Raw genomic sequence first — 72,089 nt, 5'->3', positions numbered from 1 at the left:
TAGGCATAAATCAGAGATGCCCCCTATTTTTTGGGTCAAGGGGTAAAGGGGTCAAGGGTCCATTGACCCCTTAGGTAAAAACGGTTTCGACAATAACAAAAGAACCCTTGGGGCCTAGGAACTTCAAATTTGGGGTATGGTGATTGGTCATGACAGCAGATGACCCTATTGACTTGGGGTTGGGGGTAAAAGGGCAAGGTCCATTGACCTTGTGGTAAAAATGCTTTCCAATCAAAAACTTAAGAACCCTTGGGCCTAGGAACTTAAAAACTTGGTTGGGTGATTGGTCATGACCAGCAGATGACCTTTTGTTTTTTTGGGGTAAAGGGGGTCAAAGGTAAAGGTCACATTGCCCCTTTAGGTAAAAAGGTTTCCGATAAATAACAAAAAAACCCCTTGGGCCTGGGGACTTAAAACTTGATATGGTGTGTCATATCAGTAGATGCCCCCTATTGATTTTGGGGTGGGTCAAAGGTCAAGGGTCGCATTGACCTTTTAGGTAAAAAGGGTTTTCCGATCAATAACTAAAAACCCTTGGGCCTGGAATTCAAACTTGGTTGGTGTTTGGTCATGCCCAGCAGATCCCCCCAATTGTATTGGGGTTAGGGTAAAGGGGCAAGGTCACATTGACCTTGTAGGTAAAATCTTCCAAAAACAAAAAATTTAAAAAACCCTTTTGGGCCTAGGAACTTCAAATTTGGGTATGGTGTTTGGTCATGACCAGCAGATGACCTTTTGTTTTGGGGTAAAGGGGGGTAAAAGGTAAAGGGTCAATTGACCTTGTGGGAAAAAAACGATTTCCGATAAATTAATTAAAAAAGGCCTAGGCCTGGAACTTCAAACTTTGTATGGTGATTGTTGTGACCAGCGATGCCCCCTTTTGGGTTTTTTTGGGTCAAGGGGTAAAAGGGTAAGGTCACTTTGACCTTTAGGTAAAAAAAGGGTTTCCATCAATTAATAAAAACGTTTTAGCCAGGAATTTTAAAACTTGGCTTTGGTGATTTGTCATGACCAGAAATTTCCCCCTATTGTTTTTTGGTAAAGGGCAAAAGGTCAAGGTCAATTGACATTGTAAGTAAAAACGGTTTCTGATCAATTAAAGAACGCTTGGCAAGGGAACTTCAAACTTGGGTTTGGTTTGGTCTGAGCAGCAGATGACCCCTATTGATTTTGGGGAAAGGTCAAGGTCACATTGACCATGTAGTTAAAAGGTTTTCCATCAAAACAAAAAACCCCTTGGGCCTAGGAATTTCAAACTTGGTATAGTGTTTTGGTCATGCCAGCAGATGACCATTGTTTTTGGGGTAAGTGGTAAAAGGGTAAAGGTCACTTGAACCTTTGTGGGAAAAAAACGGTTTCTGATCAATTAACTAAAAAGCTTAGGCCAGGAACTTCAAATTTTGTATGATGTTGGTGGGCCAGCAGATCCCCCTTTGGTTTTGGGTCAAGGGGTAAAAGGGTTAAAGGTCATGACCATAGTTTACTTGAAAACCCCTTTTATTAATTTTTGATACGGGTCAAAAGTCATGCATAAAATTATCAATACAAATTTGGGCTGCTGATAGGGGATCTTTTTCAAACATACTTGTTATTATTTTTAATTTATTATTTTTAATTACTATCTTAATTATATATTTTTTTTTTGTAATAAAAAAATTTGTTGTACTCCAAAATTTGTATTTTACCATATGTTTAAGTACGCGAAAAATTATCGTTTGATAGTAAAAAACGGTAATTTTAGACAAATAATCGATAATCAAATTTTTTTTTTGAAAAATCATTTGCCTACAAAAAAATGGGGGAAATGAAAATTTTAAAATTGCAAAATTACTAAATAATGTTCGCCCCTAAAACCCAAATTTTCCAGATAATAAATTTTTAAATTTTCTAAGTTTTAAAAAAACGGGTTTTACATTTTGCACCCCCCTTAACGTTAATCTTTCAATCCGAAAATAACAAAATTAAAAATTTTACAACTTTTTAAAAAAATTTAAATTCCCCAGTTATTTTTGGGCTTTACTGAAAATTTCTTGGTGAAGATAAAACAAATGATAAAAATTAAAATTAAAAAGGAATTACACACAAAAAAAGGACCGAAAAAATTTTTAAAAAAGGGGGGGAAAATTGTAATATATATTGCTGCAAGGTGCCAATGGGCGCCCTTTTACGTATAGAAACGGAACGAATTAGAAATCTTTTTTGGTTTGGAAAATTTTTCCCCAAAAAATTCCCAAACCTTTTTTTTTAAAATTTTTTTATATCCCCCAACCAAATGTTTAAAACCAATTTTGGGGAATACGTTTTATAAAAAAACCCTAAGTATAATAGATATTTTAAAATATAAAATTTTCATATTTTTTGGGAAATAGTCAATAAAACTTTTATCCAATGAAAAAAAAAGAAAAAGTTTTTTGAAAATAAAAAAAGGGGTGATTTGTAACGAAATAGGGTTTGAAAAATTTATCACAACCCTCCCTAGGTTTTAAACAAAAAACCCAAAAATTTTAAATCATTTTTATCCCAAACAGAAGCAATATTTTTTAACTTTTTTTTCTGTCCCTTTCAAAAATAAAATTCCTTAGTTTTTCAAGATCAACAAAAGCATGTACCCGTTTTGAAAAATGAAATTAATTTCGATTTAAATAAGATTTTTTTTAAAAATTTCAAAAAATTGGTTTTCAGGTAGCCCTTGCTTTTTTCCATTTTGAATTAGTCGAGAAACAAATTTAAACCCAATGTCTCTTAGCTTATTTTACTCCTTTTTTAAAACAAAAATTAAAAAAAGCAGCCCCCAAATTTAAAAAGAAAAAGTTTTCAAAGTGAACCCCGGCCCCAAATTTGGCTTTACTGATGAGATAAAAATTTTAATAAAATTGAACCCCGTTACTATCTTAAAGTTGGGGAAACATGAACAATAAAAAATGCTAAAAAAATAAAATTTTCAAAATTTTTAAAAAAAGGTAAAAGAGATTTTTTTAAAAATCCCTATTAAAAAAAAACAAAGCCCCGGCTTTTTTAGGGAAAAATTTAAAGGACGTTTCAAACAAAAAAAAAAAGGTGTTTTACAATGCCGACGGGACTAGTGACGGGAAATTTAAAAAAATTTTACAAATGAAAAATATTTTAAATAAATTTAAAAGAATTTTGCCCCTTACCCAAATTTGTCATACAAAAAAAAAAAGTTTTTCAAATAAAAATTTTTTAAAACTTAAAGGGAAACTTTAGAAAAAAACTAAAATACAAATTTTTTTTAAAATTTAATTACACCTTTTAAAGAAAAAAATTTTATTATTGAAAGAATATTAAAAATCTACAGGTTTTAAGTTTGGAAAATTGGACCAAACATCATTAAATTTTGGGGAAATTTTAAATTTTACACCAAAATTCCTTTAAATTTATCAATAATAGTTTTAAAAATATAAATTTTCCCAAAATTGTTTTAAAAAAGGGAGTTTAGATTAAACCTTTTTTTTAAATGGGGGTAAGAATAAAACAAAAAACTTTTCGCCCGATATAAATTTTGTAACTTTTACCCAAAAATTTTTTGAGCGCCATTTGCCAAAAAAATACACTATTCTTTAAAAAAACAACAAAATTCAAATAAAAACCCGGGATTTCAAAAAAATTTCACTTTGTAATACTGAAACTCTTAGTTTAAAGAATTTGGGTTTTAAAAGATGTGACAGGGGGGAAAAAATATGGGGAAACTGTTTTTTCTTAGACTTAAAAAAACCCTTTTTCATTGGTTGCCCTTTAAATTTTACTTTTGTAAATTTAAAAATTTTATAATTTTTCTAAAATCCGTTAAGTTTTTTAAGTCTTTATTTTTTGGGGAAGAACAACGGGTTTAAAGATGGGTAATTTTAAAATCTCAGACAATGAAAAAAAAATTTCCTGGTTTCCAAAAGGCTCAATTTTAGGCCCCTTTATTTTTCAAATTATACATAAAGGGACTTTACCTTTCATTGGTATGATAAAAAAAATTATTTTTTAGAAACATTTTTCTCTTTAGGGAGTCCGGAGAAAAAAATATCAAAAGTAGAAAAAAAACTTCAAAAATCATTTAAAAACATTGAAAATGGTAAAAAATAAATATAGTTTTTAAACCCGAAAAATAAAAATGTAGGGTTTAAAGGAAAAAGACAAAAATTTAAATATTTTTGAGAAAATTTTGTATTTTTAAATAAATAAAATACCCTCTTAAATTTTTAAACTGATCAAAAAGTTTGGGTATTGCATAGATAAAAATTTTTAAAATGGCACTTGAAAATTACAATTTTTGAAAAAAATTTTAACCGGAAAAAATTCCCCTTATTAAAAAAATTTTCTTTTTTTTGCATTTTGAATAAAATTTAAATTTTTACAATGCATAAAATATTCCCCAATTTAGGGACTTGTTTTTTTATAGGGGAAAAAAGGGAAAACACAAATACATAAAAATGTTTGAAAATTTTACAAAAAAAAAAATTTGCAAAAATAAATTTTACAGCACCAAAAGATCCCCTTTTCAATAAATTTATCAAAAACCCCCTTTTAAAAGGGTTTTACCCCCTTGACGGGTTTAAAAATCCCACCCCCTGGTTTTTTTTTAAAACTTTAAATAAACATGGCACCGATTAATACAGAACTATGACTTTACCGCAAAAAAAATTAAAACCCTTAAATCTGGGTCCCGAAAAAAATTTTATTATGGACAAACCCAAAAACAAACTATTTTTAAAGCCCAATTTTTTTCTTATTTGCAGGGAAATTTGGAACAAAAATACTTAAAAATTCGTTTTAAAATTTAACCTTAAATTTTTTTAAAGGAAAAATCCCAAAGTTATTTTTATTTTTTCAAAATGAATGAATGGGGTGGGGTAAATTGAAAATGAATAAATTAATTTAAATTAATAAAATGAACAAACAATAAAGGGAACAAAACAAAATAAAAAATAAAAAGGGGTTTAAATTAGGGGAAAAAAAACCAAATTGTTGGTCTTTTTCCAAAAGTATATTAATTTAATATTTTTTAAAATTTCCCAATTTTAACACTTTTTCAATATGATTTTCCTGTTTTGTTTTTTGTTGTTTTTTTTTTCAAAAGGGCCACATTGGAAATAAGTTTATATAGATTTTTAATTGTTTTTTTAATTTTAAACCTTTTTTAAAATTTAAAAGAAAATTTTTTATTTTTTATTTTATTTATTTTTTATTAAATGGGAAATGCAGCTATAAGGGGCTTTAATCTAAAAAAATAAAACAGAAAGGGGGGGGGAGAAAACATTTTACTAATGAAGTTTATTTTCTATTTGAATTCAAAAAAAAAAAATTCTATGAAAAAAAATAAAAATTTTTAAAAATTTAAGGGGAAAGAGGGCCTTGTGTTAAAGGTATCTGCCACTGATTTAACAAGGTTAATAACCATGTTACCTCATGTGTTTCCCAGCACGGGTTTGGGTTGCTAAAATTTAATTTAAAATGGTTTAATTTTATTGTAAAGTTTTTAAAAAATTTTTTAAAACTTTTATAAAAAATAAATGTTAAAAACTTTAACCCAGCTTTGTAACAACTTAATTTCTTATCTACATGATTCAGGGCAGATCAGTTATTTAGCCAGCATTTGTTGTGTCAATCTGATCATTGGTCTGCACTGTTTGCCTGTTCACTAAGTACATATATATATATATATATAATTTTCCCGAAAAAAAATGATAAATGGTTATGTCCAGATTTTTGAAAGATGGGCAAGTTCCATTTAAGATGTTAAGGGTTAATAAGTAATCATTAAACTTGTCAGTTTTTCAATAAGCACTGGTATTGTTATTCGGAGTGTCTTTTCCATTTGAAAGAATTTTTTTTTTTTTTTTTTTTTTTTTTTTTTGGAAAAGGTGGGAAATGCATAAAAAAATGAAATTTTGTTCGGAAATTTTACTATTATGTATTATTAATACTAACAGTTCCTTATTTTTCATTGTGACTTTATGATTTATTGCAGTCTTGAAACCAAATCCGTATTTATAAAACATTCTCTTGCATTTTTTTGCAGCCACATATTTTATGACATATCATACACCAATGAAAACATCTAGTGACTATATCAAGGGTTTGAAAGAGGCTCGTATTATTTCCAAGAATATTTCAAAGGCGATAGGTGCGAAATCAGAAGATGAAGAAGTCTTTGCTTATAGGTTAATATCAGTTGTTTTCTTGAATGTCATGATCTTACATAGGTTTAGATAGATTTAATCAATGAAATTCACTAACAAATTTTTTTTCGCCTCCATTTTCCATGCAAAAACTCTAGTTGGTTACACAGGCACGAGTATCGGACCTGGGATGAAAACATATGACATGGTTGATAAAAAAACCTGTGTTCATCTTAAAAGTGTAAAAAATCCAAAAAGAATTGTAAATTATTATTATTATATATTTTTAATGGGGGTCATAATTTACATTTTTTTTTGGATTTTTTACACTTTTAAGATGAACACAGGTTTTTTTATCAGTCAGGTCATATGTTTTCATCCCAGGTCCGATACTTGTGCCTGTGGTTGGTTACTTAAAGGAAATAGTTTTTTTTTCTAAGATTGTGTTAACTCATTTAATAAACTTGTATTACTCACTTTAGGCTAAATGATGATAGTGTTCAGTGCAATATGACCATTAATGTGTCAATTAACATCTCTTGTCAAGCATTTTGTTTGTAAATATTGCTGCAAAAGAAAAAAACTTCTGTATATCACCAAATTGCTGACAAGAAATAAGTCAACTAACATTTTTAAATAAAATATTTCATTTTCAGTGTATTTTATGTATTCTACGAACAATATCTAACCATCGTGCATAACACTGTGAAGAACATTGGGATATGTATGGCGGCCATCTTTGTTGCGACATTTATCCTGCTTGGATTTGACCTGGTGACGGCAATTGTTGTGTTTATAACAATAATGATGATAATTGTTGATATAATGGGAATGATGTACCTGTGGGACATAACCTTAAACGCTCTTTCACTTGTAAACTTGGTCATGGTAAGTAAAATCTAGATCTATTTGTTTACTCTTTCTTTTAACGCCTTTTGTGTAAGATCAGTGCATCGACTTAATGTAAATTGTTGGGGCCCCTGTGTTTGGGTAATTAAGGATGCTGACTTGAACCACTTGTCCCTTACCATTAGTGGGTTCAATTCCTGCCAGTGTCATGGAATTCTATCATGTTAGGAAGTTATCCAGCTCTCAATTTGTTACATACACAAGAGTCCTCTTGGAATATGTCCTTCAATACTGATACAAGTTTTTCATGTTTGTAAATATATGATTCTTGATTATTCTGTATCATCCTTTGACATAAGTAGAAGTCATGTTGGATGGATAACAATTTAATAAATTTTATAGAATTTTTTTACTTTTTGACCAGTTTCTTACTGTTTTTAGCTCACCTGTCACAAAGTGACAGGGTGAGCTTTTGTGATCGCTTTTCGTCCGTGGTCCGTCCGTCCGTCCGTCCGTAAACTTTTGCTTTAAATGACATCTCCTCATAAACTCTGAGCTAATTTCATCAAAACTTCACAGGAATGTTCCTTTGGTGGTCACCTTTAAAAATTGTTCAAAGAATTTAATTCCATGCAGAACTCTGGTTGCCATGGCAACCAAAAGAAAAAACTTTAAATATCTTCTTTTAAAAAACCATAAGAGCTAGAGCTTAGACATTTTGGCATGAAACATCTTCTAGTGAGTGTCTACCAAGTTTGTTCAAATAAAAGCCCTGGGGTCAAAATTGGCCCCGACCCAGGGGGTCATTGATTTTCCTTATATGCATATAGTAAAAACTTAAAAAATCTTCTTTTGAAGAACCCAAAGAGCTAGAGCTAAGATATTAAGCATGAAACATCTTCTAGTGAGTGTCAACCAAGTTTGTTCAAATTAAAGCCCTGGGGTCAAAATTGGCCCCGCCCCGGGGGTCATTGATTTTCCCTATATGCATATAGTAAAAACTTAAAAAAATTTATTTTATAGAACCCAAAGAGCTAGAGCTAAGATATTAAGCATGAAACATCTTCTAGTGAGTGTCTACCAAGTTTGTTCAAATTAAAGCCCTGGGGTCAAAATTGGCCCCGCCCCGGGGGTCATTGATTTTCCCTATATGCATATGGTAAAAACTTAAAAAATCTTCTTTTAAAGAACCATAAGAGCTAGAGCTTAGATATTTGGCATGAAACATCTTCTAGTGAATGTCTACCAAGTTTGTTCAAATAAAAGCCCTGGGGTCAAAATTGACCCTGCCCCAGGGGGTCATAGATTTTCCCTATATGCATATAGTAAAAACTTAAAAAATCTTCTTTTAAAGAACCCAAAGAGCTAGAGCTAAGATATTTAGCATGAAACATCTTCTAATGAGTGTCTACCAAGTTTGTTCAAATAAAAGCTCTGGGGTCAAAATTGGCCCCGCCCCAGGGGGTCATTGATTTTCCCTATATGCATATAGTAAAAACTTAAAAAATCTTCTTTTAAAGAACTCAAAGAGCTAGAGCTAAGATATTTAGCATGAAACATGTTCTAATGGGTGTCTACCAAGTATGTTCAAATAAAAGCCCTGGGGTCAAAACTGGCCCCGCCGGGGGGGGGGGGGGTGGGGGGTCATTGATTTTCCTTATATGTGTATAGCAAAAACTTAAAAATCTTCTTTGGAAAAACCCAAATAGCTAGAGATTTAGATATTAAGCATGAAACATCTTTAAGTAAATATCTACAAAGTTTGTTAAAATAAACGCCCGGGGGTCAAAACTGGCCCTGCCCCAGGGGTGACATTGTTTTTAACTATATGTGTATAGTAAAAACTTTAAAAATCTTCTTTTAAAAATGCCAATGAGATAGAACTTAGATGTTTAGCATGAAACATCTTCTTATGGGTGTTTACCAAGTCTGTTCAAATAAACAAATAAAAGCCCTTGGGTAAAAATTGGCCCGGGGGTGGGGGGCCTATATACAGGTGAGCGACCTCAGGGCCATCATGGCCCTCTTGTTTCAAATTAATATCTGGACTTTTATGTGGAACACCCCTTGTATTTACAATAGATGGTTCCAAAGTGATAGCAGAACTAAGTCTATTACACAAATATAGGGTGACATAAAGGTGAATCATGATTGTTGTTATATATTACAGGCTATTGGTATATCAGTGGAGTTCTGCTCACATATAGCTCGTGCATTCGCTGTCAGTATACAGCCAGATAAAGTACAGAGAGCTAAAGATGCCCTCGCACATATGGGTAGCTCGGTAAGTTGTCTTGTCTCATCACATCATGATGTAAAACTGTATGAGAATTATTGCTTGTATATAAGTTTACATTTTAATACAGAAGTATGAGAATCATGATAAAGAAATATTCTCAGAACTACAGTCAAACGTGTATTAAGCGACCGGGCAAGGGAAACACCAAAAACGGTCGCTTAATGAAACGGTCTCTTAAGACAGTCAGCATGATATAAAAGTCAAAATTTATAAATGACATCTTTTTTATTCGATGGGATTGTTTTTCACCTTCATTTTTATATAAATGTTGAATAATAACTACGCTCCGATAATCTAAACGGATGCAAATGTAAAAATAACGTTCTGATATTTATTGACAAAACAGTTTTGATCCATTACGTACATGTTTGACATTTTTTCCAGAATTTTTTAACTTCTCCGTTGTTTTCCTTGTCTCCAACACGAAAACCCTATTAGTGAAGATGTTTTCTGTTGTGCATTTTTTCATTTGAAATAAACAAACTACATCTATTTGTTACGATTAATTTAATGGCTGATCAAGTTCAAGGTCAATTCAATGCAGTCTAAATGTCAACAAGCGAAGCGTATACACCATCTCAGTATGGGCGGAGCGTTGCATTGTTTATCCGATATTATTGGATAATACACGTCACGCGTATACTTAACTTCATTTGCATACGCTAAAACGGTTTGTGAAATAGAGTTTTTCACACGTTTATTGTTGTGTTTTGATTGCTGACACTTGTGACATAACGAGGTGGCGTTCTCTAAAAACACAATTACTTGACAGGTAAAAGTGGTCGTTTAATGAAAAGATTGATGTCAATTAGGTGACTAATTAGCGGTCGCTGGTCGCGTTGAGCAAAAGTCGCTTAATACATTAAAGATATAGAGAGAAAATGATCGGGGGGAATTTAAAGTGGTCGTTTAAGACAAAAGTCGCTTAATACACGTGGTCGCATGGGCAAGTTAGACTGTAAATTAAAAATAGATGTTTTGTGCTATTCTTAGATCAGATTAAGTTAAAAGGTTTTCATTTTTAGGTCAGTTTACAAAAATAAATTATCATTCTGGAAAAAAAACATATGTTTGTAAATAGTTCTTTAGTTTGTTATCTTTCTTCTTGAATATTTAAAGTTATAATTAGAAATATGCTGCAAAGATATTAAAAACTCAATACACATACACATATCTTGTAGGGTTATAGTTACAAAGAACGGTTTGTCATTGAAATATGGCATGTGTCTTACCATCTAAGTTGACATGTGAACGTTAATGAAATTTTATTTAAATTTACAGGTATTGAGTGGTATAACATTGACAAAATTAGGAGGTATAATTGTGCTAGGATTTGCCAAGTCGCAGTTGTTCCAGGTGTTTTATTTCCGCATGTATCTCGGAATGGTAGTGTTTGGTGCTTCCCATGGACTTATTTTCTTGCCAGTATTACTTAGCTATATAGGTAAGTTAGTTGCATTTATTGACAGGCCGATTATGTGTGATCATGTGATAGGGGGCATATTTATGCTTCTCTTAACCAAATATTGCGGGAGTATACTTTCTGCTATTGCTAGTTTCTGCTATCTGTTTCACTCCCTGTTCCTGTTACAACCTGCACTTATCGAAGGATACATTGTCTGACCCCTAAGCTGAAAAGGGAGAGCATCAGATAACTAACCCAGGGTTTAACGGCCCTTTCCATGGTCGCGTCGTTACTTCTCAGCGTTAAATTATCTCGGTCATTTTGTCTAAATGTCTTTTTGTCTCTAATCACTGATTCAGAAATGATATGAGATAAGTAGTTTGTGACTTGCAGAGAAATTAGTAATTGTCAGTTATCCGGGGGAGCAGATGATTTGGATCGACCACGGAGATATAACACAAAATCTTTTTATAAAATCTTACAAATTGAATGATATCTTGCGTATTGTATATGTAGACTTTCCTAAAGGTGAAGATTCAGGTCAATGGACATTACCAGTTTTTAGCAGTGAAAAGTTAAGCCACACCTTTCATATTCATTGCTAGGTCTACTCAGTACTGCTCACAAACAGTATCACAAACAAAAGCATGTGTTTTTTTGTGTTACCCAGGTCAACCAGTGACTTTTTTTCACTCTAGGGAAACAATGATCTCTTCATGACAATATTTGTGTTTTTGTTTCAGGTCCTAGTATAAATAAAGCAAAACTGTATCAACACCAACAAAAGGAGTTAAAAGAACAGTCGAGAAAGATCAATTATCATAATGACAGTGGTGACACAGGTGCCCACGAACATTATCATCGTACAGATCATGATCAACCCCCAGAGTATTCTCATTTATAGATGAATATTAAACACGTATATAGTGAAATCTGCTCGTAAAGATGTACACAGGTGTGGAACATGTTTATGCAACTATTTTCTACAAAATATTGAGCATTTTTGTTGGAAATAATAATGATAACAAGAAGAACAACTTGACCGACATTGTGTCCTGTGTTAAACACAAAGTGCTGAGATTAATTTGACCGAGGTCGGTCATGTATGAGGAGTAAATTCTATAACCTTAGAAATAATTCCTTCGCAATTTTTTTTTTCCAGTTTAAACATGTTGGCATTTTATTCCCAGGCTCTTTTTCTTGATAGGCATTTGGGGGGGGGGGGGTATTTTGATTGTATTATTTAGTGAAAATTTTAAGTTAACTAATTTTTAGCTCGACTATTCGATAAGAATAAGTAGAGCTATTGTAGTCACCCGAGCGTCCGTGTCGGCGTAACCACTTATGTTAAAGTTTTTGTAATAGTTCAAATATTTTCAAAGTCCATTGACATATGGCTTTGAAACTTTGCACACTTGTTCACCATCATAACCCCAACCTGTAGACAGGAGGAGGTAACTTTATCAGGCATTTTGACAGAATTATGCCCCTTTTTGGACTTAGAATTTATGTTAAAGTTTTTGTAAAAGTTCAAATATTTTCAAAGTCCATTGACATATGGCTTTGAAACTTTGCACACTTGTTCACCATCATGACCCCAACCTGTAGACAGGTAACTCTATCAAGCATTTTGACAGAATTATGCCCCTTTTTCGACTTAGAATTAATGTTAAAGTTTTTGTAATAGTTCAAATATTTTCAAAGTCCATTGACATATGGCTTTGAAACTTTGCACACTTGTTCACCATCATGACCCCAACCTGTAAACAGGAGGAGGTAACTGTATCAAGCATTTTTTTTACTATCAAGCACTAAGAATAGTCGAGCGTTGCTGTCCTACCGACAGCTCTTGTTGATATTATGCTGAAATTTTTGTATTTGCTGATATTTTTGCAGAATTAAAGTTATTTTAATTAAAAAAATAAAAAAAGAAACAAAATTTCTTCAGAGGCATCATAGTTATTAGGTCTGTGAAAAAAAGACGCATATACAGGAAATCTTTGGGCCCCATCAAATCTAATGGGACAGCTCAATGCTGTTCTGTAGAGATTTGTGTGGGAATGTTTTGATTCATCAAAGTTTTCTTCACTGCATTTACATGTTTGAAAGTCATGTAAAGATTGGCTTTTGCTTTATACACTAGGGAAAAATGTGTTTAGAAACTACCAGTATATTTCAGTGAACCGGTGGTAAATTTAAATCTGTTTCATATATATATCCAAATTTAGAAAGAGATTATTCTCCATTTTTTTGTTGTTGTTATGTGGACCTTATTGTAAGTGGTTGTAACCTCAAACATAATATAACAGGGCAATGAACAACCAACTAGATTAGCTGTCTTATGTATTTTGTCCATTAGACAATCGGTCTTACAAACCCTATAACAAGTAGAGAAACTGATAGCGAACTGCATGGATCCTGATCAGACTGCGTGGATGCGCAGGCTGGTCTGGATCCATGCTGGTCGCAAACCCATTATGTTGGTTTTGTCGTGACATGGCTCATATTGCTGCACTAATCTCCAGTTAATTGTCTTGTTATATTATGTGCCACACGAAACATAGAAATGTTCTCTGTGTTTTGTGTAATTTCATTGAAAATTGTGATATTTTATATATGTTATTGCCTTTGATTAGGTGAAAGAATTTATAGTGCTCAGTTGTTGTGCAACTGTGTTAAAGTGAAATGAAAATTGTTTGTTTCATAGTTTTGGATAATTATTAACACACTCAGTTTGTTTTTTGTTTCTTTTTCGAAGATCATGTTTTGTAGAAATAATTTGATGAAAGACTGTACTGGAAAGCTAAACATGTTTAGAATTAAAAGTTTGATGATAAACTAGTCAAAAAAAATGTTAAAAAAAAGAATATCTGAAAATAAGAATTCATTTATAATTATTCCATCTTATTATAAATAGTCTGCCTACTTAGTTAATGAGGGAGATCATTGGATTTATAATTCAGGGGTTGCTGGTTCAATCATATAGCATGGCGTAATTTCCCTATGAAAATCAATCTTCGACATTGAGTCTAATGGTCATTCGTCTCTCACCCAAGATTCAAAAAATAATTTGAGCTGCGTCACGACAAAACCAACATAGTGGGTTTGCGACCAGCATGGATCCGCGCAGTCTGATCAGGATACATGGTGTTCGCTATCTGTTTATCTACTTGTTATAGAGTTTGCAAGCCAACAGCATGGATCCTGATCAGACCGTGCGGATGCCCAGGCTGGTCTGGATCCATGCTGGTCGCAAACCCATTATGTTGGTTTTGTCGTGACGCGGCTCATTTGGAGTTAGTAGCCAGTTTGGAGAAATTGGTAATTACTGGTTAGTTATCCAGAAAAACCAGTTTGGTGGATCTGAACCATCCAGATTTGACCAAAGAATGGGATAAAACCAGATGTTCTCCCTCTTGAAAAAATGGATTTATTTTTTGTGTGTGTGTAAAATGTCTTTTTCTTGGATGACAGATAGGAAAGGTATTTTTGAGAAAGACCTACATTCACATTCATTTTGTACAAGATTATAGTTTGAGAAAGTAATTAAAGTAAAGATGCTCATCCATGTATTTATGCAAATGGGCCAATTTATGTGCACATTTTTATGGCCTTGATTTATTGTTTTTGTTGTGTATGTTTATATGTCTGTCTGTGTGGGCAAATTTATCCTTTGCTATAACATCTCCATCTTAAGATATTACAGCCTCCTTATTTGGTCAAATTAACATGCCCACACATTTAAATATAACATTGATTTCTCATTCCTATATGATTTTGACCTTTAAGGTTAAATTTTCAAAATTTTACCTTTATTTTCAAGGTTGAATTTCAAAGTTTGACCTTGACATTCAATGTTAAATTTGCAAAATATCTCTTTACTTTGTTCATTTGTTCACAGGTTATAATCTGGGAAGGTAGGGAGGAGTGTGATTTTGTGTTTTAATTAAAGCCACATTTGTAGTTGCTATAAAATGCATGTTATTATTTGTGAATATTATTGCTCATAGTATGTTTTTGTTTATTTTTGTTGCTTTAATTCAATGAACCATTTTGAATGATGAATTAATATTGTAAACTTATGTATATTATTATAATTTATATAAAGTATTTTACAGTTTTATGAAAAAGAATTGTGAATAAACACTTAAAATAAACATTAGATATTTTCATCATTTATTGTTTCAAAATATGGGTTATTTGATACTGTTGCACATCTTATCTCAACAATTTGAAGAATATGTAAGCACCCAGGAGTTGGTGTGGCATTTTGGTAAAATTTTGGCTGCAAGTTTGTGTCACCAAAACTACCAACAGGGATGGGTTGAAACTTCACAAACCTATTTGTACACTCATGGCATATACATGTACATAATTACTGTTTTTTTCTTGCATCATGTAAAAAATACAGTATTATACCTCGCTACATGTAATACATATTTTTTTCTTTATGCTCACCAGATTCTTGAAACTTCTTATTAATTATTGTAAAAAAAAACTTTGAAAAAGGTCAAAATAATAATTATTTATTTTATTGAAATATCCAGCTGTAGATCTACGTTTTCTGTGTATCTTTAAAGGCACTCAACTGAGGTAACATAAAATATAAAAATCTTACAAAGATCACCTGGAGCACAATAAAAATGTTAATAAATTATTATAAAGAAATATACTCTGTGTTTTTAGCTGGATTTCAGGTTAAGGTGTGTCAAAGTTTTTAATTCTCAGGTCATTTTGCACATTTAAGATTATTATTCTTGAAAAATAGATTAAGCTAATGAGTAATTTGTTTAGACGTACACCAAATAGTCTAAAAGTCTTCGGAAAGTTATTCCTAGTCACCTCATATGGAAAAAATAAACCTCAGAGGAGTCCCTTTAAAGGTTGATCACTTTCTTGTTGAAGATAACTTGTGAAATTTTTAAATAAACTCTAATAATTTAAAAAGATTTGGATCAGAATATAAGCATAGAATGAAGTGTTTTCGGTTTGTAAGTATTTAATGTGAGTGTGTCTTGTTTTGAAGATATAACGTGATTGATTCTACATTTTTATGATTTAGTCTAAGAACGTGATTGATTGTTTTATGATTTAGTCTAAAAACATGATTGATTGTTTTATGATTTTTTATTATTAAGTTAAAAAAAAACACCAATAGATTTCTATTTTTTTATGATTATTTCTTTGTATTTTCATTATGATGTTTTACTGATTAAATGTAGTAGTGTTAATATGAAATAAAAAATGTTTGTTTCTGAGAATTTTTAAGGCATATTCTTGCATAAACACTGCATGCATGTATACAGTACTGTAGAAAGAAACATGCGAACATTTATGTAATATAATTATGTTCCTCTGGGTAACCATGTTCAATTCATGATCAAACATACCACACTTGCACATCAACTTTAACACAATAAACCAAATTAAACATTTATTTTTATGCATGAATAGCTCTCATGCACCTTTATAAAATCTTAATCTTTTTTTGACATTGACTTTGAAACATAGATTAACATATTTATGAAAGTAAATTGGTCTTTAATGGAAGGTCTTTAATACAATGAATAATTACTTTGATAACATTTACTGTTTGAAATAACAAGTAACCACTGCATGTATTTTTAATTAAAAAGTTCTTGGCAAATGTGACCTAATGACCCCATATATCATAAAAATACAGCATATAATAAAATGTTCAAGAATAAAATATTATTTTCCATAACCACATGTTTTATCAAGAAACATTTTATAACAATATCCAAGTGATAGATTTTCTATAATTGTTTTATTGTTTTTACCAATATTTGAAATAGATATGGAAAATGTGACCATTTTAGACAAATCCACTTTAACAAAATTTACTATAGAAGATGATTGTTAATTGTGACATTTTAACAAAGATGTGACACATTGTTATAGATATAACTTGTTTTAGATATAACTTATAAAAATAAAACTAACCATACATATATGCACAGATTTATAATGTAATCTATAATATATGTAATATAAATCCGTGATATATGCAATTATTGTAACAGTTTTTGTAAGTTTTTGTGCTATTGTTTCTCATGCCAGAAAATAATGAAATAAAACATTCCAAACTCTACAAATTAATGAACTTTTTTCTTCCACTCCTTATAGTACATGTACTTTAGAATATAGTTTAAGACCATTTATGACCCACTGGTGAAATTTATTGCAATTTGAATGTTGTTTATTTGAAATGGACTCCATCGGGGTTTTCTTTTTTTTTTTTGGGGGGGGGGGGTTATTTGACATGACTATATTTTTTTAGCCTAAGTGGAGCCCCTTTAAAGACAGTAAGTACATATAATACAACACACTATAAATGTGCCTACTGCTTAAAGGGGGACAACTTTGTTGGACATCCTACAGAGTCTAGACAGAATGTATTTATGGTCTATATTGATTGCGTATCGTAACAGCTACCGTATCTGTCCGGCAACTTTTGAAAATGTCGAACGCTGAACCGATTACATCGACACGTAAATATTTTACTTTAACAGAATTAAATGTTCGGTATTGTTTTACCGCTTTCAACGCAAGTTACTACCATATGTAAAATCAAAACAATCACTTTTTGCAGCAGAAAGAAAACTTTATATGTGGGCTCGCAAAGCAAAGGGATTTAAAGTCCGAGGTGCATTAACTTCACAGTTCTCGACTGAATTAACGATTTTGCAGACGACAATATAGTATTTAGCTTTTTCTTCTTTTATTTAACCCAAATTTGCATGAGAAGTGATCTAAGTACAATAACTTAAAATACTGTAATACAGCCACTGGCAACATTAGCGGATTACCAAGACATTTATAAATAATGCTCAAAAAGAAATAAAAAAGTTTTGGTTCGTCGGTTTAGTTCCAATTTTATTATTACTTGTTCTGGGGACTCGGGCTTCAAACACACCATTTTGCTTCTGCAGATGTTAATGTACGAAAAAAATGCAGTAATTAATCCTATATATTTAGCTAAGTTAATCCGACTGTAGATCAAAGAAAAATAATCATTATTGGAGAAGTTTCTTTATCATGCTTGCTGTCAGTTAAGTAGAACAATGTTGTTCTATCCATGTTATCATTTAGTTTTTTGGTTATATATATTATTGTATAGTCTTAATTAAACAGGTTTGAGTAAGCGATGAAAGTTTTAAACTTGCAAACAGGCGTTTTATTGGACTTGTAAAATTAATTAATTAGCATATAGTGATTTATCATACATTGTATTAATAAAAATTCTAAACTTGTAAAATAAGTTCTCGCTAACATTTTATTTATTAATACAGAGCCTACCTTTTTACAACCAACCAGTACTGCTGTCATGTCTTGGCCGGAGTATGATTCAAACCAACGACCCCGAGTGTAGAGTTAAACTCTTTTACCACCAGGGTACTGATTCCCTAAAACTTGTAGAACTCCAGAGCAGTTCTATACCTATTTTTCCGCATTATTTAAGTTCCTAAGCATTTTTGTTTGAAGTAAACCGAACAAATATTTACGCTATAGAAGTCGCTAAAATCTGACCTTGACGCCCAATAGGTCACGCAAATATTTAGTTTGAACCTTCGATCAATACACTTGAAACTACTTTCCAGAACATCAAAGACTTGAATAGACTAAATGACAAAAAGCATCGAAATGTTATCGCGTACAAAAGCCTGCGAAATTTTAATAATAGAAAAAAATATTTCTTTTTGATCATTACTATCTAAGAGTTCTTTTATATCCTATATTTGGTGGTCCTGGTTTTATTTCTTTTAGAAGTTAGCTTGGAACCGGAAGTAGCTAACAAGGATACATGACGTGTTTTCTATTGTCAATAAGATTAAACTTATTCAAGATTTCCTTAAGTGTAATATCATGGATTTTTCCAAACATCAGTTCACATTTTCTTCATTTTTTCTCCTTTCCGGCATGACTTGACGAAACGCACGCTGATGAATCTTCAATTCAAACTCAAAGAAGCGATTGATTACCTGCACAGAGATAAAATTGTCGTGTATTGACACAAAAATAAAGTCTACAAATTCAAAAAACTGAATGAAAAGGATGGATTGATTTACCAGTGAAACCACTTAAGGCAATTATTTCAAAACCTGTAATGAACGTCTGCGGGCGATATGTTTGAAAGCAGTGCATGATTACACCATCCCCTACAACGATTATTTCATTGCATTGCTAATTAAAGGATTCAAATTACGTTTAGTACCTACGTATAAAAGAACAAGTAATTAATAATCAAAAAGGGATTCAACAAGCGGACAGGCTTTTAATTATAGTAAATTTATTGTACATGCATTTAGTACACACCTCTCATACAACCAAAGTCTTTAATATAATAAATATTGTCGTATGCAAAATCAGATTTCCAGTTGCTCTGTTTTATATTAATCTGAAATGTTCATGTTATTGCAAACTTATATATCCTCTTAAATTGAGTCGCAGAAAAGAGGAAACCCCATGAGCATATTGTGAAAAATGGCTATTTTCATTGAAAAACTGCTATGAACTATAAAAATGTTCAACTTGGCACAAATGTTGACCGGACAAAATAAGAAGAACAAAGATCAACAAGGCAAAGACAACGTTCACAGGACGCCGTCCCCGACACACTAAAAAAACCTAGAGCGGACATGAGGGTTAAAGGAGTGGGACATGTAATGTGAAATAATATCAACTAAAACGGGCCCATAAGGGAATTAAAGTGATAGGGGCAGTAAGGGTGAAAAGGTGGGGGGGGGTAAAAAATGGTTGAGGGGGGGCGGGTGTTGAGAAAATACTTAGCGTCAACGACAATCCAACAAGACAGACATCACAAAACATCCAAAACAAGTAACAAAACAGACATGAAAAACATGTGAAGGAACACAGAAGGGTACCGCCTTGGAACGGTCAGTGGTACTGGTTAAACCACTGGTGAGTTTAAACCGGTTTTAAGCGCGGCAAACCTCACTTTTAGTCCCAATATGTTCCTGAATGACACGAAAATGTATATAAAATTAATCCTCGCCAAGTAAAATTCTAACAATGGTCATGGTTACATTAGACGAAATAAATAAAACACATACAAAATTATGTAAATATGTAGAAAAGGTTACAGCGTAATGACCATTACCAAAGTACTTGATGCCTTAAAGGAAGGCAGAGCAACAAGAAAATCACCTACAAGAGCCTGACGAAGCAAAGCAGAAGACGAACATAAAAGACAATTCAGTCCCAAAGGGCTTAAAGAATTGTCCATCATATAGAGTCTCCACTCGGTCCGTCAGATGTAATCAAAAGAGGAAAGCGTAGCGTCCAACTGTAAAAGTGTTGAACACCAAGCATGCGGTATACCTTAAAATAATTGGGTCATAACCTCTTTTAATAAACCGTTTGATAATTTTAGTGAAGACGGCAGAAAAATTACTATGACCCATGATCCTACGAAGTTTGTAAACCACATCTCCATAGAAGTCAGGTTTGCTAATACCTTGTCGTAAAAGGATTTTTAAATTACAATTAAATTTTACAACTAAGTCTGAATTATGATGGTAAAACTTAGTAAACGTTACCGACAACTTACGAAGGATGTTTTATAGAAATTTTCGTGAGTTATTGTTTATTTGTAACACAAGAAAGAAGTGAAAATAATTTATGACTTTTTCACTGCACTGCACTCACCATTTCCACATACTGTCACATTATTACTACTAGTACATTAAAACTATGCAAGTTCATTTCCTAGAAAATGTGAAGGCGAAAACTGTACTCCGTATTTATTGTAAAATTGACGCATCAATTGGATTTATTATATAAAGGGAAAAAAACTGCAAACATTATTTGAATTACGAGTTCTTTAATGAAAACATGGATATTTTATTTCGTCTGCGTGGGCAGTTAGTTCTGCTATTTCCATTTGTAATAAATCTTTCACATTGTAAGTAATATTATTTATCGTTTTTGAAAATGTTGTTTTGAATTATTATTTGAATATAAATAAGTCAATTTAAAATGTTTTTAATCATTCAAACTTTTTGATTCAAATTGTATTAACAACTTGATAAGTATGTTAATTTTAAATTTATTTACTAATTTGTGTTGTTTTTACATATGAAATAAGGTACGATAAAAGGTTAAATGGAATGAAATGTAAGTATATTTTTGTATCTTATTTTGATTGATATTTTTCTAGTTTTTTTTCCCAGATTTAAAAGAGAGGCGATGAAAATGGACTATAACGTGTTTTTTTGACACTTAAGCAAGCTTTATCACCCAAGTTTGATTTAGCATCTCAAAGTTTTCATTTGACAAAGTTAAAAAAAAATAGCCATTTTAAGCGTGTTTCAGCTTCCCCCCCCCCCCCCCCCCTCGTAAAATTGTGATGCATATCATTCAATGTGTTAAAAGTAATGTGTAAAACGCGACGCATTAAGTTCCAATATATCAATTAAAGTTTGAACTGTATTATAGAATAATATGGTAAAATATTTCATTGAATAATATTTAATTTGAATTTGATTTAGACTGGGCAAAAGCTTGTCACGTTGGTTAGATATAGGCTTACATTGATATAAGATACTTGGTATTTTATTTATTCTACATCGTCCGCTAGATGCATGAATAAACATCTCATAATCTTATTGACCAATTTCTGTACTGAGGGCCAACCAATACAATAAAGAACAAATTGTTCGGCTACGTGGCCGTTGATATCTGTTCCAAAAAAATTGTGACGTGGGATTCTTTAAAGTATATATTCTTTACATACCACACGGGTTAGCTTTCCAGCAAATTTTATTACACAGATAAATTTGCCAACTATATTTGTAAAGCAAACTTTCCATGAAAAAAAATCGTTTTTCTGGCAAACCTCTCTGAAATGATTGGAACGCGAGAAAACTTTTTTCTGCATCTGTAAACCTTCCAGTAAAATTTGAGTTGCCTTTGTTAACTCTCCTGCTATTTTTCCAACTCAGCTAAACTTTTCAGCAAAATTTACTGCGAGAGTAAACTTTGTAGAAATTTATTTTATTGGTTATAAAATTTTTTGACAGGTTATATGGCTCTATATATACAGTTGTTACGAAATATTACCCGAGCCGTTAGGCGAGGGTTATATTGCAAACAACCGTTTATATACGGCATTATAATACTGCCCGTTTGTAACGTCGCTTTTCATGGGATAATTGTGACGTTTATATAGATTTATATACACGGCTGTTGTCGATATCTTTTTATATCATGTCATTACATTGATTTCTGTTGATAAAGTGCATGCCTGATAAACCTAGCTTTATCAGTCACCCCAAGTTTTATCAATCACCTCATCAAAAATATGCAAAATTTGCGAAATGAAATCAAAAAGAATGGAATATATTTTCCTGCTACTGGGTTGGAAATATTTAACTGATAAACTTTGAATCGAATAGAAATTTTGAATATGAACGCGTCACTTACAATTAACTAAAACATTCGGGACTATTTCTTTTTGATTTGACATTTCACATATTATCGGCGCCGTCTGAACACGAGAGGTTCTGGATAGGGTTTTGCTTCAATTAAAATAAAAAAAAATCAAACAACAATTGAAATTGAAAACATGATAAATAGAATACCAAACAAGTGTCTGATATTATAAAATTTATCAGGCTCGGCACGAAAAAAGTGAAGAGCTCGCCCTTCATTTTTTTTCTTAGCCTTGCCTGATAAATTTTATAATATTAGACACTAGCATGGTATTCTCTATTTTTCTCCACAAAATGATGCTTGCTGTATTATAAATTCGTTATAAAGATTGTTGACAGGTTATATGGCCGTATATAAACGGCTCTTTGCAATATAACCCTCGCCTAACGACTCGGTTATATTTACAAATAGCCGTTTGTATAGGGCCATAAAACCTGTCAACGATCTTTATAACTAATATCATAAAACTGCCCGTTTGTAACATCGCTTTTCATCGGATAATTGTCACGTGCATATTATTAGTTATAAAAATTCCGGACAGGTAATACGGTCCTATATAAACCGTTGTTTGTAAATATAACCCGAGCCGCTAGGTTTATATACGGCCATATAACCTGTCAGGAATATTTATTCAGCAGGCATCATTTTAGAGGAATAAAGCGAGAATTTTTTTATAAACAGCAGCCGTGTATATTTTTATAACTAATAATATTAACTTCACAATTATCCGATGAAAAGCGACGTTACAAACGGGCAGTATTATAAAAAACTTTATAATACTGCTTGCTTGTAACGTCGCTTTTCATTGGATAATAGTGACGTTTATATAGTTTTATATATACGTCTTGCTGTCGATTTATGAAGAACTTTCGCTTTATTCCTCTAAAAATGATGCTTGCTGTATTATAAATTCGTTATAAATATTTCTGACAGGATATATTGCCGTATGTAAACGGTTGTTTGCAATATTACCCTCGCCTAGTGGTTCGGGTTATATTTCCAAACAACCGTACGTAGCTGTACGTATTTCTAACGCGGATTAACTTTCTATCTTTAAATAAATTCATTAGTGCATTTAAATTTTAGCTATATTCACATGTAACTTTGCAGCATAACTTACTAAACATGTAAACTTTCCCATTAACATTAAGCTATGTAACACTGCACTTTGGGGTCAAACGCACTTTGGGGTCCGACCCCAAAGTGCGTTAAACTTCGCACCGCACTTTGGGGTCAAACGCACTTTGTGGTCAAAATCGAAAAATTGACCCCAAAGTGCGTTAATATGCTACATATCAACGCACTTTGGGTTCCAGAGATCTAAAGGTGTCATCTGAGTCCTGCTTAAATACTGAGTACTGACTTATTTTCGATCTGCGACATTGAAATATTTGAGGTGGAGTTCAAGATGGCGGTCAATATTTTGATGATGCTTAAGTGATAAAAGTTTCATTAATTTTACCACTTGAAATATCTAAAAATTGTGTTCACATAACAAAATTACGGTGACATTTGCATTATTTTTAGTTTTGCATACATATTATATTTTAGTTTTTCGTACATATTTTATTTTTGTTTTTCGTACATATTTTAGCCAATCAAAACAGCCTTCACATCTCATAACAGCCCATAGTTGAGTATAAACTAGCACAGTAGTTTTGTCAGATTTGGGCTCATTTTTGGAATCGGTCCAGTCGTTTTCGGCCGGGCAAGTCTGGTTTCGGCCGATCCTTTTCGGCCCATTTTTTAAATTATATGTATTTTATATAATTATTGGTTTTTTTATCATTGGTGATCAGTTATTATTATGAATATGCACCACTCAACCCCACCCCCTGAGAATAGCGGGGGGGGGGGGGGGGCATTGACTTTAAACCAAGCCGACCACTGGTAAAATCTTCGCCCTGCGGGGGATACTCAGATAACAACATTCCTGCCTTATGCCCCGGAACAGCGCAAACATCAAAACACGATTCTTTTTTAACCCGCACTCCCCCGGGGGCAAGGGAGGTGGTTACAAATGACTGGTGTATTACAATAATGCACAATAAAAGATCTAAAAAGGTCCTTATATTCCACTGATTTAGAAAAAATGCTTAAAGCTTTGAAGGATTTTTATGAAAATTGGGTCAATTCTTTAGCACATCCAGATAATGTGCAGAACTTATATGCCAGGTGTGCCGGCTCAAGGTCGGGGGACACACCTACAGGTCAAAGGATTAAGACTTGGGTTTCATGTCCGCTCCTTATCTCCAAAACCCCATAAAGGATTTTCAGGCACTTTGTGTAAAATGTTAACCACATCGAGACAATATGCAGAACCTTTCTTTGGGTTACCGCGGACTATATATATATACTAAAAGTGTTGTTATTTTTTTGATACCTCCAAAATGAAAATGTTGGTATTTGCAAATGGGGTACTGTAATTTACAGATGGCGAAGTGTTTAAAAATGGTGTTTTACAAATGGCGTTATTATCCAAACCTCTACTTTGCAAATTGCGTCATGTAAAAATATGTACGAAAAAAAATATGTACAAAAAACTAAAATAAAATATGTATGCAAAATTAAAAACGGATATGTATGCAAAACTAAAAAAAGTATGTATTCAAAACTTAAAAAAAAATATGTACGACAAACAAAAAAAAATATATACGAAAAAAACAAAAAAAGTATAAAAAAATGCAAATGTCACTTTTATGCCACCGTTCAAAATACTCTAGTACAGAAATTGTGTATTCCTAAAATTAAAAGATGCCGTTTTGTCAGTCATTTACTTGATAACTTTTGGTGCCATATTGAGTCCCATTTTAAATATGTTGGGAATGAAATAAAATGCAGTTAATATTTTTTTCCAAAGAACTATAAATATACTCTATTGCAATGTTCTGGTGAAACATCAAGTTTTTCGATCGGACTATAAATAGTGATTTTTACAAATACATTATTAAGCTTATCAACAAATTTAAGGGTTTTTGTAAGCTCCGTAACCACCGTTCGCCAGAGGCATTTTTTAATGGAAATCTTACATACTTCGTTAGAAAGAGCAAACATGAATTTTATAATGTTAAAATAATGGTATCAGAGAAATGTAAGATGCTTGTAACCTGAATAAAGTAGCGATAAATGTGAAATACTTTGTCATAAAAGTAGTCAAAATGATGTAGTATTTGACTTCAATATAAAACACTAATTCACTATAACTTAACTCATCATTGCCAAAATGCAACAGATGAAAAAGATGGTTCAGGTAATTGGCCAATGTGCATTTTATGGATATTAAAGAACATCAAAATAAAAAAGTTTTTAAGAAAAACAAATAAAAGCATAATGGGCCCTTAAAACGTTATTTTTAAACCTCGGGGGGGGGGGGGGGAGATTGATACCCCACAATCCCCTCCATACCCCCAGTGAGAATTTTACATTATTCTGAAGCTCTGCTCTTAATGTGCGACTACCTAAAGCCGCATCTTCACCTAGTCAAGTTTCTTATACTAGTATGTCACATTTAGCTAAATAAATGGCTCTTTCAACATATTATCAGGCATATTTTTTTACTGAAATGTTTTACTAAAATTGCCCAGAATTTATACCTTTGTCTATGCTAAGACTATCATATTTCTATAAAATGTGTAAATAAAAAACGGGAAAATAATCCATTTAGCTAAAAACAATGGAGTTAATGAAAGGTGTACATTCTTTTAAAATAAATGGAAATTTTGGAAAAATTTATTTTAAGCTTAATAATTGAAACAAATTCTTTATTAGGTGATTTATTTGGTGAAAATTTTTAACTTACTAATCAAGACCATTTAAATCCCTATTGATTCTACTATAATCCAGGGCACATGTTTTGCGTCTTTTTAATACCTTGATTTTTGTTTACCATTCGATTTGACTACAATATATTATTTAAAACATTATGAACATTAATTTTCTATGACCCCAAAGTGCGGTCGTTTGCCTGATGTTAAAAAATACATATGTACCTGTTTAACGCACTTTGGGGTCGAAATTGGACCCCAAAGTGCGTAACGCACTCTGGGGTCGGACCCCAAAGTACGTAACGCACTTTGGGGTTGGACCCCAAAGTGCGTTTGACCCCAAAGTGCGGTGTTACAAAGCTACAGTAATTGCTATGTTGGTAATTAGCTTTGCCATCTTGTACGCAGTACTCATTCCTAAAGTGTGTGACGATTTAAGAGAACAAATAAACAAAAATATAGAAGAAAAGTTACAAAACAAAATATGGTTTAATAGTAGTTTTCTTGAATTACATAAATTGTCACTATTAACAACACCGATTTTTTAAACTGAAAACTATAATTTAATATTTTAGACTGTGCTCCTTATTTTGTATTTAATTAAGTAATATATAGTTTTCCTCAGTAATTTGTGCTATTTTCTTTATTTATGTTTCTAGGTGATGTCTCGCATCAGTTGTGGATATACAAACCGGAACTGGAGAATATGACTACATCATCAGGATATAAGGTCAGAACACGATCATCTGTAGGGTGTGGCCGCGCGTGCTCTATAAATGACACGTGCATATCCTTCTTCATTATGCCAACAGAACAACTAAACTGTCAGTTACACGACACTGTGTTGGATGCCACAGATGGGTTATCGTACGTGCAGAAATCATATTACTATGTGCTTGGTGGAGGTAAGGTATCAGAATACAGTTAAACCTGTTTGAATGAGCATCACAATATTATAGCCTTAATAAAGGGGTATCCGGAACTGTTATATGACTTTACTAGTTTAGATCTTACAGGCTGAATTAATTTCTTTTGAGAGCTTAAACAGGAAAGTGGTCAAGATATTCATATTTCATCCCCCTCATGTTGGAAATTGACATGGATTGTAATTGCCGTGTGCAACGTGTAAATTCTTTGTTCTTTTTTTCAATATTTTACTTTTAAAAACCTTCTCAAAATTTTAATAAAATTATATGAATTTATATAATTTTAGGGAGCCCCTAATGTACGGAGCCCCTAAGGTGACATTTTCCACATTTTTTCCCGAAACTTAATTCGTTTTTACGAAATATTATTTCCTAAATACGAAATATTTATTCATTTTTACGAAATATTTATTCGTTTTTACGAAATATTGATTCGTTTTACGAAATATTAAATCGTTATTACGAAATATTAATTCGTTTAAATTACGAGATATTAATTCGTTTTTACGAAAGATTATTTCGTAATTACGAAATATTAGTACGTAAAAACGAAATGTTATTGAGTAATTACGAAATAATAATTCGTAAGGGTGTCAAAGAGTTTTGGTAATATTTATAAACTAACTTCCTGACTAAATATAAAGCATGTAAATGCAATATAAATAGTGATTTTTTTCTCCCCAAGTTTTATAACTTCATAATTATGTATATAAATTAAAATAATCGCCTATCAATACCATTTCAGCCACAGCCGTGATAGTACTAGTAAAGCGCTAGAAACATTTTGTTAAAATGGGGGTCCTGTGCTTCAAATCCATCGTTTTGTCGATGTTATCGAGTTTTGAAATAAAATATTATGTTTTTATGGTCGCACGGTGCCCATACATAAATTGTAATGTTTGAATGAAAATCTGGAGCCCCCCTTTAGTTTTACAAAGAAAGTAATAATATAGCATAATTATTTCTTTTTTAAAGAAACAAGTCAGAAAAGATTTATAGCTTCAAAAATTAAAACATTGCTGATGGAAACATGTATTTGACAATGGGTAAAAAAGTATATTTTGGATTGAGAATGACTTCTCACTCAAAAATCCTGTTCACTTAAATATGATAACTTGAGAACCATTCGGCTTATAATCGTAAGGTTGATCCAGGCTTGTAAATGACCTCTTTGTTAGATTAGTAGGTTTTTATGTCAAACTCACAATGACCTTAAATAAGGTTTTGTTTAAACGAATTAATAATTCGTAAAAACGAATTATCATTTCTAAAAACAAATTAATATTTCGTAAAAACGAATTTTTATTTCGTGATTACGAATTATTCTTTCGTAATTACGAAATAACATTTCGTGATTACGAATTAATATTTCGTACAAACGAATTGATATTTCTTAATAACTTATTAATATTTCGTAATTACGAATAATTTTATCGTAAAAACGAATTAATATTTCGTAGAAAGGAATTAATATTTCGTTAAAACAAATTAATACTTTGTGAAAACGAATTAATATTTTGTAATTACGAATTAATATTTCGTTAAAACGTATTAATATTTCGTAAAAACAAATTAATATTTCGTTATTACGAATTAATATTTCGGATTTACGAATTATTATTTTCTAAAAACGAATTAATAAATCTTAAAAACGAATTGCTGTTTCGTAAAAACAAATTATTATTTCGTAAAGACGAATTATTATTTCGTAAAAATGAATTAATATTTCGTAATTCCGATTAATATTTGGTAAAAACGAATTAAATGCCAGGAAAAAAGTGTTGAAAATGTCACCTTAGGGGCTCCGTATAATTAAGATCCAGACTCTGCAAGTTTGTCGGAGATAGAATAAACAAAAATAAACGGAAATGAATTTTCCATATTTTATTACTTGCGTGAAATTTGTTAGCTGATCGCTTGGCGTGAACAAGTGGCAAAAGTTTCACTATTGTTCTTTTAAGAGCAATAATAGTTATTTCATAGTCTGTTAACATAACTTTCATAATGTGTATAGTCAGGATAAAATAATGCATTAAAGAGGACATAATAAAAATAGGTCAGTTAGAAACAATGAGGTCTCCGTCCACCATTACTGCATTAGTGTTCAAACATCATTTGCCGACCAATTAAATCGCTCAATATTATTTTTTTTAAGTTAATAACTTGGAACGAAGTGCGCATGTGTAACCTGAATGTTGTAGTCCCGCCTTATAATTGGAAGAACTAGATCAACGTTTCTTCATACTACCGCTTTTTACGAAGGGGTCATTTTGTTTATAATTCTATGGAATAAATCACAAATATATTTTTTTCATTTTGAACTGACATGTATTAATCACAACTGGATGATGATTGTCATTTAAAATTTAACGATAAATACAAAAGGTCGGTAAAGTTTCACTTCTCTGTACGCGTTGTTTAGGGTTCATTTCAGTATATTTCAATTCATTTGGAAGTGTCCTCGACAAAATTATATAGAGAAGGGCTAAGGTTTATCCGAAAATTGCAACATTAAAAAAATTCAGCTGTTCACGATGTAAATAATGTGCACCCTGTCTTTGCCATTTATAATGAAATGCGCTAACTAAACACCACCCATTGCATGGTAAAACAACTTTCTATAAGCTAGAGGCGTTCCAGCGGTGTCAAATGAGGTTTATAAAACACTATTGTAAGACTATTGTAAGTTAGTTTTTTATCAAATGAACTTTTTACCAATTAAGAACCCACGGTCGTTCCCTTCTGATCGCTTCTTTTTGGGTTTTTAATTGTTAAAATTTCATTTAAACACTAACATTATGTAAAGCTGTCTTTCCTTTTGGACACAAAAACGCAGCAAGTCAAACCTTGCCATGTTCTCGCATTTTCGCTTTTTTCATTGTAACATTTTGCGCGTGTCGGTTGAACAAGAACATGGGCATTGTTGCATTTTGGCTTTGTTACATCATATTATTTCCGTTGTCTGGTTGTACAAAGTTATGCGCGCAATAGTAGTAAACGTGACGAGTCTGCATGTACAAAATGCGATAACCTGTAATTAACGTAACCATTACGCGGAGATGCGAACAAAGTAACAATGCACAAAAAAAGCAAAAGTGCAAAGATTAGAAAATGAGGCAATGCAACAGTGCGAAAAGGCGAAGATTTAACAATAGGAATAACAAATATGCGATAAAGAAATTTAGCGAAAATGCAAAGATACGACAAATTATATGAATCGTTATTGCCTTATTTTGTCCTCCTTTTGAATTTTCGCCACCTGAACGCGAAAATGCGAAAGCTTTTTACAAAGATACGGCAAAGTTGGACCTGGCCGATGTTCGTGGCAATAAAGCGAAATGAGACCATGGTGTAAATCAGCCACCATTTAATTGTAATTTATTACAAAAAATAATCATTGTAATTTCACAGGATCAAGGACAATATTTTCATTTGTAAAGACGTGCTTTTATCCTTTTTTACTACTTCAATGAAATTTGTTTCTTTTTGCAGCCGGAATAACATCAACTACAACACTCCCGACTGCACAACCTTTCTCGTGCCCTCCTGATGATACTATATTTAGAACAGTACAGTTGTCTGACGGAGAGCTCTTCACATACAAGTAAAATATTCTTTATAGTTAACAACCAAACCGAAAGCATAGTAATATGGTAGACTTAATTGTTGTGTACAATACTGAATATTATTATACCCCAACAAACGAAGTTTAGGGGGTGTATAGCAGTTTAGCTTGTCGGCTGTCGGTCTCCTTCATGATTTCCGGACGATAAATGTAGTTTGCAATTACGTATTGTGATCAATTTTGGTATATACAGTAAACTTAAGTTTGGAATTGCTTTTAGTAGGTCAAGGTCACCGTTACTAAAAATAGAAAAATGGTTTCTGGACAATACTAGTTACTAGAGTTTTAGGATGAAATATTTTAATCGAACTTAATATAAGTATATCGAGCTTACATGAAGAACCTGGGAGGGATTGCTTTTGGACACCCCCCTGGTGTCAAGGTCAAGGTCACCATTACTAAGAATAGAAAAATGGTTTCCGGACGACAACTACAGTTTTGAATGAGGTATTATACTCAAACTTTATATAAAGTAAGCTTATTCGAATACACCGATTGCTTTTTTACCCTCTGGTAAATGTTACAGTGACTTAAAATAGAAAAGTGGTTTACGGACAATAACTAGAGTTTGGAATAAATTATTGTAACCACATTTGGTATAAAGCAAGTTAAAGTAAAGGCCTTGGTTTGTAATAATTTGGAGACGTCAAGGTCACTGTTACTAAAAATAGAAAAATGGTTTCTGGACAATAACTAGAGTTGGAAATGAGATATTGCCATCAAACTTGATATTTAGCATCCTTATATGAAGACCCTTAGTGGGATTGCTTTTGGGCCCCCTTGGGTTAAGGTCAACGTTACTTAAATAAAAGAATGTTTTCCGGACAACAGCTACAGTTTGGAATGAGATATTGTTATCAACTTGGCATTTAACAAGTTTATTTGAAGACGTCGACTTTTTTTGCTTATAGACCCCCGGGGTCAAGGTCACTGCTACTAAAAAGAGAAAAATGGTTTTCAGAGAATAACATTTGTTATGAATAAGTTATTGTTATCAAACTTGGATTTAGCTATCTTATGTTGAAACCTCAATTGGGATACATTTGGTCCCCCTGGGGTCAAGGTTTACTGTTACTAAAAGTAGAAAAATGGTTTCTGGACAATAACTAGAGTTTGGAATGAGATATTATAATCAATTTGAGTATAAAGCAAATTTATATGAAGACCGTGGTTGGGATTGCAATAAATTGAATTTATTCTTTGTTTACAGTTGAAACATCATACATTACACGCTTGTTTTAAATTTTTATTCAGATCACTTATTTTTCAAGAAGTCAAGGTTGCTCGAAGGTTGTTTTTTGCATCACCTTAAGTGGATGATTGAATATATGTAAAATTAGGATGACGTCATTTTGCCGTTGTTATAAAAATTGTAAATTCATACGCTATTGTACGATGAAATTAATTTCCATGTACAAAATGTCTAAATGAGGTAAACCATTTTAAGTATGAAAGAATATGGCAGAATATGCAAGAAAAAATATCTGGCATAGGTTTGCGGTTCAGATCGAAATATCTGTCCCTCGGGTACCCATCCATGGGCGGTTACTCGGCAAGCCTTGTTACCGCCCAATTGGCGGGGAAACCTCGGGGCGGATATTCCGATCCGAACCGTAACATCTGACAAATATTATTATTCCAAAATAATCATTGTTATTGTGCAGAATGGCCCAAAAAAAGAAAAGCGTTGTAACGCTTTTCACTAGCATCAAGCTGAGTATCGCCCAAAATCAAGTTTTGATTTAATTCTGAGTAATTTTCTTTATTATTGTTTGCAGATTATTCCATTTTAAGTGCTCCGTTTGATTTTTGTTAGATTTCTAAAGTTTATGTTTTAGGCCTTTGGACAGCGATGGAGTCCCTTTAAACTAACCTAGACTAAATTAAACTATTCTATTCTAAACTTAACTAAATTAAATTAAATGAAACTATTTACCTTAATTCAACTAAACTCAGATCATCTCTCAACATGTAGATATGTCAATTATATTTTTCGCCTTTTTCAGGGTTATTAAGTCATATGAAACGCAGTCAAATGCTATTGCGGGATGCGCAATTCAAGGTGGATTCCTGTCTCGCGTGAAAACCGTTGCCAAGATGAACATGCTTCTAGATCTTGTCAGGAATTGTCCAGGTATAATAAACCATATTATGACGTATGCTTAAGTATATACAATTTCCATTTCCAGCCAATTTTTTCCGCTATATGTCATCAGTTTCGCGCTGTAGGATTCGTATGAAATGTTGGGCAGTGTAACACCACACTTTGGGGTCCAACGCACTTTGGGGTCCGACCCCAAATAGCGTTACACTTCGCACACACTTTGGGGTCCAACGCACTTTGGGGTCAAAATCGAGAAATTGACACCAAAGTGCGTAAATATGCTATGTAACACCGCACTTTGGGGTCAAACGCACTTTAGGGTCCGATCAATTTCGACCCCAAAGTGCATTAAACAGGTACATATGCATTTTTTAACATCAGACAAACGACCGCACTTTGGGGTCATAAAAAATTAATGTTCATTATGTTTTGAATAATATCTTGTAGTCAAAGCGAATAGTAAACAAAAATCAAGGTATTAAATAGACGCAAAGCGTGTGTCCTGGATTATAGTAGAATCAATAGGGATTTAAATGGTCTTGATAAGTAAGTGAAGAAATTTCACCAAATAAATCACCTAATAAAGAATTTGTATCAAATATAAAATATTAATATATTTTTTTTCTCAAATTTTCCATTTATTTAAAAAAAATGTACACCGTTCATTAACTCCATTGTTTTTAGCTAAATGGATTATTTTCCCGTTTTTTATTTACACATTTTATAGAAATATGATAGTCTTAGCATAGACAAAGGTATAAATTCTGGGCAATCTTAGTAAGACATTTCAGTAAAGAGAGCCAATTATCTACCTATATGTGACATATAAGAAACTTGACGAGGTGTATCTATGCGGCTTTAACTAGCCTTTAAGTAGTTATCCGTACTATTTAAGTAGTCGCACAATAAGAGCGGAGCTTCAGAGTAATGTAAAATTCTTACTGGGGTACAGAGGGGATTGTGGGGTATCGATCCCCTGAGGGTTAAAATAACGTTTTAAAGGTCTATTATGCTTTATTTGTTTTTCTTAAAAGCTTTCTATTTTGATGTTTTTCTATATAATCCAAAACTACACATTGGCCAAGAACAGTTATAGTGAATTAGTATTTTATATGGAAGTCAAATACTACATTGGTTTGACCACTTTTATGACAAATAATTTCACATTTATCGCTACTTTATTCAGGTAACAAGCATCTTACATTTCTCTGATACCATTATTTTAACATTATGGAATTCATGTTTGCTCTTTCTAAAGAAGTATGTAAGATTTCCCATTAAAAAAAAAAGCCTCTGGCGAACGGTTGTATACGGAGCTTACAAAAACCCTTAAGTTTGTTGATAAGCTGTAAAAATCACTATTTATAGTCCGATCGGAAATCTTGGTGTTTCACCAGAACAGTGCAATAGAGTATATTTATAGTTCTTTGGGAAAAAAATTACATGTAACTGCATTTTATTTCATTCCAAACATATTTAAAATGGGGCTCAATACGGCACCAAAAGATATCAAGTAAATGACTGACAGAACGGGATATTTTTCGCAGCATCTTTTAATTTTAGGAATACACAATGTCTGTACTAGAGTATTTTGAACGGTGGCATAAAAGTGACATTTGCATTTTTTTTATAATTTTTTTTGTTTGTCGTACATATTTTTATAAATATTGAATAATATTTTTTTTTAATTTTGCATACATATTCTTTTTTAGTTTGCATACATATTAAATTTTGTTTTTTGTACATATTTTATTTTTGTTTTTTCGTACAAATTTTTACATGACGCCATTTGCAAAGTAGAGGTTTGGATAAATACGCCATTTGTAAAACGCCATTTTTAAACACTTCGCCTTCTGTAATTTACAGTACCCCATTTGCAAATACCAATACCAACATTTTCATTTTGGAGGAATCAAAAAAATAACAACACTTTGAGTATATATATAGTCCGCGATAACCCAAAGAAAGGTATGGTCTCGATGTGGTTAACATTTAACACAAGGTGCCTTTAAATACTTCATGGGGTTTAGGAGATAAGGAGCGGACATGAAATCCTTTGACCTGTAGGTGTGACCCCCGGCCTAGAGCCGACCCACCTGGCACATAAGTTCTGCACATTATCTGGATGTGCTAAAGAATTGACCAAATTTTCATAAAAATCCTTCAAAGCTTTAAGCATTTTTCTAAATCAGTGGAATGTAATGACCTTTTTAGATTTTTTATTGTGCATTATTGTAAAAACCAGTCATTGGTTATCACCTCCCTTGCTGCCAGGGGAGTGGGTTAAAAAACAATCGTGTTTTGTTCCGGGACATAAGGCAGGAATGTTGTTATCTGAGTTATTCCCGGGCTGTGCTAGTTTTAAACTCAACTATGGGCTGTTATGTTGTGAAGACTGTTTTGATTGGCTAAAATATGGACGAAAGCAAACATTAAATATGTACGAAAAACTAAAATAAAAGAAAATATGAATGCAAAAGTAGAAAAAAATATGTATGCAAAACTAAAAAAAATGCAAATGTCACTTTTATGCCACCGTAATTTTGTTATATGAACACTATTTTTAGACAGGACTGATTTTGAGAATTTGACTCCCTATAAGATGCTTGAGGCATTTTGTAGTACAAGTGGTATCTTGGTTTATTTTACCTATTTAAGGTACGATGAATCCGATAAAGGTGGATACCAAATTGAAAAACTTGATCTTGACCATTGAAATGGCCATTTAAAATGACCACTAAAATGGCCACCAAATTTCTTTATTATAAATGAATGATATATCAAATTAGACACCAAAACAGAATTAAAAAAACAAAACAATCCAATATGGCAGAAAAATCCAAGATGGCAGACATTTTTCTATAGTAATATAGAAGATAGTACTGAAAATTTGAAGGCATTCAAAACACTACACTCTTTCCTGCCCTATCTGCTAGATTTTAACTGGCACTCAGATGCGTTAATATGTGTGAGGGGGTTAAAACGTGTGCAAAATATACATAAATTAAAGTACTTTTCGGTTTGGTGTTCGTTTTTCTGTTATCAGTCGTCGTCTTCGTTCTTCTGTTATCGGTTCTCGTCGCATTTATCTGCTGTCAGTTCTTCTGTTATTGGTCGTGATCTTTGTTCTTCTGTAATCGGTTCTGGTCTAAATTCTTTTGTTGTTAGATGTTTTTTGTTATAGGTTCTCGTCTATGTTTTTCTGCTATCGGTCGTCGTCTTCGTTTTGCGGTAATCGGTTCTCCTCTTCGTCTCTATTCTTCTGGTCTCTGTTTTCTTGATGTCAATTCTTCTGTCATCGGTCCCTATCTTTGTTTTCGTTCCCTGTCATCTATTCTTCTATCATCAGTCTATTATGCTGTTACCAGTCCTCGTCACTATTTTTCTGTTATAAATCCTTGTATGTTATTGTTCCCTGTCCTGTTCTGTTATTGGTTCTCGTCTTTTTTATTCTGTTATTAGTCCTGGTCTCTGTTTTCATGTTGTCTTCCGTCATCGGTTCCTGTCTCTGTTACCGATCCTTGTCTTCATTCTTTGTTATCAGTTCTCGTTTATATTATTCTGCTATGAATCCTCGTCTCCGTTGTTTTGTTGTCAGTTCTTCTGTTATCGGTCCCTGTCTCTCTCCTTCTGTTGTCAGTTCTTGACTCCGTTCTTTCTTCTGTTATCGGTCGTGATCCTTGGTTTAGTACTTCCGGTAATTGCTTCCTGTTCTGTTAGTCTTGTTGCAAGTTCTTCTGTTATCGGTCCCTGTCTCTGTTCTTCTGTTATCGGTCCTCGTCCCTGTTTCCTTGTTGTCAGTTCTTGTCTCCGTTCTTCCTTCTGTTATCTGTCGTCGTCTTCGGTCTTGTACTTTCGGTACTTTTTTCCTGTTCCGTTAAGGTCTTATCTTGTTTCTATCGTTGCCGTCATTCTGTGTCGATGTCCTAGTTTTGTCAGTCTTGTAGTCTTTATTCGTTCAGTGGAGTAGCGGGGGATCGAACTCACGACCCCTTGATTTGTAGGCAGACAGTATTACCACTGCACCATAGCGCCCGCTCTGATTAATAACCGTTTTTGAAAATCCTTTATACATAAAATACTATTTCAATGGCTAACAAACGGTGTATTACAATTATATTTTATCACCTCTACTATGTAGCCAACCCACGTGACTTTTATATATTAGTGCTGCAAATTCATAGGGTAAAATGACACCGAAGTGGTCTATGTCAGCCAACAGCAAGTTTTATATACCAAATTGTTCGTCTTGGTCTGTATTTTCCGGAATGAATATTCATTTGGTTCAAGTCCGATGCGTAGCTTAAAAATCCAAGATGGCGTCAAAGATGGCCGCCAAATCCCTAAATATTCTAGAATAATAATATTTGCTCATATTTGTTTCTGCTTTTGTATTTCAGGTGAAATTTTTGCACGTAAGATATCATTTAAAGAGTTTTATACGAATAGATTTAATTTTATTGGAGAAAACAGATTGCTTTTTGCTTTTTTATAGGTAATTAAGCAAAATAATGCTAAACATATGGGTTTTTGCTATGACACTCTTGTCTAAGCTTAAACAGAGAAATATTACTTATTTTGTTATTCCACTATTGTAATTTACTCATGAAAGTAATCTTTTAATGTATTCATGTCATATCTTTAGAAATCTTTCTTTGTAATTATGCAGTAAGACATATAAAATGAGAGGCGGTACATTAAAATAGTTTTTCAATGTAAGGTTATAACTGTTACTTATTTGTTCTATCAATTATTTCCCCAAATTTTGTGTTTCTGTCAAATTATAGCTTCTTTAGTGCAGTCCATGTAACTAATTAACATAATAAACCAGGAATATGATAATTTTCTTCTAGTTATTTAATGAATTATTGTTCAAATCGTACCCCACCCACTATGAATAAAAATCTAAAGAAACCCTCGATTATACTGATTATATAGAATGACAATATTTACGTAAGTTAATAAACATAAGGTGATATTCAAAGTGTGATACTATTACAGGTATCCTGTCAGATCTAAAAATCTGTTCAAAAATGTGTTACCAATTTAATAACATGATTTTGTTGTAAGTTCACCTAAGGATTTGAAAAGTACAATGTATGCAAACAACCTCTGCTCATTTATTTATATATTACACACCTTTTTATGTCAAATGAAATGTAATTTATTTTTTAAAAAATTTTAAATTGACAAAATAGTCATTTAAAAAGTTTGATACTTTATCTACATAGATCCTTCGGTTTCATGAAACATGCATAGTAGCCGGATAAAACATAATGATTAAATGAAAATCGTTCAGCTCGGCATTATAATTGTGTTTGTGTTATTTTAATTCCTTCTATTTGACCTCTTTCGAGTTGTGTGGTTCTAGTATTTCTTTTTAAATAGTGTATAATAACTCTTTGGATAAATAGTGTATTATAACCCTTTGGATATTTTATCTGCTTTTAAAGATTATATTTTGGCCTTTGATCTCGTTTTATAAATCCATTTTATTTAGTTTCGCCCATTGTTCTCTATTTCTTGTCAATGTGGACAATATGGTTGCACGAACATTTTACATTGAAGATACCATGATCACATCTATGGACGTGTCTTCACTTCTTTTAAAAGTGTACCATATGTAAAATTGAGAATTCTGCTTAAGCCGGTGCTAAAGGGTGTGGATGGTAGGTAACTTGCAATTACCACTACCGGTATGTTCCTTTATGACGACACAGTGTAAATAAAATAAATCCCCGCCAAGTAAAATTCTAACAATTGTTATGGTTACATTAGACGAAATAAATTAAATACATACTAGTACATACATGATCGTGTAAATATGTACAATTAAGGTACAGCCTAATTACCATAACTAAAGTACTCGATGCCTTAAAGGAAGACAAAGCAACAAGAACATCACTTACCAAGACAGAAGACAAATTTAAACAATTAAGGACGCACAAAATGTCAAAAACGAAAATGTTGCAGGCTCGGTTTGATTGAGCCTGTTCATGAACGGCATTGTCAAGTGCAAACTACAGTACACGCACCCTAGCACCGATTTAAGCAGAATTCAACATCATGGTTATGGTGAAGTTTTGGATTTAGAAACAACCGCAGACGCGCTTATAATGTGATTATCATGGAACCTTCAATGTGACACGTTAGTGTCAATCCATAACAAGCGGCGTATGGTCCCCCAAGTACAAGATAATGTGTGTGCCCTAAACAAGAAAACAATGAGCGGAACTAAATAAAATGGAAGTTTGAAAGAGGATCAGAGGTTATGAAGCCTGCATACCACAGATAAGCTGTCATCTCCACATAAATTAGGCCTGCGTATACCTAGACGTTAAAGAATAAAATAGAGAAAAACAGAATTCCTAAACAAAGTCCAACACAACAAAATTGAAATTGTTGCAGGCTCGGTTTGATTGAGCCTGTTCATGGATGGTACTGGAAGGCGCAAGTTACCGTCCACGCCCCGTAGCACCGGCTTAAGCAGAATTCAATATCTAAAATGTGTAAAAGGTGAAATTTTGAATTTAGAAACAACCGCAGACGTGTTCATACGGTGGTTATCATAGAACCTTCAATGTGACACAGTAGTGCCATTCCATGAAAAGCGGCGTATGGTCCCAAAGTAAAAGAATACTTTTGCCCTAAGGGCGGAACTAAATAAAATTAAATTTTGAAAGGGGATCAGAGGTTACGAAGCCCGCATATCACAGATATGACGTCAAAAGACAAATTTAAAAAGCAGGCAACATATCCCAAGGATGATTATACAGTACTAGAACCACCCAAGTTGAAAAAGGCCAAATAGAAAAAACTGAAAGTACCACATAACATATATACACAAATATAATGTCGTGCTGAACGACCTTCAAGGATTTAAAGTACAATTAAATTTTATATATTAATTATCTGAATTACGACGACAGGACTTTGTAAAATATATACGTAATTTATGATAGCCTTGTTAAAGAAGTTTACCAGTAATAAACAAATTATGTTCATTAGAATCATCCACACGACAGCAGGCCCAGGCAAATCTAATTAACTTAATACATTGTATATATACCCAATATGATGTTGCATGAAGTACATGTGAACTTAACAACGTTATTTAAAAAAAAACCCAATTATCATAGATTTTAGTTACAATGTAATTGTTTATGATAGAAATGTTTAAATTTGAAAATATTATGAGTTTGTTTTATTCATTTTACGTTCACTTAGATATATTTTATATTTCACTTGATTATTCATGTTAAGGATATCATCTAGGTAGCGGTAAGTGCTATTTAACCGGTTGTAAAATAGTAGAGAGACTAAACATAAAATACCACTAGTAAGAATATAAAAGTAAATAAAGTAAACTAACATGTCATTGGCATTATGATTGTAAAAATCAGGAAAAGATAAGATCCTTTGAGAGCAATTAAATATGGCAAAGTTGATAATTCAAACTCAGTTTGATGGGGTCTGTTCATGAGAGACCATATCTCACGTCTCTTAGTACCGACTAAGTAGTATCCAATCCTCAACGTTAAAAGTTTATGATCCTCAAGTCGTCCGGTTAGCTCAAAGGTAGAGCGTTGGACTGTGAATCGGGCCACCCGTGTTTGATTCCCAAACGGGGCAGGTCACTTTCGTTGTGATTGATCATGAAATACATGTAGTTTCTGCGGTTATTCGCACTGTACCACTGCTCTGCTATCTACAAAGTTTCAGTTTCTTGCGAAAGTGAGGGCAACTAGAACTGGTAAACTGTTTGACAGCCTGTCCATGAACGATTCGGTGGCTGAACTGTGCTCTGGTAAAATCAATATGGTAACTGCCGTGATCCGGATTGAAAACTACCGACACCAACACCACCATCCTCAAGGACCTATAAATATAACACTGTTAACCAGCTGTTGCAGACTCGGTTCATTAAACGCCGCCTTTCCTTGTTGATCTTGTTTATCATATTTGATTGAGCATGTTCATGGACAGTACTGGAAAGTGCATGTTACTCTATGCCCCCCTAGCACATAATATTATTATCAAGTACCCGCAAGGGAAAAGATAAGCTATTTTCGTTAAATTGAAAGCTCTTCTTAATTCCTCCCATGATGTTAACAAATTTAAAACCAAATGCTCAAAATCATACACAAGAGCAGTCAGCAGGACAACTTGCTATACTATTATCAGTGCTTGATAGTAAAAAAATGGGACATACTTTTGTAAAAAAAAGCTTGATACAGTGACCTCCTCTGTACACAGGTTGAGATTATTATGGTGAACAAGTGTGAAAGGTCTCAAAGCGGTATGTCGATGGAATTTTGAAATTATCTTAGGTGGTAATGTAAATTCAAAGTTGGGAAAAGGGGCATAATTCTGTCAAAATGCTTGATAGACCTCCTCCAGTGTTGAAAGTGGAGGGCCTGATGGTAAACAAGTGTGCCAGTTTCAAGTCATATGTCAATGGACTTTGAGATGGTACGCAAACTTTAACGCCGACCCTCGGGCGACTAGGATAGTTGTCCTTAATCGTCGAATAGTTGAGCTAAAAAGAAACTGACCTCATAATATATATTTTCAATTCACTCAATATATATATATTTATATTTATATAATATTTTATTTATAATTCAGATATAGTCTAGCAGAAAAGTCTCTTACTGTAAACTGAATAACCTACCCATTTTAAATGTTCTAGCAAATTACATTTTATATTTTAATGTTCATATTATATCCGTCATCAATAATGACAAAACTCCAAATATGGTTCACTTGTAGATTATCATATGTTATGCCAATGCCTTAAAACAGGAGCTGCATGTAAGACAGAACGCTCGAATATTTAAAATCAACAGCCTGCATAATAAAGATTTTCTCTTATTCATAAAGTAGTATAACTCTTTGAAATAAAAACATGTAAGAGGGAAGTAACCTACAATAATGATGGTTGTAGAGATAATTTTGTCCGAGAAAATCTGTAAGTTAATAAATAGATATTATTATTGCCTAATAAATGCTTAGCTTATGGTCTGGGTCATATGGGGGTTGCGTTCATTGAACGCCGCCTTTCCTTGTTGATCTTGTTTATCATATATTATATGAGGGTTGCGTTCATTGAACGCCGCCTTTCCTTGTTGATCTTGTTTATCATATATTATATGGGGGTTGAGTTCATTGAACGCCGCCTTTCCTTGTTGATCTTGTTTATCATATATTATATGGGGGTTGCGTTCATTGAACGCCGCCTTTTCCTTGTTGATCTTGTTTATCATATTGAACAGTGACCTAAAAGTATAATTAAAATCACATTTGAAGACTTACAATGAATGTTTATGGCTAAGGAGAAAAAACTTGCAAACAAATCCTTAACAAAAGGCAAGTAAATACCGAATTGCAGGTCAGTAAATAGTTCCTTATTGTGTGCATAAAACAAATAAAAGAGATATCTTAACATTTAGACACACATGCAGGGCATTTTCTATGAAGGATAAGATGTCTCATCACTAACCAATTAAATAAAATTTTAAACCTTTTTATATTACTATTATGATATAAAACAAATAAGTATTTGATTTAAAGTTGACTCCCCCGTTCGTAATACCCTACCCACTTTGTATATACATTTAGATCAATAAGACACATTTATGGCATAGTCCGCTTATTCTAACTTATTCTTAATTTTGTAGATATAGATTTAAAGCTGTATAAAACGAAATCATGAATGTTATTCAGTTTCAGCAAGAATAAAACTAATAAGTTACACATGTTCAGAAAAAGACACCCAGTTTGCAACATATTTTTTCTTCTTTCGTTTAAATTAGGCGATGAAAACTAGAAAAAAATCAATAAAGTCAAAATTTATAGCATGAGTAAGTTGAAAATAAGAAATTTTATGAAAAATTTCAATTGATTTACAAAACTGAAAAAGGAAATAAGCCAACGTAAATATACTAGAAAATTTAGGGATTTGGCGGCCATCTTTGACGCCATCTTGGACATCTTAGCTTCGCATCGGGGTTGGGCCAAATGAATATCCATTCCAGAAACTACAGATCCAGACGAACATTTTGGTATATGAAACTTGCTGTTGGCTGACATAGACCAGTTACCCCTCTAAAAAGGCTAGTAAAATGGGCTGATTTGCAGCACTATATGGTCAAAGAAAATATTACTCGATTTATAACAAATAATATTTTTTATAGAAAACTTTGCTGTTACTTTAAGATATCCTGATAATTTAGGTACCACATGGGGAAAATCTTAAGAAAGTAGTTTCGTCATTCAAAAGTGTGAAATTATATTTTGATAATTTTCAATGTGAAATTATCAAATATAATTTTCACGGATAAATCAGTAATCCACTGAAAAGCATAAAATCTAAAAAGCTATGAAACTAATGTGAGTAAAAGTCATAGCTGCTAAAAATGTAAACTACAGCGTTACTTCTGCAGTAGCACAGTCGGTTAAGTGATTGACTGATGTGTGAGAGGTCTATGGTTCGATTCCTGCTGTTTCCATTTTATAAGACCTGTTGTTTTTTTTGTGTGGGGGCGCAGTATATATTTTAAAACACTTTTTGTCTCGGTTTTTGTTGTGTTTATGGCATTGAAATGACACTTTTTGACATTTCAAAATAATTTGTAAATACTCATTTTAAACCATAAATGCCATAATAAGTGCAAAATATATGAAAACAAAATGAACAACTTTAAAAAAATCATAGCTACAAATAATGTTGAAAATTATGGAACACTTGAAGTGACATTTTCCACACTTTCTCCCGGAATTGAATTCGTTTTTACGAGATAATAATTCCCAATTAGAAATATTATTTCGTTTTAACGAAATATAAAATCTTAATTACGAAATATTGATTCGTTATTACGAAATATTATTTCGTTATTACGAAATATTAATTTGTTATTACGAAATATTTATTCTTTGGTAATATTTATAAACTAAGTTTATTGTTCAATATAAGTCAAGTACTAAACAAAACATTAAAAGTGATTTTTTTTTCAATCCTTAAAACCTTAACGCGCTAGTAAAACAGTACTGTATATACTGTTAATTGAGCCATTATGCTTATAATAGCTATATCTCATTAAAATCTGATCATATTGAATAATCATTTGATTTTGACAAGAATAATTAATTGCATCATATTGTAGCATAGTTTTGATGACCTATTTTAGTATTTTTAAGCGGCCATTTTGAATTGACCTTTTGAAGGTTAAGGTCAATTTTATTTTCTTGGTATCCACACTCATCTTCTTCAGCAAACCCATATTAGGTTAAAACACTCAAGATATTACTTGTACTATAAAATGCCTCTAACATTCATATTTTCTTAAAATCAGTCCAGTCTATTTTAGATATTTCAAGAGGTAAAATTAATGAAAGTTTTATCACTTAAGCATCATCAAAGTATTGACCGCCATCTTGAACTCCAACTCAAATATTTCAATGTCGCAGATCGAAAATAAGTCAGTGCTCAAGTATTTAAGCAGAACCCTGGAACCCAAAGTGCGTTGATATGTAGCATTTTAACGCACTTTGGGGTCAATTTCTCGATTTTGACACCAAAGTGCGTTGGACCACAAAATGTGGTGCGAAGTTAAACGCACTTTGGGTTCGGACCCCAAAGTGCGTTTGACCCCAAAGTGCGGTGTTACAATGCTTCATATTCACGCACTTTGGGTTCCAGAATTCTGAAGGTGTCAACTGAGTACTGACTTTTTTTAGCTTTTACTGAAACCGCTTCACAGATTGTCACCCTGTCATTTAAAATTCAATGTTCAAATACAAATATCTTAGTTTCTAATTCAAATTTTGGTAAACAAACTTTTCGATTGAACATATAACACGTTTTATTTTATTATCTATGTTTGTAGGAACCGGAAGTACAAATATTTACCTTCTGACATTATTTTGGATTTGGTTTTAATTGTACGTTAATTGGCATTCTTAAATTGCCTCTGATTGTCAGACAATTTTTATCGAAAATTGACTTAAAAGTTTGATTTTCAGTTAAATCCAATAGAGTTAGGGGAGATAATAATATTGAATCAGAGCTTGAAAGAGACACATCAATCATCTCCCTTGATACATAAATTATTCAAATTATTTATTATTTTTGTCTTTTGAGTTTATAACACACTTGATTCATGTAATTCACGTTTAGCTGTTTTTATTTAAGTAAATGATAAATGACACCTAAAAGTTATTGTGTGTAATTTGGGATCAGAATTTACTCGATGTGTGTTCAATATATGAACCGGTGTTTAATTTTTCTATATTCATGTTAAAAGGCAGTTGAGACTTGGTTTCCCCTTATGTTTGAAAATAGTTAAGATTTCATTAATATTCACGATTTAAAATATAGGAAAAATAATTCGTCTTTTTTTATTTATCTTTTAAATTTGTATGTCCATCATGTTTTATAACAATCATAATAATAAACCTGGGGAAAAAACGCACTCGACTATAAAGCAGTGATCAATTTTCATTTCACAGGTTACAGTGGAGAAGAGTATTATGTTGATGGTAGCAACGCTAGTGCTGATGATTTCTATGCCCCGGGAGCCTGGACGTTTGTTGATGGAGACCCTGTACCCATGACGAGTGACTTTTGGGGACCATCCTATCCAAATAATCAACACTTTCAACATTGCTTACGCATGCAAAAGAGCGCTGCAAATTACAAGTTTGATGACATAAGCTGTAGTGAACAACGCTACTATATTTGTGAAATATAGACACGTGTCGGTCCAGAACGTTACTTTATTTTATGCGTTTTAGTGGATTAATTATTCATTCGTGAAAATTATAATTGGTAATTCCACAGTGAAAATTATGAAAATATAATTTCACACTTTTCTATTACGAGACTACTTTTTTCAAGATTTTCCCCATGTGGTACCTCAATTATACTCTTGCTGACAATTCTGGCATTATGAGGGCTGTTTAGAAAAGCAAAGGTGGAATTGATAAAAAACTTAAATTTCAAAAGTAATAAAAAGGAAAAACTTACTTCAATTCATTCAAATAACCAATCACCAAATATCGTCTCTAAATTTTTTGTTTCATTTTTACAGTCTGAAAAAAATACACTTCCTTCCAAATGCAAAACTGCCCTTGATTACATTTGGGCATATTTAATTATCCTACGAGTAATAATTGCCTGATGCAAAATGAAAAATTGAAAAGCAATGACAGTCATAAGAAGAAAAAAAAGAAAAAAAAAAAAAAAAAAAAAAAAAAAAAGAGAAGAGAATTTGTTTAGAAAAACATTGGTCAAATCTCACTGAACTATTTCAAGTTACCTTACCACAGCCTCCTATTTTAGCGATTTAGAGTCAGACTTGATTAATTTATTCGGTACTTTAAGGTCCTAAATAAGATTTATTAAAGTGTGTACTCAAACTAGAATAAAACATCAGGGCAACTTTCATTCTGCCTTTAAAATCTTTTATACATTAACAAAATTGTAGCGGCAATGATATTTTAATAAACCAATGTTTAAACATAACTAGTTGCAAAAAGACGGATATACAACAAATGATTTGAAAATTTTATTCAAGATTTATAATGGATCGATATAAGATATATAATGATGCCAAAGTTTATATTTCAATTAAAAGTTCAGTGAGACTTTCTGTGGGCCCAATTTTGGCGCGATATTAAATCGCACCTGTTTCAAACACCGAAAAACCAGTAGGTTGTTGCTGTCAAAAAAGTAAACAAACCCAACACATGGCCAAATGATTTGATTATTACAATACTTTCAACTTTTTACCAACAAATTATAATAAATATTAACTTCCAAAATACATTTTCAACAATACAAAAAGTCATTTAAGATTTTAAGCCACCCACGACTCAAGGAAAACCCACAACTTAAGGAGAAGCAGCCATAATTTTATTTCATATCGTGAACTTTAAAAACAGTATTCTCTCTCGTGGCTACGCCACTCGTGAAAAACTAGAAGCGTATTGTTTATTTAACATTCATCCAATCGGGAGAAATATATAGATACCGTAACGGTTGCAAAATATCGCATAGCATTAACTAAGCTCGGAGTCTAGCTATAGAAACTGGGAGATATGATGGTACTCTGAGAGAAATAGATTATGCAAATGCTGTTCAATGGGAGTTTTAGAATCTGAATATCACTTTTTTTCTCGTATGTCCGTTATACAGAGATCTAAGAATGAAACACTTTAAAAGATATCTTTGCAGATGGCCAACACTGAAGAATTTGAAATTTTAATGTCACCAAAAATTAATGTTGAAATCAATGTTACCAACTTAGCAAAATATATTTACTTTGCAGCAAAGTTACGAAATTTATGATGTGTTAATTGTTCTTAAATATTAAATTATAAATAAATCACGTACTTTATTTATACATCTTTCTTATCTGTGAGTATTTAGAATGTGAGCCAATTACGTTATTATGTATTTTTTTCTTTTTGAACAATTGAAAATATAGTCTCGTACATTATTGTAATTGTTAATTTCCAACAGTATTCATATACCCTGTGTAAACGATTTCTCATGTATTTATGTTGTTTTTATTGCTATAAACTTTGTAGGTTTAAAGCGGAATAAAGTGTATTGTATTGTATTGTATAGCAATGCGCTATTCTGATGGTTTGTATAACAATGTGGGCTATTCTGATGGTTTGTATTGCAACGTGGGCTATTCTGATGGTTTGCATCACAATCTGGGCTATTCTGATGGTTTGTATCGCAATGCGCTATTTTGATGGTTTGTATCGCAATGCGCTATTCTGATTATATGTATCACAATGTTGGCTATTCTGATGGTTTGTATCGCAATGCGCTATTTTGATGGTATGTATCGCAATGCGCTATTCTGATGGTATGTATCACAATGTTGGCTATTCTGATGGTTTGTATCGCAATGCGCTATTTTGAGTGTTTGTATCGCAATGCGCTATTCTGATGGTTTGTATCACAATGTTGGCTATTCTGATGGTTTGTATCGCAATGCGCTATTTAGATGGTTTGTATCGCAATGCGCTATTCTGATGGTTTGTATCGCAATGTTGGCTATTCTGATGGTTTGTATCGCAATGCACTATTTTGATGGTTTGTATCACAATGCGCTATTTTGATGGTATGTATCACAATGTTGGCTATTCTGATGGTTTGTATCGCAATGCGATATTTTGATGGTTTGTATCGCAATGCGCCATTCTGATAGTTTGTATCACAATGTTGGCTATTCTGATGGTTTGTATCGCACTGCGCTATTTACATGGTTTGTATCGCAATGTGGGCTATTCTGATGGTTTGTATCACAGTGTTGGCTATTCTGATGTTTTGTGTTGAAATGTTGGCTATTCTGATTGTTTATATAGCAATGTGGCTTATTCTGATGTTTTGTATCACAATGTTGGCTATTCTGATGTTTTGTATCATAATGTGGCCTATTCTGATGTTTTGTATGACAATGTTGGCTCTCCTGATGTTTTGTATCATAATGTGGCCTTTTCTGATGTTTTGTATAACAATGTTGGCTATTCTGATGTTTTGTATCACAATGTTGGCCAATTCTGATTTTTTTATCACAATTTTGACCTATTCTGATGGTTTGTATCGCAATGTGGGCTATTCTGATGGTTTGTATCGCAAGGTGGGCTATTCTGATGCTTTGTATCGCAATGTGCGCTATTCTGATGCCTTGTATCGCAATGTTGGCTATTCTGATGCTTTGTGTCGCAATGTGGGTTATTCTGATGCTTTGTATCGCAATGTGGGCTATTCTTTTGGTTTGTATCGCAATGTGGGCTATTCTGTTTGTTTGTATCGCAATGTGGGCTATTTTGATTGTTTGTGTCGCAATATTGGCTATTCTGTTGGTTTGTATCGAATTGTGCTATTCTGATGGTTTGTATCGCAATGTGGGCTATTCTGATGGTTTGTATCGTAATGTGGGCTATTATGATGGTCTGTGTGGGCTTTGTGTGTTTTATTGTATTGCGCTATTGTGATGGCTTGTATCGCAATCTGAGGTTTTTCTGTTTGTTTGTGTCGCAATGTGGGTTATTATGATGGTTAGTATCGCAGAGTGGGCTATTCTGCTTTGTTTGTACCACAAAGTGGACTATTCTGTTGGTTTGTATGGCAATGTGGGCTATTCTGTTTGGTAAATATGGAATTGCTCTATTCTGATGGTTTGTATGAAATTGTCATTCTGTGATGGTTTGTATCGCAATGCGAGCTATTTTGATGGATTGCATCGCAATGTTAGCTATTGAATGGTGTGCATCGCAATATTGGTTATTCTGTTGGTTTGTATCGCAATGTGGGCTATTCTGTTGGTTTGTATCGCAATGTGGGCTATTCTGTTGGTTTGTATCGCAATGTGGGCTATTCTGTTTGTTTGTATCGCAATGTGGGCTATTTTGTTGGTTTGTATCGCAGAGTGGGCTATTCTGCTTTGTTTGTACCACTATGTGGACTATTCTGTTGGTTTGTATGGCAATATGGGCTATTTTGTTTGGTTAATATCGAATTGGTCTATTCTGATGGTTTGTATGGAATTGTCGTTTTGTGTTGGTTTGTATCGCAATGTGGGCTATTTTGATGGTTTGTATCGCAATTTGGGCTATTCTGTTGGTTTGTATCGCAATGTGGGTTATTCTGTTTGTTTGTGTCGCAATGTGGGCTATTCTGTTTGTTTGTATTGCAGACCAAGCTAGACCGGTACCCGATTGCTTGATCGTGCTTTATCGTGCTTGATTGAGTTGATCTGATCGGCGGTGAGAACACAGCATTACGGCCATCAGTTATGAATAATCGTCGAAAAGGTAAGGCAGTTATGCAAATGAAATAATGAATCGCGAAAACAAGCAACACAGTAAGTAACGGACAAATGTATTTTATCTTAATTCAAATTGAAAGAAATGACTCGTCATACATTATTTATATATGTTCTTGAAGTTGGCAGTCTAGCAGCCTGATATTGCTAAGATACAAAGAACAGCACAAAATATATATTTAATTTCACTTCTGAGAATATTTCTTTCTTCAACACATATTTCTGTTTTAAGTACCCAAATGTTCTATGTGAAAAATTCAAATGTTATGATTTAATTTTAGGACCTATGTTGTGTTCTTTTAAGCTTAAATTGATAGAAATAAATCAAAAAGAGTTTCCTTTAATTTACATTATGGATAATCGATAAATGTGGTTCATTTAAGTTATTGATAAACTTTGTTGCTGGTGAAATGAGCACATAAAGAAATCGTGAGAAAAATCTTTGAGTTATCCACTGAATATTGTAAAGTACAAATTACGACAGAAACGGAGCAGATCTAAATAAAATCTTCAATATTGGATAATTGATTTAAGCAGCAAAATACTCATATAAGCCGCAAAATTTTATAAAGTAAAAATAAGTGTATATTCACTCTAGATAAATAAATTTGAGCCTCGTCACGACAAAATAAACATAATGGAATTGCGACCAGCATGGATCCAGACCAGCCTGCGCATCCGCGCAGTCTGATCAGGATCCATGATGTTCGCTCTCAGTTTCTCTACTTGTTATAAAGTTTGTAAGCAATAGCATGGATCCTGACCATTTGTTCTCGTTTATATTTTTCGAGTCCAAAAACAAAATCCATATCAAATCGATCATTTCAAGTGTACAAAATTTCATATCAAATACTTACTGCACTCAGTTTTGTCAAAATGTCAAAAATTAGTGATTTGAAATAAAGATTAGATTATACATTGTTAGTACAATACTGGACTCTATTAGACGAATGCACATTGATTTTCAAACCTTTATTGGACGGGTCGCCAGTCTCAACAATGTACATATAAAAACTCAACTTACACTACGGTCCTATTGATTTATCTTAGATTTACGTAATAAAACAATATGTATATGAATAACTATTTGAAAAAAGTTTATATTTTTGCAACACAAACATAATAATTTTGTGTTTTACAATGGTAACACATTACAAATTACGAAGATAAATATGTGTACTGTATAAATGGGATGCACCAAACGTATAATGAATACATGTTGAAGGAGCGTCCGTGGCCGAGTGGTTAAGGTCGTTCACTTCAAACCACTTGCCCCTCACCGCTGTGGATTCGAAACCCGACAGGGACTTTGGATTCTTTCATGTGAGGAAGCTATCAAGCTAGCTAACGGAACATCGGTGGTTCTACTCAGTACCCGTTCGAGCCTGAAATAATGCATGGACACACACCTGAGGTTTTCCTCCACCGGTAAAGCTGGAACGTCGCCATATGACCTATACTGTTTCGGTGTGACGTAAAACCCAATCAAACAAACAAAACAAAAATACATATTAAAGTTGACTTAATAATACATTGTAACAGTAAATTTTGATGTCCTGAGAAGTTAGCTCTGAGATCTAAAATTGTAGATCTAAAATTAGCATGTCGAAATTTCCCTCATAAATGGAATATTAATGATTTACTATGCAAAGATGACATAAAACAAATTTCTTTCTATTTTCCTCTTACACATACGATATTTTTCGTTCAACTAAAAACACCTGATAAAAGTGCACTTTCAATATATCCAACCAAAATAAACACGAAATAAAAGTTCACTGTTCACAAATGAAATAGTGCGTTGCGCTACAACTGCAGTCGTCCCACATGTAATTTTCTTCTGATGTCATGCGTAGGCAATGCTGACTGCCAGGATAGTTGGGATATCCGGGTCCCCAAAAGTCCGAGGTCATTGGAACAAGCTCTCCGTTATCCATGACCCAAGCACCTGCAGCAAAGAAATCCGAAGCACCGGCATTACTTCCGTCAACGTAGTAATCGTGAACACCACTATAATCTGAAACAAAACGAAAGTACATGTATATGTAATTTTAGAAGTTACATGTATTAGATATATATTCTACAGTGTATAAACTATCACTTTCCTGTTTTCGCAAGAAAGGAACAAAATTTATATAAATGCTACTTGTACCAAGATTGGTACAGGGACCAGAGGTAACACGTTGTGTTCTCGCAAAGGTTCACACTGAATTGTATAGACTCGCAAGACAGTATGCAGTGAATTTGTGTACAAATCTAGTGTGAATTCTATATGTTTCAGCTAAATAAAATCTTTTTAATTTTGTTCTACGACAAAATATTCCTATATATATCTAAACGAATCTGACAATACTGGCTGTGGCTGAGATTATAAGTTCCTTTGCTTATTGTTTCATATTTTGTCAAGTACATAATTATGAACCGCGTCATGACAAAACCAACATAATGGGTTGCGACCAGCATGGATCCAGACCAGCCTGCGCATCCGCGCAGTCTGTTCAGGATCCATGCTGTTCGCTTATCAACTCTATTACAAGTGGAGAAACTGACAGCGAACAACATGGATCCTGATCAGACTGCGCAGATGCGCAGGCTGGTCTGGATCCATGCTGGTCGCAAACCCATTATGTTGGTTTTGTCATGACGCGGCTAATATATTGCATAAACTGTTATCACATGTAATAAAGAGTACCTGAACAAGTCCTAATAAGATCAAGTAGATAATTCATCTTAACTACAGTTGTCACACGAGCAAGGAATGATCCATGGTTCATACAGATTCCTCGCGCCTCTGACTGCGATACCAATACCTTCGCAACCCTGGATAAAGATAAAATACAAATTTTGATCACAGTCTAGACAAGCTGACATTGGAAGAATTGACAATAAGTACAACGAATTGATATTGGAAACGGAATAATAGATGTACAAGCATGCTACGGATTGACTTGAGAATGAGTTAAAATAAGGGAAGCATTGACGGATGATAGGATTTGTGAGGAGTTGATTGGAACATGGGGTTGTTTGTTCATTTTTCAATTCACTTAACCAATTTAGACTGTTTTGTTACATGTATATTGGTGTTTTCTGCCGTTAGGCTTCATATATCAATTATTGCATTAAACTTGGCTGAACGAATAGAGAACAAGTTTACTTCGATAAAAAGCTTGACACATTTAAGGGGATGCGACACACAGACTGTTAATCTTCATCATACCAAACACTATGTTACAAAAATCTTGGTGTGCAAAATATATGTTAACTTTTGAAAATTTGTCACGAATTATAATGTGTGTATGCAATATCGATTTCGCTAAAATACAACTTTTTGGAAATCAATGTCCAAAATCAACGTATGAAAGGCTCTAAAAACACTAGTTTTAACGAAACACTAGTCAATTATCTAACATTTGAAATAAAAATTGAGAAAGTGTGCTATTTGTTGACATCATTTTCAAATAATATTCAACAAATGTCAGTCAAAACATCGACGTTACCTTTCGCAGTATAAATTAAAGCGTAAATTGTGCATGCGTTTTTGTACTGAACTCTAATAATAGAATATCAGGAAATGAAGATTTAACCTAAGTAAGTTACCTAAATCTTATTGTTTAAAAAAATGAGTTATTACGTGAAGGATAAGTGAATTTACTTGAAGGTGAATATATCTCCGTCGGTTAGCACAACTGTTGTAAAAGTTGTTCCAGCAGGCGGACAAGTGAAAGATGAGGTGGTGGTTGCTGCAGGTGAAATTGTTGTTGTGGTCGGTAGAGGCGTAGCTGTTGTAGTAGTGGTCGTTTCAGGCGTAGTTGATGAAGAAGTGGTCGGTGCCGGCGTTGTTGATGTAGTGGTTGTCGGTACAGGCGTTGTTGATGTAGTGGTTGTCGATACCGGCGTTGTTGATGTAGTGGTTGTCGGTACAGGCGTTGTTGATGTAGATGTTGTGGGTACAGGCGTTGTTGATGTAGTGGTTGTCGGTGCCGGCGTTGTTGATGTAGTGGTTATCGGTACCGGCGTTGTTGATGTAGTGGTTGTCGGTACCGGCGTTGTTGGTGAAGTGGTTGTCGGTACAGGCGTTGTTGATGTAGTGGTTGTCGGTACCGGCGTTGTTGATGTAGTGGTTGTCGGTACAGGCGTTGTTGATGTAGTGGTTGTCGGTACAGGCGTTGTTGATGTAGTGGTTGTCGGTACCGGCGTTTTTGATGTAGTAGTTGTCGGTACAGGCGTTGTTGATGTAATGGTTGTCGGTACCGGTGTTGTTGATGTAGTGGTGGTCGGTGCAGGTGTCGACGGAGTTGCTTATTAAGAAAGCGCAAAAATATTGAAAAAGTCATTATTAGCTATATATACAGGATATTTACCTTTTAAAACAGTTGAACCCGAGAAAATTATATTATTATATCTGATTATAGGTACTTTATGCCTAAGGACTGAATACATTGTAGTTGTTTCTTCTTTAAAGGGGACAACACGTTTCAATAATACATTTTATAGAGATGATTTAACGCCGTTACTTAGTAGAGGTGAATGTGAAATAAATTCTCATAACTTAGCCAAGTGTAAATAAAGTGGTATTTTGACTTCGACACAATATACACGATATCTAAAATTATTGCCAAAACGCAAAAAGTAAAAAGAAAACAGTATAGCCGCTATTTTTTCAAAATTGTAAAGGACACCAAGAATAAATGAAAATAATAACATTCTTTGGGGCTTTATGGGCCTTTGATATCATACGAGTGTTTTACGTGATTAAACAGAAATGTATGGTGTTTTTTTAACATTTTCTAATTTAACATACACATAAAATAAGCGAACCTACCTCCATACAAAATATAATATGTTACTGCATTTTTATCACTGAGTCCATCAGTGGAGATTAGTATATGGTCCTGCAATTCACAGTTGAAATTGTCAACGCTTTCGAAGAAGAATGCCACACAGGAGTTGGTGTGAAGACACTTCTTGCCACAATGAATTAGACTTCGGGAAGTTAATGTCAATCCGGATATTGGAACTTTTCCATCGAATGTCGGCTCTCTTGTCCATTTATTTTCAGATACGAATGCTAAGTTTGTTTAAAAATGAAGGGGAAGAAAAAGAAATCGTTCGTTTTCAAATACGATCTACGTACATATTTTTCAAAAGGCATATCATGCCTGAGAAATTCATAATTGTTTTTTTTTCTTTTTAAGTGGTTAATAATATATTTAATTGAAACTATGCGTTAACACCGTTAGTTTGTAGCCCTGAATGTGAAATAATTTGTCACTAAGTCAAATATAACGTAATTAATATTTCGTAAAAACGAGTTAATATTTCGTAAAAGCGAATTAATATTTCGTCCTTACGAATTAATATTTCGTAATTACGAAATAATATTTCGTAATAACGAATTAATATTTCGTAAAAACGAGTTAATATTTCGTAAAAAACGAATTAATATCTCGTATTTACATATTTTATTCTATTGATATTTCGTAATTACGAAATATTATTTCGTAAAAACGAATTAAGTTCCGTGAAAAAACGTGTGGAAATCTCATCTTAAATTAGGAGCTCCGTACATTTAAATATACTGGTTTTTTCTCTTAACAAAAAGCATAATAAATAAACATGGTCAAACAATTTATGGTCTTTGTGAGTTGCTACTTAAAAGGAGTCCTAATTTTGCTGATGGCAGTAATACGGTTTCAATTATATTTTTTCTTAAACCTTATACTTTGGACAGACAAGTAAAAAGTGGTATTCTTTTTCTATTTCATTCATTGAACAAGAAATACATTTCCACTCTTTTATGTTCATATTAGCGTATCTTCCGGTTTCTACAGCTTGTCTATGGTAAGTTATCCAGAAAAGTCGTTTAGATGATAAAAATGTGTTAAAATCGACGCAAAACAGAGTAGTTTTGAAACAAAACAGTGCAACTTTTACTCTCGACAAAATATACTTAGACTCCAGACTGTAGAGTAAGTAAAATAAAATGGACATGTCCAAAAACTTTCATTTTTGAAACGGCTTAAAATAGCAAACAGTATTTAGACAAAACGATGTAAAGGTAGGAAACTTATTTGAAGCGATCAAGGAAAATAAAACATGTAAAATCGATAACACTTTTGATTATAAATAAAAACAGTTTAAGTGCACAAAAAGAAAAAGAAACCTCTGAAATGAAGCATAGAAAAAAAGATAGTTAAATTGAGTCAATCTAAAACATAAACAAAATAAAAACGTCTAGTTATAACGAATTATATCATAAATGTTATTTTCTAAAGGTAAGTTTTATTCTTGTTTGATTATTTTAAGCGGCATGCCTCTAGGTTAATGCTTATATTCTTGAAAATTTTGAAAATGCATTGAAAAGTAAAACGTTTTCGGGTGAACAATAGAAGTGATTTACACGTTATAAAAGGCCCTTTCCACCCACGTGCATTTTCAAATTAATGAAAAATATGCAAAATACTCCCCCCCCCACCAAAAGGGAAAAACATGTAGAAATATGTTTTTCGTAATCTTTGACTCGCCTTGAGTCATGTAGCTTTTATGTACATATAATACGTTTTACTTATATGAACCACACACATAAATTGCCAATTTCTTGTAAGTGAAAAGATCAAAAACAAGTACATGGAATATCCACTCACCTAAATGTATACACCACGAGAAAAACACGAGTTTGTACAAAAGATGCGTTACCAGTATGTCCATGTTACCTTGCCAAGAAGGAAATTTGTTATAATGGCAATTTCATGGCATGAAGATGTGACTTGAGACGTCTTTCTTCTAAAGGCTATTGATTAGGAGATCGATATAAAAAATCGAATTACTTATCATGCTGAAACTATTATAATACTGGTAATACCGTTCAATCAACCTTTTGAATAGACAATGCAAAATAACAGCTTAAAGGTACAAAAACTAATTTCTAAATTAACTGACCAACATTTTAACTATCTTTTTCACTAACTGACTAACTTACTCAATTTTTTCTGTCCAACAAATCTACTTTCACACTATTAATATATTTAGGTCGTTTGGATAAAAGGGTAGCGGCTATTTACGACTGAATGTATTAATAAAATTATTATTATTCTATATATTGCATTTAATTACACCTTAATTTACAGTAGGGATGATTCCAATGTCTTCATTTTACGTTTAAGTAACTCGAGTGTTTATTTTCTAGTTATATTTATTGTCCATGTTTTGTAAGTGTATAAGAGATGGGAGTTATAAACAAGTAATAGAAAGAGCATCGAAACACGAGGCTATGTAACACCGGATTGGGATTTGAACACCAGACTTCTCGTACCTTGGACGAGCACGTTACCCCTGCACCACGGGGAAGGTACTGTTCCGCTAGGAAAGGCAATTACTCTTCTAAGAAAATTAAAATCGTTGAAATCGTATACAGTGTTTTGGGGACTTTTTTTTACATTAACCCTTAACCTGGAGTGATAAGTTTCATCTTGAACACAAGAAATATTTTCTTAAGAAATTGATTAATTTGTACATGTTATTTTGTTTTCCCTAATGTACTATAATGCCATAGAACTATCTTTTTACGGGTCTAGATTGTGTTGTTGTTTCGAACAAACAGTCCTCCTAGCCCTTTTAAACGAATGTATCACTCCGCGTTCTTACCCTGAAAAAAATACAATGATTTTGTAGCAGCGCGTATAGATAATATAAAGGAGAAAATGCTCAATGAAACTCACCGAACATAGTAAAAATATTAGTATTTATTAATTAAAGTTCGTGATCTGTACTTAAGATGTTGGATATAATTACATTATTAACTTTGAAACTAACAACGCAAGTTCATATATCCGGTTAAAATTAAAAAGAATCAATAACTCATTTGTTGTTGTTGTTTTTGTATCCACTTAGGGTTTACATTGTTTTCCCAAATACGTCCACACAGCTTCACTTTAGATGTTTTTTTTCTACATTGATTATAAGCTTATAAGTTCATTGACACGATCTTACCCTCAAACTAAAGTAAAATGTACAATCGCCCTTGAACGTAATTTTGAACTTTGAAGTACCTTTCCTAATGCTTTCCTTTTTACACTATGCGACGAAGCGTATGTGCTTCTTCATCAATTATGTTAACGATATAAATATATATTAAAGTCAGTACTAAAGTTGCACAAAGGGAACAAAGAAAATCTTTTAATTACTATGTGCGAACGCACGTACAAACATGATAGTAATACGAGGTCACGCGATAGTTATTACGTGCGCTCGTGATAGGTAAAATGTTGATACACGGCAACGCGTGACCACATAATACCTATCGCGTGTGCACGTAATTGCAAATCGAATCAATTAGATCGAGTTCTAGTAAATTTCACTTCTAAATCTGTATTGCATGGTATCATAAAAGGGATATATGAAATATTTACTACTTGTACTTGCGCGCGCGATAGCTATTACACGCCAACGCAATAGATTTTAAGTGTGCAGTCGATAGCTATAGCACATACGCATGCGAGAGTGTTAGGTGGCCACGCAAACGACAATTAATACATGCTCACGCGGTAGTTTTACGTGGGTATGTAATTTATATTACGTGCTCACGCAATAGCTAAAGCATGCACACAAAATGTATTACGTGTCAATGCAATAGATATAACGTGCTCACGCAATGCGCGTCCGTGGCATGTCCGTGAGTATTAGGCCGCTATTCCATTTATACGTGATCAGTGGTCCGCGTCAGTGATCCGTGTCCGGGCATGTCCGTGGGTATTATTCCATAGGTACGTTATTTTCTATATACTTTTAATTGAAGTATAGCAAACAGAGGATAATTATTTGTAGAATATGATATAATTTCATTCTAATACCAAAAACAGTTGTAACATCAAAGAATTAGGTAACAAACATTGAATATCAGATAGGTTTTCAAATAACATCTCTTTAGCAACCGATGACCAGATGTTGTTTTTTTTTAATCTGTCATTGCTGCATCATAAACTTATATGTTCTACACTATTTTGGTGACTTCTTTAGTATTTTCTTTCGAAATCGATAAAGTATTTAATTTCGTTCGAGGCATTTTGTAGGGATGAGACATGTCAGTGACTGTCCGCGTCCGTAAAAAATCGCTCATCCTGCGAAACGTCGCGGATGCCGTCGCGGAAGCGGATGGTAAACGGACAAAAGGAATAGATTCAACGTATTCTTTGATTAGCGAATCGGTAACGGATGCGGATGACGGACGCGGACCACTGATCACGTATAAATGGAATAGCGGCCTTATCCCATAGGTACGTTAATGGTTCCATTTAATGTTTCATGAATACCTGCAGAAAACAAAACATGGGAGTCCGTATGTGCTTAACAACGTCTGGCTATCAGTTGGAGGAAACAATGTGATCATGTTGATTGTGATTCATCGCAATATTATGCTAGTTCCAATGTTTTCTTTCTGAAAAAAATCGTAACTCAGTAACCAAGTATTCATGTCCCAATTCTGGAGGCAGTGATAATTACTAGTAGTTTCTAATCGCGGTACTAAGACAGTTCTTAAAACCAGTACACTTAGATTTAATCGTATTATTTATGTTCCTAAGCAACACCGTTTATGTTCTTACATTCGAGAATAATTATACTAGTAGTTTACAATACTACCATTAAAGGTGTACGTGCATCTGAACCAAACTACATGTACTATAAATAATTATAATTTATAGTTAGTAAGTTGATGTCACCTGTTGGATTCGAATCGCTTTCATAGGACGCAAAGCCTTTGAATAAACAAAATACCAAAAAACGACTATCACAAAAAGTAAATGATTATTTATTTGCAACGTACAAATCATCAGCAAAAGTCAGTTATGTTAACGAAAATGTGCGTTCGTTAGTCAATAATCATAACACATAGTAATTTCTTCAGTACATCCATTTTCATAAAATGTTCAGTTATGGGTTTTCCCGAGCTTCTCAGTATTTTCTTTTGAAATCAATTCGCATTTTATTTCGTTCAAGCAGCTTGTCGTGACGATACATATCCCCGATGACTGTCCGTCCCTAAAATAACGCTCATCCGACGCCGTCATGGACGCGGATGATAAACGGACAAAAGGAAAAGACTCATGTTGAGCGAATTGTTCGCGCACTCAGATCACGATCACATACCAATGGAATAGCGGTCTAAGACAGAGTTGTGTGTCTGCAATTTTTGTTGCTTATATTGTTGTGTTCAACATGCGTTATTTCATCATGACGTTTGCTTAAGTCTACACAAATTCAAAGATCTAGGGAAGTAGTTTAAGCGTTGAGTTGCTTATGGTAATATAAACACACAAAATGTACCGGAAAATAAAGGAAATTGCAGAATTTTATTCTCGTACATGTATAAAAATCTGCGTACGTAACTACACATTAACTGAGACGAAAATTTGCATAAACGGACAAAAGCACGTGAGCACGCGTAGTTGCTTTTGCGCATATGCGTGACTCGACTCAACGTGCCATAAACAGTGACATCTCCCGAGCCCTCGGAGGTTATTGGAGCCCAAACCTTTAAGGTTCTTGTGCTTCTACAGATGTTAATGCACAACAATGTCTCCCTTTCAATACTGTTACGGAAAAAAAAGTTACCAAGTGTGTACATGTATACACAATAAGTATGTCATCTGTTATGCACCAAAATGATATATAGGCAGGAAGTTGACAGTTTCTGGAAGTTGACAGTTAGTTTAGAGAAGTTATTAGCTTCCTTGGGAAAGCGACAGCTAGCTTCTGGGAATCGACAGCTAGTTTCTAGAAGCTGACAATTACTTCCGAGAAATAAACAGTTCCTTAAGGAACATTAATTTTCTGCTTTCGGAGGAAGACGGTCTAGTACTCGATCAGATTTTTTTCACCAGCATTCTACTGTAACACAAACAATACGAAACACGTACTTACGGTGTTTGTGTACGTAGGCAGGGCAGACAACTGCTTAAGCTTGTACGACCGCACAAAAACATGAATTCAGATCATTTACCCGCATTCACTTTTATATTAAGCTAGTGAACTGTAAAGAACTGTTTTGCTAACGATGAGAACAAGCACTTACCATGCACGTAAGCATCATCAACTCATTAGCAACTTACTGATAGATCGAATGTATTTCTTTACAGAGTGGGATGGATTTATTAGACGTCAATACGTTTTATAAAATATCGCTTTTTGTTGTCTTCTTTAATTGTGTAAAATTTGGTAAGTTGAAACTGTTAATTAAATAAATGTTGTTGTTAAGATTAAGGTTTGAATTTTTAACTTAATACTTATATGAAAGACTTATATATGAAAGTTTTAGAAATATATTCTTTTCTTGATATATATGATGGCAATAATTATGATGATAATGATAATAATAATAATTATGATGATTCTAATAAAATAATAATTATAACAATAAATCTTGTATGAATGATAAATATGGCATTCAATAATTAAATTGTATTTTTAGTAACTTGCGCCGATAAAAAATGGAACAGAAACTTCGAATTTGATGGAAAAGTTTCGCCGGACGGATCAATGATAACAGTTAGGAGTCGAATCCACTGTGGCAAGACCTGTTTGGATGACGGCGTCTGTGTTTCATTCTTTTATCTTCCTGGTTTTCTGTGTCAGTTACATGATCACGTGATTATTTCTGTTGATGGACTACGGGACCTTGAAAAATCAACATATTACGTTTTGTATGAAGGTAAGTGGAAAATTTTCATCTACATGACAAATCTGTAACAATCATCCTTAAAGCAACCAAAAAGAATTGTCTATATAATTATGTTTGCATATGACATCATAATAACTTTACTTACTTTCTTATGAGACAGAAAGTGAAAATAATTATAATCAAAATAATCAACATTAACAACAACAACACTTAATAATATTACATAATCACCGCTTCACATTATTTAAGGTGGAGAACATAACCAACTGCAATGGATTTTGATAATAAACAATAGCATCAACAGCATCAGCAACAATAGCAACAACAACAACAACAACAACAACAACGAAAATATAGTAGTTATGTGATTGCTCATGTTTGATTAGCAATTAATTGTTCTTTAGAAATAACATCATTGAAAATGATGATGATGAAAATTAAAATGATGACAATGATGTTTTGTTGTTGATGATGATGTTGAGGACGAGGATGAGGATGGTAACTACCTTCCATTGGTTTAAATATTAAAGCTAATATATAACTTTGTTCTGATATCATATTCATGCATTTAAACTTTTGTGTATGAAGATTAGTAGCACTATGTTAGTAGCACTAATAGGTTAAAACGCCTTTGAGGACTGTGTATGTTTAATAGAACTTTTAAATTTAGTCACTCTCACTGGACAAAAAAGTAGGACAGAGACTAAACCCTATTAGTGTTTGTTTCTATGAATCAATTTTATAAAAAAACACACGCATACTGAGTGCGTTTATGTAAGAATTATATTGATAAGAAATTCCCTTTTTGTATGAAATTCCTTTATTAACTAGAAGTACACACCAAAAATTTTGAAGAAAAAAAAAACAACAGTTTCTTATTTTCAACAGAAGATACCACAACACCTGCAGATACCACCACGCACCTAGTTACCTCCGCGCCACCGGTAATCATAACAAATGCTGTAACCACCGCGCCACCAGAAATTACAGCACCACCTATATTTACTACTACTTCATCGTTTGACTGTCCTCCCGATGATTCTATTTATAGAACAATAATACTCAGCGATATGCAGCCATTTACTTATAAGTAAGTATTGACTTTGTGTTTCTTAAAGCTCTCCTGTTAATCGTTATTCTAAAAAACCAAAACAAAAAACAAAAAAGAAACAGATTAAATAAATCAAACAGTAATAAAGGGTCTTACGTGCAGTATACAAATGTCTCGGTGAAACCATCATGGTCACTAGCGTTCATCAGTATGTATAATATTATTTAATCACTGAACAAAAAACATTGATAAAATCAACGTCCTTCCCAATCCCGCTGGAAAATGTTTCTCAATCTCTTTCGCAGGGTAGTAAAAGCCCTTAAGACTCAGAGTGGCGCACGTACGGCATGTGAAGCTGAAGGCGCATATCTCGCACGTATAAAAACAGTTCCGGAAATGGTCATGCTTCTAGACCTTATACATAATTGCCCAGGTAAAGTTTTATCACAATATGAAAATAAATATGTACACTTAAATAAATAAAACAAACAGTCCATTCATTGGTATTTATAAAATAGGTGGAGATATGGTGCCAGACCAACTAGCAAATTCGTGCATTCATATTGCACTGTTATCAGAAATTGTACAAACAGCACCACCAGGCTCTATACTGTTTGTAGCTCAAATTGTGTTTTTATATCAAAATTCAATAAAATCTTTTGAATGAACTGTTCCAAGTTTAAAACAGTGCAAGGCCATTGTACATTACAGGATACCTCGGGTCAACAGACTATTATGTGGATGGGCGCAATACTTACTTTTCGGACGATGACGATGCGCCATGGATGTACAGTCTTGGAGACTATGTCCCTATGTCGAACGATTTTTGGGCTTTAACATACCCTACAGATGCGGAAGATAAAAACTGTCTGCGCATGAGTGCTACTCTAGATTTTAAGTGGGACAATTGTTATTGTTCCGCTGAATGTTATTTTATTTGTGAAAAAAACTTATAAACTGGTTTAGCAGTTTTGATCTTAACTAACTGTTTAGATGTCAATCATTAAACAATTCTGTTTAACAATTGAACTAACCTAAAGCATAGTTCACTTTTTCTGTTTGACTTGTCCCTGTTTACTACTATACAGTTGCATCTTGAAAATGAGCATATGAAAAGTAAATCATGATTGGGTTTAGCTTCTGTTATCTTATTGTTTCAGCCAAATTTTGTCTACATGACATCAAATTTCTCCACCAAAGCTCGGTTTTGATCATGACGTCGTTGCATACCCATGATCGTGTCGTGTTCTACATTAAGTGGTTTTCTTTGCACATATGACTCACCAATGTCTGGTGTCATGTTTTGGATACTAAGCAGAAAAGATGTACAAAGTTTAACATGGGGAAAATAGCCTATTTGGCTGTATAAAGAAAGATATAAAAGCTGAAAATGCACTTGACAGCAGTTACACGTACACTTGAGTAGTTTTAGAGTGGGAGAGATGCTGGAATTTTTATAAGTGACATGCTCACAGCATTGAATTTAAATCACTCCATTGAATTCTAAAAAACTTAAAAACATAAAAATACAAATTTTGACATTTTTACAAAGATCAACTGGTGCACTCAAAATGGTAAAGACACATACAAAAGATAAAGATGTATAGTTACTTATAATTAAAGCCTGGTACACGTTTAAATCTTGAATTTTTATACTTAATGTAAAGCTTGTATTGTTTAAACTATGTTAAGAGTGACGATGAGCATGCTGACTAATAAAAATGAACTAATAAGCTGATAAAATTAACACCAGAAACATTATAATAGTTGTAAGTTTATTATATTAAGTATGTGTAGTATAGTGCAAATACGAGGGTTTTCCCAATATTCTGTAACAAAAGTGATTAAAAGTTAAATAAAATAGGTACGAATTCGATATTTTAATATGTTATTAATAAAAGTATGGGAAACATTTTCACAAGTTTACATAGAAAAACATCAATAAACAACAAACATATGCCATAAATACCATTGGAATTATTTGAATTGCGACAAAAACCCTTTCTCAAATATTCTCCGTGGCATTTGAAACGCATAAACGGTGCAGCTTTACCATTACTGATTTAAATCCTTGCTAGTCTCTGTTGAATGTATACAGTGTGTCGTATAGTTGATTGCACAGGTTAATTAGTCATACATGTTATATTAAAAAAAAAGACAAGTCAACATGTATATACATATATTAAGGTTTTTATTTCATAATGTCAACTGTGGAACATGACATGATTAATGTGTATTATAGTACAAGATACATACAAACTGAGCTTATGTCAAAATGATAGATAACGTATTTGTGAGTCGGCTAGATTTCATAATAGACAGGACTGATTTTGAGAATTTGGTTCCCTATAAGATGCTAGATGCAATTTGTAGTACAAGTGGTATTTTGGTGTATTTTACCTATTTAAGGTATGCTGAATCCGATAAAGGTGGATACCAAATTGAAAAACTTGATCTTGACCATTGAAATGGCCATTTAAAATGACCACAAAAATGGCTGCCAAATTTCTTTATCATAAATGGATGATAGATCAAATAAAACGTTTAAGGAAAGGAAAAGCCTGAAATTTGTATGTTTAGGTTTTAAACAAATTAGACACCAAAACAGAAAAAACAAAACAATCCAATAAGGCCGAAATATCCAAGATAGCATACATTTTTCTATAGGATAATATAATAGTAATATAGAAGTAATATTAAAGATAGTATTGAAATTTTTAAGGCATTTAAACATATTTAGGGTTTACGCAGCGAACATAACACTCTTTCCTGCTAGATTTTATCTGCAAGCATATAGAGTGGCTACTCAGATGCCTACTTATATTTGCACAGCTTCAATATGTGTGAGGGGGTTAAAACGTGTGCATGCAAAATAAACATTAAAGGCATCTTTTTTCTGAGTACTCTTGGGTTTTGGTGTTCGTTTTTCTGTAATTGATCATCGTCTTCCGGTCGTCGTCCTCGTTCTTTTGTAATCGGTTTTTGTCGCATTTCTCTGCTGTCAGATCTTCTGTTATTTGTCGTCACTTTCGTTCTTCTGTTATTAGTCATCGTTGCAGATCTCTTGTGGTCAGTTCTTCCGTTATTGGTCGTGATCTTAGTTCTTATGTAATCGGTCCTGGTCTCAGTTCTTTTGTTGTTAGATGTTCTGTTATCGGTCGTCGTCTTCGTTCTTCTGTTACCGGTTCTCGTCTTCGTCCTTCTCCGTTCTTCTGTCATCCGTTCTCGTCTCTATTCTTCTGTAATCAGTCCTGGTCTCCGTTTTCTTGTTGTCAATTCTTCTGTTGTCGGTCCATGTCCTGTTCTGTTATCGGTTCTCGTCTCTATTCTTCTGTCATCCGTAAACGTCTCTATTCTTCTGTAATCAGTCCTGGTCTCCGTTTACTTGTTGTCAAGTCTTCTGTCATCTTCATTTTTTCTGTCTGGTCCTCGTCTTTTTATTCTGTTATCAATCCTCGTCACCGTTGTCCTGTTCTGTTATCGGTTCCCGTCTTCGTTCTTCTGTCATCCGTTTTCGTCTCTATTCTTCTGTAATCAGTCCTGGTCTCCGTTTTCATGTTGTCAGTTCTTCTGCCATCGGTTCACGTCTCTGTTGTCGATCCTCATCTCCATTTTTCTGTCATCTGTTCTCGTCAAAGTTATTCTTTTATCGGTCCTCGTCTCTATTTTTCTGATATCAATCCACGTTGTCAGTTCTTCTGTTATCAGTATCTGGCTCTGTTTTACTGTTATCGGCGACGTCTCTAGTTCGCTTATTGCCAGTTTTTCTGTTCACGGTTCCTGACTCTGATCGCTTGTTGTCAGTAATTTTGTTATCGATCCTTGTCTCTGTTCTTCTTTTATTGGTCGACGTATATATTCGGCTGTTGTCAGTTCTTCTATTATAAGTCCCTGTCTCTGTTAGCGGTCCTCGTCTCTGGTCTCTTATTGTCAGGACTGGTCTTGTCTCCGTTCTTCCTTCTGTTAATGGTCGTCGTCTTCGGTCTTGTACATTCGGTACTTGTTTCCTGCTCCGTTAAGGTCTTCTCTTATTTCTATCGTTGCCGTCATTATGTGTCTATGTCCTTGTTTTGTCAGTCTTGTAGTCATTTATTCGTTCAGTGGAGTAGCGGGGGATCGAACTCACGACCCCTTGATTTTTAGGCAGACAGTGTTACCACCGCACCATTGCACCCGCTCTGAATAATAACCATTTTTGAAAATCCTTTATACATAAAATACTATTTCAATGACTAACAAAAGGTGTATTACAAGTATATTTTAACACCTCTACTATGTAGCCAACCCACGTGACTTTTATATATGATCTCCATTTTTACAAGTAATATTTGTATAGATAACTTTAAGATATCCTAGAAATTCATTGGAAGGTTCCCGGAATGATGTGATAATCTTCTTGTAGAATTTTCTCAAAACAATGATTGAATTCTAAAATTTTCGAGAACTGCCAAGGTATAGCAAGCACACGTAGCAATCTCCCGGTTTCAGACATTTTATGACTCGATGAAAATATGGTGTTGTTATTGTTGTTGTTGTTTTTAGTTTTAACTTTAAATTTCAAATTAAATAGTCACTTATTTTTAAACAAGATGATAAACTTAAATATGCCCAAATGTCATCAAGAGCAGTTTTGCATGTGGAAGGAATGTATTTTTCAGACTGTAAAAATGAAACAAACAAAAAATTAAGAGACGATATTTGGTGACTGGTAATTTAGATGAATAGAAGTACGTTTTTTTTCTTTTTATTACTTTTGACATTTAAGTTATTTATTAATTTCAACTTTGCTTTTCTCGAAATAGCCTGACATTGTCAGAATTGTCAGCAAAAATAAAATTGAGGTACCACATGGGGAAAATCTTAAGAAATTAGTTTCGTCATTGAAAAGTGTTTAATTATATTTTGATAATTTCACTGGGAAATTATCAAATATAATTTTCACGGATAAATCAGTAATCCACTGAAAAACATAAAATAAAAAAAACTATGAAACTAATATTAGTTAAAGTCTTATCTGCTAAAAATGTAAACGTCATTGTTACTTCCGCAGTAGCACAGCCGGTTAAGTAATTGACTGATGTGTGAGAGCTCTATGGTTCGATTCCTACTGCTGCCATTTTTTAAGGCCTGTTGTTTTTGTTTGTTTGTTTTTTGTGTTTTTTTTTTTTGTGGGGGCGCAGTATATATTATAAAACACTTGTTGTCTCGGTTTGTGTTGTGTTTATGGCATTGAATTGACGCTTTTTGACATTTCAAAATAATTTTTAAATACTCATTTTAAACCATAAATACCATAATAAGTGCAAAATATATGAAAACAAAATGAACAACTTAAAAAATTCATAGCTACAAATAATGTTGAAAATTACGGAAAACCTGAAGTGTCATTTTCCAAACTTTCTTCCGGAATTGAATTTGTTTTTACGAGATAATAATTCCCAATTAGAAATATTATTTCGTTTTAACGAAATATAAAATCTTAATTACGAAATATTGATTCGTTATTACGAAATATTATTTCATTATTACGAAATATTAATTTGTTATTACGAAATATTTATTCTTTGGTAATATTTATAAGCTAAGTTTATTGTTCAATATAAGTCAAGTAAACAAAACATTCAACGTGATTTTTTTCAATCTTAAGTCTTATACCTTAACGCGCTAGTAAAACAGTACTGTACATGTATGTTAATTGAGCCATTAGGCTTACATTCGCTATATTTGGTGGCCAATCTTCATTATTGAATAATCGTTTGATTTTGACAATAATAATTAATTGCATCATATTGTATCATAGTTTTGATGACCTATTTTAGTATTTTTAAGCGGCCATTTTGAATTGACCTTTTGAAGGTCAAGGTCAGTTAAATTTTCTTGGTATCCACCCTCATCGTCATCACCATACCCATATTAGGTTAAAACACTCAAGATATTACTTGTACAGCATTCATATTTTCTTAAAATCAGTCCTGTCTATAACATTTTATGTGTAAACTGTCACTATATATTTTGGGCGAGAGATTCAGTCTGGGGAGTTCAAATTTGGTATTTCACTTGCACACTTGTGTATTTGTATATTAAAAGTATGTTACATCCGTGAGTTCTTTCTCCGTTATGCGACAATGGCATATATAAATTTTTTGTATTAAGTGAACTGAACGTTCAGTCTCGTCGCACCTGCTTTATCTGCAGGAAATACGCGACGGGGATCGGTCTTTCTATTTGTTTCTCCCTTATCTTCGCTTTGTGTAGTGCAGAATTCTGGATTCGTATAAAAGCTTGGGATATGTTGCTAAACTGTTCTATTCGGTACTAAATAAACAAGTGTCATCGAAACCTTATAACTGTTCGCTGCGCCGCAAATTCTTCGAACGTCGCCATTTTACCTTTCCTATGGGATATTTTTATATTTCCACCTTCAGTTATTATACTGAAATTTTAATTTTCTGAGATGATGTTAACCTAGCAGCTGAGGATGTCGACGTGTTATTGTGAAGATACATCATCAGATATTTTAAATATACTTTATTTATTTAAGCCTATATATTCATAACAAAATGCAAATTGTTCGACGTACCCGGGAACTCAAACCAATGTCGTTAATAGTGATTTTTTAGCTCACCTTGCACAAAGGTGCAGGTGAGCTTTTAGGATGGCCAACCAAATGGCGTCCGTCGTCTGTCCACATTTTAAATATTCTAAGGACATCTTCTATGATACAGCAAGGCCAATGTTAATGAAACTTGGCAGGAATACTTTTTGTATGAAGCTCTATCAAGATTGTTCAAAGAATTCCATTTCATGCAGAACTCTGGTTGCCATGGCAACCGAAAGAAAAATCTTTAAATATCTTCTTTTAAAGAACCGTAAGAGCTAGAGCTTAGATATTTGGCATGAAACATTTTCTAATGAGTCTCTACCAAGTTTGTTCAAATAAAAGCCCTTGGGTCAAAATTGGCCCCGCCCCAGGGGGTCATTGATTTTCCTATATGCATATAGTAAAAAACTTAAAAAATCTTCTTTTAAAGAACCCAAAGAGCTAGAGCTAAGATATTTGGCATGAAACATCTTCTAGTGCATAATTGCATTAGTAAAAACTTAAAAAATCTTCTGTTAAAGAACCCAAAGAGCTAGAGCTAAGATATTTAGCATGAAACATCTTCTAATGAGTGTCTACCAAGTTTGTTCAAATAAAAGCCCTGGGGTCAAAATTGGCCCCGCCCCAGGGGGTCATTGATTTTCCCTATATGCATATAGTAAAAACTTAAAAAATCTTCTTTTAAAGAACTCAAAGAGCTAGAGCTAAGATATTTAGCATGAAACATGTTCTAATGGGTGTCTACCAAGTATGTTCAAATAAAAGCCCTGGGGTCAAAACTGGTCCGCCCCGGGGGTCATTGATTTTTCTTATATGTGTATAGCAAAAACTTAAAAATCTTCTTTGAAAAAACCCAAATAGCTTGAGTTTAGATATTATACATGAATCATCTTTAAGTAAATATCTACAAAGTTTGTTCAAATAAAAGCCCGGGGTTCAAAACTGGCCCTGCCCCAGGGGTGTCATTGTTTTAACTATATGTGTATAGTAAAAACTTAAAAAATCTTCTTTTAAAAAACCCAATGAGCTAGAACTTAGATGTTTAGCATGAAACATCTTCTTATGGGTGTCTACCAAGTCTGTTCAAATAAAAGCCCTTGGGTAAAAATTGGCCCGGGGGGGGGGCTATATACAGGTGAGCGACCTCAGGGCCATCATGGCCCTCTTGTTTAAGTAAACATAGTAGATATTTTTAAATGATTTGTTGGGACAACCCTAGCTCGTATCTTATAAACATTTAAACTACAGGAGAGTTTATAAATGATAAAGAAAATGCAGAGACATGTTATTACAAAAATGATAAGATTAAAAATGTATATATCTTTAATATCTTTAATTTATTTCAAGCCACCAATCTTACTACTAATAAACCCAAAACGCTGAATTTTTAAGCAATAGAATGTAAATTTCTGTTATAATCATCATCATCACCATCATCATCATAAACAACAACAACAACAACAAAAGTATATCGTCATTATCATAATTATAATCATCAGCAGTACTTCATCATTATGAGAACATCGTTATCATCATCAACAGATCATCACCACCAACATCATTGTCATCATCATCATCATCATCACCACTATAATCATCAATTGAACATCATCATCATTATCATCATCATCATCCCTTTAACCACCAAGAGTAAATCATCGTCTTAAGAAAATCATCATCAACAACAACAACAATCTATCGTCATGATCATTAGTTTAATCATCATCTGTACATCATCATTATTTGATCATCATCATTATCAATTGTTCAACTGTTTTCATCACCATTATCAAAAGTAAATTAACATCATTATAACATCATAATTGTAAGTCCGTTATCATCATCATTAATATTATCATCAGTACATCATTACCATCATCTTCAGTTCATCATAATTACAATTATCATCATATTGTCATAATCATCATAAGTACTTACCATCATCCACATCATTATCATCATCCTCATCATTATTATCATCAATTAAAGATATTTAAAATGATAATGATTATAATAATGCTGATGATAATTATGATTATAGCATAAAAGCGGCTATTTTCACCTATTTTGCGGTTTACATTGTATAACGGGTCCAAAACCATGTGTTAACATAGTCACGCGCGGTTTCATCTATGCGCAATACATACAGGGCCCAGTAAACAAACAAAAAATGAAGATTTGGCCTGTTTGCCAAAGAGTCATGCGCTCTTGTTATATTGAAATTATTGATTCGAGGGCCTCAATCGCATATATATAACCGCTAGCAGCATTCAAGTAACTATGCCGGAAATACGGCGTATAGCTTGGTTGTCGCCCTTTCTAAGAAACAGACAGTTGCCAATGTAAACAAATACGGTAATGCTCGTTATATTTCTTTGAGAAAATAATGCTTAGTACCTGATTTTTTTTTATAACTTTATTTGCTTGAAAAAAAAAAGAAACCGATTCTGATGTCACTGATATTTTTTCTACCGTCAAGCTGAAATAATTCTTAGAATTTCTGGGGGTCATGTTTTGTTTTTGGGTAGAAGTACGTAGAGTAATGTAACGTTGTTTTTTGTTGTTTTTTTTTTAAATTATAAAACGCCAATGTCAAGCTTTGTTAAATCAATCAAAATTCAAAATTTCGTTCGGTTCTGAGAACTTTCCAAGTTGTTGGCCCCGGAAAAATAAATCGCCTACGTAAAACCTCTAGAATTGGATAAATACCGTCCAATCACAAGGATTTAATGTAATTGTGTTTTGTATTAACTATACATCACGAAACTGTTTTAAAAATGTTATGCTATAATAGCGTCAACACACGTTTATTTCGTGTTATAAAGTCTGCAGAGTCCCTCGAAACTGTTGGAGCCCTCGCCCTACCGGGCTCGGGCACCAACCGTTCCTCGGGACTCTCTGCAGACGTTATAACACGAAAAAACGTGCGTTAACCCTATAGAGTTGATGATGAAAAATATGATTTTGATGATGATAATGGTGTAAAAGTTCAAGAAAATCATTATTTTTATGATGACGATGATGAAGGAAGTCATAATTTCGATGATGATGATGATGATGATGATAGACGTGATCGGGATAATTTTTGTGACGATGATGTAGATGACATTATGACATTGGTGACATTGGTGTTGATTGCTGATGTAATCTGATGTAAATCTTGATAATGTGTATCACGTGACAGATTCATATACAGTAAGCTCTGCTTATAGCTAACTTACTGGGGCACTCATATCAGGAGTCCCTTGTAAGCATATATATAGCGAAATAATTCCTTTATCAGGAGTTTTATAGAGAACCAAACATTTATAGATAACGAATAAGTTGAATGTAGATCTATT

At 33.2% G+C, this 72,089-nt stretch overlaps 3 protein-coding genes across 3 annotated transcripts; 2 read left to right on the top strand and 1 right to left on the bottom strand.

Moving 5' to 3' along the window:
- The first annotated feature begins 6,032 nt into the window (after positions 1 to 6,032).
- LOC132718238 (NPC intracellular cholesterol transporter 1-like) lies at positions 6,033 to 12,803 on the top strand. The gene is made up of 5 exons (XM_060701886.1): positions 6,033 to 6,170; positions 6,785 to 7,016; positions 9,148 to 9,261; positions 10,558 to 10,720; positions 11,425 to 12,803. Exons 1-5 carry the CDS (start codon positions 6,040 to 6,042, stop codon positions 11,583 to 11,585), a joined length of 801 nt encoding a protein of 266 aa, XP_060557869.1. The 5' UTR covers positions 6,033 to 6,039; the 3' UTR covers positions 11,586 to 12,803.
- A 7,689-nt stretch (positions 12,804 to 20,492) lies between these two features.
- Positions 20,493 to 45,842, top strand: LOC132718236 (uncharacterized). The gene is made up of 5 exons (XM_060701883.1): positions 20,493 to 20,627; positions 26,580 to 26,825; positions 30,339 to 30,450; positions 32,478 to 32,605; positions 45,086 to 45,842. Exons 1-5 carry the CDS (start codon positions 20,558 to 20,560, stop codon positions 45,325 to 45,327), a joined length of 798 nt encoding a protein of 265 aa, XP_060557866.1. The 5' UTR covers positions 20,493 to 20,557; the 3' UTR covers positions 45,328 to 45,842.
- A 5,312-nt stretch (positions 45,843 to 51,154) lies between these two features.
- LOC132718237 (perlucin-like) lies at positions 51,155 to 52,292 on the bottom strand. Its single transcript, XM_060701884.1, has 2 exons — positions 52,115 to 52,292; positions 51,155 to 51,439 (listed from the first exon to the last, which is right to left on the bottom strand). The coding sequence occupies exons 1-2, from the start codon at positions 52,194 to 52,196 to the stop codon at positions 51,198 to 51,200; spliced, it is 324 nt and encodes a 107-aa protein (XP_060557867.1). The 5' UTR covers positions 52,197 to 52,292; the 3' UTR covers positions 51,155 to 51,197.
- Positions 52,293 to 72,089: the final 19,797 nt, after the last annotated feature.

The sequence above is a fragment of the Ruditapes philippinarum genome, unplaced genomic scaffold (genome assembly GCF_026571515.1).
Source record: "Ruditapes philippinarum isolate M1 unplaced genomic scaffold, ASM2657151v2 ctg3963_1_1_1_1, whole genome shotgun sequence".
Classification (NCBI taxonomy): Eukaryota; Metazoa; Mollusca; class Bivalvia; order Venerida; family Veneridae; genus Ruditapes; species Ruditapes philippinarum.
This window is presented reverse-complemented; position numbering and strand designations above follow the sequence as displayed.

Bases quoted from the DNA above. Each gene is read 5' to 3' on its own strand.
- LOC132718238 (XM_060701886.1), top strand. From the start codon at position 6,040: ATGACATATCATACACCAATGAAAACATCTAGTGACTATATCAAGGGT. The intron at 7,017-9,147 runs GTAAGTAAAATC...TATATATTACAG, and splicing joins CACTTGTAAACTTGGTCATG to GCTATTGGTATATCAGTGGA. The intron at 10,721-11,424 runs GTAAGTTAGTTG...TTTTTGTTTCAG, and splicing joins AGTATTACTTAGCTATATAG to GTCCTAGTATAAATAAAGCA.
- LOC132718237 (XM_060701884.1), bottom strand. From the start codon at position 52,196: ATGAACCATGGATCATTCCTTGCTCGTGTGACAACTGTAGTTAAGATG. The intron at 51,440-52,114 runs GTACTCTTTATT...GTTTTGTTTCAG, and splicing joins TCTTATTAGGACTTGTTCAG to ATTATAGTGGTGTTCACGAT.
- LOC132718236 (XM_060701883.1), top strand. From the start codon at position 20,558: ATGGATATTTTATTTCGTCTGCGTGGGCAGTTAGTTCTGCTATTTCCA. The intron at 20,628-26,579 runs GTAAGTAATATT...TTATGTTTCTAG, and splicing joins TGTAATAAATCTTTCACATT to GTGATGTCTCGCATCAGTTG. The intron at 26,826-30,338 runs GTAAGGTATCAG...TTCTTTTTGCAG, and splicing joins TTACTATGTGCTTGGTGGAG to CCGGAATAACATCAACTACA.